Genomic DNA, 71,460 nt, shown 5'->3' with positions numbered 1-71,460 from the left:
CACAGTTACTCTTTACTGTAGGTGATTGTATAGACCAATACTGAGGCTTTTGAAGCCAATGACTAAGGAATGCAGAGAATAAGAAAGTGCATACTACAATATTCTGTTCAATTTATTAAATTACACTTTTAAATAGGTCAATGGCTACCTGCGATGCAAATTTTAACATCCCTAACTTTTGCACAGTAGGCTATTCACCGATGCAGAACACTGCAGACAATGTATTTATTTTAAAAAATCCTAACACCTGCAACACACTCAGACATAACAAAAGTAATTGAAGCAAGCGAAACTTGCCAATGGTGGTGATGACCGTGATGGCAAAGTAGAAAGACCCGGCGAATTTCCACTGTCTCCCGGCGTGGTGGGGCTCCGCTTGCAGTACCACCTGCTCGATCTGCCGGTAGTCGTCCTCGGACAACCGGTATTTCTTCTTCATCTCGGTGCGCTTCAGCTCCAGGATGCGTCGGCGGGAGCTCTCCGTCTCTGATTCAAGCGCGTCGAACACCGCGGCTCCCACCAGCAGGTAGGAAAACATGCAGAGGATGAGAGAGAGGGTCCGCACATTCTGCTTCTTCATCTTCAAGCCCTCCGAGCCGAAACACTCAGCCGGATCTCTGAGAGAGTTGACGCACCCTTGCAGTGCTGCTCACTGTTGTCCACCTCTTTCGCCCCCTCTGGCTGTTGCGTAGAATCCAGCAGCAGTGTTGGTGTTGGAAGGAGGCGCAAACGGATAAGATAGTAAGTAAGTGAATGGAATGGAATGTACAGTACGTTGTGTTCTTTTCCCCTTCAAACAAAATGCACACCAAGTCCCTAAGGATAGGCTACGTGGATTCACTGTGCATTGCTATCAATGACATTTAAAATATTCCCAACATTTTCCAGCAGTTTCTCAAATTTTCAATCATAATTTGTTTTCTTTGCATATTGTAGAAAGTTTAGAGAGAATCAATGCTCGCGAGATTTTTGAGATTCTGTCCAAAATATACATTTATCCAGCGTTGTGCATGCCGTGATATGGAGAGCCTATAGACTAAATTTGAACATGTTTGACTATATTCTCATACAAAATACATACTGTTTTCTCTTATCAGCTAACATATATAGGGCTATACATTTACAAAACAAAATACCGATTATATCCCCTGTTATTGTATTATTGTTTTACTATTTTAATGTATTTCTTCATTCTTCATTTTTATTCAAGTATATAGCCTATTGATTTTATATTTGCATAGAAACGTTGAGTTGAATCTTTCTCACATTTTATTCATTTATTTGTTAAGCACCTCGAAATGCATTTGTTGTAAGAAATGTGCTATATAAATCAAGTTTGTTGGTTTAAATATATATACCAATCCAAAGTTTGGACACACCTACTCATTCAAGGGTTTATCTTCATTTTACTACATTGTGTAATAATATTGAAGACAAAAAAGCTATGAAATAACACATATGGAATCATGTAGTAACCAAAAAAGAGTTTAACAAATCAAAATATATTTTCTATTTGAGATTTTTCAAAGTAGCCATCTTTTACCTTGGTGACAGCTTTGCACTCTCGTGGCATTCTCTCAACCAGCTTCCCTCACGACAACACAAGGATTAATGCACATGAGCCAATCAGTTCTGTTGTGGCAAGGTAGGGGGGTATACAGAAGATAGCCCTATTTGGTAAAAGACCAAGTCCATATTATGGCAAGAACAGCTCAAATAAGCAAAGAGAAACGACAGTCCATCAAGACATGAAGGTCAGTCAATACGGAAAATTCTGAACTTTGAAAAAGTTTAAGTGCAGTCACAAAAACCATCAAGCGCTATGATGAAACTGGCTCCCATGAGGACCACCACAGGAAAGGAAGGCCCAGGGTTACCTCTGCTGCAGAGGATAAGTTCATTGGAGTTACCAGGTTCAGAAATGGCAGCCCAAATAAATGTTTCACAGAGTTCAAGTAACAGACACATCTCAACATCAACTGTTCAGAGGAGACTGCTTGAATCAGGCCTTCATGGTCGAATTGCTACAAAGAAACCACTACTTAAGAAGAAGAGACTTGCTTGGGCCAAGAAACACAAGCAATTGACATTAGACCAGTAGAAATCTGTCCTTTGGTCTGATGAGTCCAAATTTGAGATTTTTGTTTCCAACTACCGTTGGAAACACCGTGAAGCATGGAGGAGGAGGTGTGATAGTGTGGGGATGCATTGCTGGTGACACTGTCAGTGATTTATTTAGAATTCAAGGCACACCAACATGGCTACCACAGCATTCTGCACCGATACGCCATCCCATCTGGTTATGCGCTTAGTGGGATTATCACTTGTTTTTTCATCAGGACAATGACCCAACACACCTCCAGGCTGTGTAAGGGCTATTTGACCAAGTAGGAGAGTCATGGAGTGCTACATCAGATGACCTGGCCTCCACAATCACCCAACCTCAAACCAATTTAAGTGGTTTGGGATGAGTTGGACTGCAGAGTGAAGGAAAAGCAGCCAACAAGTGCTCAGTATATGTGAGAATTCTTTCAAGACTGTTGGAAAATCATTCCAGGTGAAGCTGGTTGAGATAATGCCAAGAGTGTGCAAAGCTGTCATCAAGGCAAAGGGTGGCTACTTTGAAGAATCATATTTTGATTTGTTTAACACTTTTTTTGGTTACTACATGATATGTAGTATGTGTTATTTCATAGTGTTGTCTTCACTATTATACTACAATGTAGAAAATACTAAAAATAAAGCAAAACCATTGAATGAGTTTGTGTGTCCACACTTTTGACTTGTACTGTATATATATGCAGCCTGGTTTTCTGTTGGAGTATCCAAGCCTACCCACATTCAACAAGTTTCTCTGTGTCCCAACACAACCCTAGAAACTCACAGATAAGAAATTGTAACATAAATCGCTGAGCGCCCACGGAAAGCGAAAAGGCATGGTCATGAGCACTCTCTCTCACTCAATATTGACAGAGTGCTGAATCTCCGAATGAAAGCATTCAGCACCAAGGACAGCAACTAGTGGAGGCGTGCATTGGGGGTCTGACTGAGGCTGCGCATTGGAACTTAGTCTATTCTAAACCAAATGACTCCCAAAATAACACATTTCATATCCCAAGTGGTCTAAGATAAGTCACAATTTTCTTGCAAACACAGCAAAGCATTTCTGAACGTCAAATAAGTGATCTTAGGGGCGGCAGCGTAGCCTAGTGGTTAGAGCGTTGGACTAGTAACCGTGAAGGTTGCGAGTTCAAACCCCTGAGCTGACAAGGTACAAATCTGTCGTTCTGCCCCTGAACAGGCAGTTAACCCACTGTTCCCAGGCTGTCATTGAAAATAAGAATAAGAATGTGTTCTTAACTGACTTGCCTGGTTAAATAAAGGTAAAAAATATATATAAGAATTCGATTTTTACAAAACTCAAATTAATCTGACACACCTGTGCCGCCTTGATTTTATCTGCAACGTGGCACTCCTGACTTATCCATAGCATAGGCCTGTCTATAAATGCCCAATGCGTAAATGAATCTACAACTCCCATCCCAGGGAGATAAAGAGTGGCTCCGGTCCTTTCCGGTTGCACTGCTTTGATTGCCTTGATTTGTGAAGCGTGTGCGTGGGACTTAGTGGCTACTCCGTTAATGTATTATTCCAAGTGACGGCCGGTGGTGCTGGCTCAGATGATTCTTAAAGAGGCCCACTTAATGGCCTACCCGGTGGATCGATGCGACGCCCGCGTCTTTTGGAGAGGGAGCACGCTGCTGTCCCACTGCGATTTATAGACCATCAATTCAATCGGAGGCATAGCAGCCTGTAAACCAAATAGGCTATGGAACCAGCGACCATGTTCCAAGTATTGCTAGTTTATATTCAATCCAATTGAAATTAGAGCGTACTGGCCCCTATTAGCAGTGACTGTTGTAGGCTATACTTCACCATCACCAATGGCCAGAGTAAAACATATTGTACTTGTAGGCTCTTCAAGTGCGATAACTAGCTTGCACTGTTTATTAGCAACAGTGTGTTACTTGTCCCATGGATTTCTATAGCTCTGCTACTATACTAGAAACCCAATAGGCGTATATGCAGTTCAGTCACCAGGGCAACAGAATGAACATCCCTGTGCCATTTTGATGTGTTTTATGGCCCAGTGATCCCTCCCTTCCCCACGCTTCCAGCTCCAGCAGAGACAAATTAAAACACATGCTGGGTTTATTCCTGGAAGAAATCTTCAAAAAGCCAGATGCTCTATAATTCTGTTCCAGGCAACATGCTTGGTCTTTTTGTGCCGCTATTCCAGCACTTCGGCGTATGTGCCAAAAGGTTTCATTTCATTAGTGTAATACGGTGATAAGCACATTTTATGAAATGGCCACAGATGTTATGGTTGTGATTTAGCCTAGAGACAAACAGATTTGACTTCGTGGGTTCAGTTGAATAAAGGGTTTACTTGGCTATAAAGCAGTCGACAGTTGAGAGACTATCAAAGAGCTCAGCCAAGCCTATCTGAGGCCATTTCCATTTCCCGCCATCACTCCTGAAATCCCTACCAAAGCCACACAATCATCCCCAGCATCAAATTGCCTCAGTCATTTCTCTATTCCCCTCTGAGACAGTGCATGTGGTAAGTATCTATTCCCCTCTGAGACAGTGCATGTGGTAAGTATCTATTCCCCTCTGAGACAGTGCATGTGGTAAGTATCTATTCCCCTCTGAGACAGTGCATGTGGTAAGTATCTATTCCCCTCTGAGACAGTGCATGTGGTAAGTATCTATTCCCCTCTGCGACAGTGCATGTGGTAAGTATCTATTCCCCTCTGAGACAGTGCATGTGGTAAGTATCTATTCCCCTCTGAGACAGTGCGTGTGGTAAGTATCTATTCCCCTCTGAGACAGTGCATGTGGTAAGTATCTATTCCCCTCTGAGACAGTGCATGTGGTAAGTATCTATTCCCCTCTGAGACAGTGCATGTGGTAAGTATCTATTCCCCTCTGAGACAGTGCATGTGGTAAGTATCTATTCCCCTCTGAGACAGTGCATGTGGTAAGTATCTATTCCCCTCTGAGACAGTGCGTGTGGTAAGTATCTATTCCCCTCTGAGACAGTGCATGTGGTAAGTATCTATTCCCCTCTGAGACAGTGCATGTGGTAAGTATCTATTCCCCTCTGAGACAGTGCGTGTGGTAAGTATCTATTCCCCTCTGAGACAGTGCATGTGGTAAGTATCTATTCCCCTCTGAGACAGTGCATGTGGTAAGTATCTATTCCCCTCTGAGACAGTGCATGTGGTAAGTATCTATTCCCCTCTTAGACAGTGCATGTGGTAAGTATCTATTCCCCTCTGATACAGTGCATGTGGTAAGTATCTATTCCCCTCTGATACAGTGCATGTGGTAAGTATCTATTCCCCTCTGAGACAGTGCATGTGGTAAGTATCTATTCCCCTCTGAGACAGTGCATGTGGTAAGTATCTATTCCCCTCTGAGACAGTGCATGTGGTAAGTATCTATTCCCCTCTTAGACAGTGCATGTGGTAAGTATCTATTCCCCTCTGATACAGTGCATGTGGTAAGTATCTATTCCCCTCTGATACAGTGCATGTGGTAAGTATCTATTCCCCTCTGAGACAGTGCATGTGGTAAGTATCTATTCCCCTCTGAGACAGTGCATGTGGTAAGTATCTATTCCCCTCTGAGACAGTGCATGTGGTAAGTATCTATTCCCCTCTGATACAGTGCATGTGGTAAGTATCTATTCCCCTCTGAGACAGTGCATGTGGTAAGTATCTATTCCCCTCTGATACAGTGCATGTGGTAAGTATCTATTCCCCTCTGATACAGTGCATGTGGTAAGTATCTATTCCCCTCTGAGACAGTGCATGTGGTAAGTATCTATTCCCCTCTGAGACAGTGCATGTGGTATATCTATTCCCCTCTGAGACAGTGCATGTGGTAAGTATCTATTCCCCTCTGAGACAGTGCATGTGGTAAGTATCTATTCCCCTCTGAGACAGTGCATGTGGTAAGTATCTATTCCCTCTGAGACAGTGCATGTGGTAAGTATCTATTCCCCTCTGAGACAGTGCATGTGGTAAGTATCTATTCCCCTCTGCGACAGTGCATGTGGTAAGTATCTATTCCCCTCTGAGACAGTGCATGTGGTAAGTATCTATTCCCCTCTGAGACAGTGCATGTGGTAAGTATCTATTCCCCTCTGAGACAGTGCATGTGGTAAGTATCTATTCCCCTCTGAGACAGTGCATGTGGTAAGTATCTATTCCCCTCTGAGACAGTGCATGTGGTAAGTATCTATTCCCCTCTTAGACAGTGCATGTGGTAAGTATCTATTCCCCTCTGATACAGTGCATGTGGTAAGTATCTATTCCCCTCTTAGACAGTGCATGTGGTAAGTATCTATTCCCCTCTGCGACAGTGCATGTGGTAAGTATCTATTCCCCTCTGAGACAGTGCATGTGGTAAGTATCTATTCCCCTCTGAGACAGTGCATGTGGTAAGTATCTATTCCCCTCTGCGACAGTGCATGTGGTAAGTATCTATTCCCCTCTTAGACAGTGCATGTGGTAAGTATCTATTCCCCTCTGATACAGTGCATGTGGTAAGTATCTATTCCCCTCTGAGACAGTGCATGTGGTAAGTATCTATTCCCCTCTGAGACAGTGCATGTGGTAAGTATCTATTCCCCTCTGAGACAGTGCATGTGGTAAGTATCTATTCCCCTCTGAGACAGTGCATGTGGTAAGTATCTATTCCCCTCTTAGACAGTGCATGTGGTAAGTATCTATTCCCCTCTGATACAGTGCATGTGGTAAGTAGTCTCACATGTATGGGAGTTACATGGTTTATTTATTTATTTTAATATATTTTTTCAGATGAGTTGCAAGACATATTGAGATACAAGGGCTACTGTACCAACATGTTATCCATTCATATTTGAATTAGGCTATATCCCATTGTTACATGTGTGCATGTAATGTGTGTTTGCTCGGTGACTATGGAAACCTACAGGTGATAGCTGTTGCTGTAGTAACTCAGACCAGCACCATAGGCTTGGACTGTCGCCAAGGCTGAAGCTGACAAATGAAGTGCAATGATCCTGGCTTTATTTATCCAAACCACAATGATGACATCCATGCCACTGAGCAACAAAACTACTTGAGCTGAACTCAAATCCCCCCTCCACAAAGAATTATATGGTCTGGTATGAAAAGGGAAATAGAGGGGAAAAGAGTCTAAAGTTAAAACATTCTCTACTGAAACGGCAGTATTGTGTTGTTGTGTTGCGTTGCGTTGCGTTGTGTTACTCGCCACTCTGAGGGACTCGGTGTTAAGTGGCTGATGCGGCGCACTTGAGTCCCAGTTGTAATTCAAAGCGGCTCACACCAAATCAATTACATCTCCAGTGATAACAGAAGCACCTGCGGAGCTAACAGCAACCCATCAATTCCCCTATGCCTTTCTCTCTCCTTCTCTGTGGCTGCTGGCGTCAGGGAAGGAGCTGTAGCAGAGCAAGCTAGGGATTTAATCTATTCACAGGGGTAGTGAGGGAGGGAGGAAAGGGGCAGGTGGGAGGGATGAGTACATGATATCAAAGTGTAATGAGAAAAAGAGACACTCCATCGAAAACATCTTAAGCAAACTGTGTGAAATATCTGCTCGCTTAAAAAAATGTGGGACGCACGTCAGGCCTCACTGTGACTTGAGTAAAAACCCAGACAGTGTTGACCTTTTTATTTCATAAACATGTCTGAAACATCACAGCAAATGTTTGTTGTATTTGACAGGGCTTGAAAATGGGAAAAGTCTGTTTCATCCTTCCACCCAGTTGGCACTTTACCCTTAAGATGTTGCCTCTCTGTTCAATGTCTTCTACACCTGAAAACTGGAACCTGGAATCCCAGAGCTGCCGAATGTGTAGAGCACGTGGCAACCTTTTTCAACATGTTGTTATTCTCCAACACATCCAGAACAGACACAGTCATCTGTATGTTACGTATAGCTTGAAGGCTACCGTTGATAGATTCACCCTTTTCAAAGGTGACACCAAATATCCTTGCCTTCAAATCGAATCCATTTTCTCCAATCTCTCCCCCAAGCCACTTCAGACAGAGGTCTTTAAAGTCTGTGGCGACGTGGTCAATCGCTGCTCGTCACACCTTTCTCAAGATAAGAGGAGGAGGCGTCGGGCAGTGAAAAGAGGGCTGTGAGCCTGGAGGCATCCTTCTCTACCCAGCGACGCTTGTCCGTCGTCAACTCCTGGAAATAAATGCAAATGTGGCACAGCGGAGGACAGCTTAGAATAAATTAAGCTCCTTGGAATAAGTCAGACTTCAGGAAAATAAATAAACGTCTGGGGAGTGGGAGTGAGGAGTAGAGAGAGAGAGGTGCCACGTAGGGAGATGAGAGGAACAGAGAGAGTGAGAAAAGGATGTCATGAGACAAGACCAAAGTAGGGAAAGGGATTAGACCAGGGATATATCTACTGACATCCAGCCAGGTGAAAAGGGTAAGAGGGAGACTGTGAGAGCTTGTTAACCAAGCTCCTTTAGCAGATGCCTCCCCTGACTCAAGTCATGACTCCAGTCATGACTCATCATCGTGATGATGGAGATGGTGAGGGGCTTTCCGTGTGGGTTGAGCCCACTTATCACCGAAGCAGACGGGTGTTGGAGAGGGGGGGGACGACAAGTGTCCCCCCTTGTGTGTCTTGAGAGGCGCGAGGGAGTACCAAGCAGTGAGTCAGGACATGCTGACATAGAGCTCCGTGGCACTAGGATCCTTCTGGCTGTCACAGAGAGGACCCTGTCGCTATGAGGAGGAGGACTGGAGTGGTAGTGGGACCCTCGAGTTTCTCCATGGCACTGTTGATAACACATCTATATTCATACAGAGTGGAGAGATACACCGTGGCACAGAGAGAGAGAGAGAGAGAGAGAGAGAGAGAGAGAGAGAGAGAGAGAGAGAGAGAGAGAGAGAGAGAAGAGAGAGGCAGACTGAGTGAGTGATGTTAAAAGAAATGGAATATAACAAATAAAGTGTCACATAAACGGGTGGCAGAGTCATGCCAATGGCTTTATGTGTTAGTGCACTTCATTCAGCCACACTGCACAGCTTGGCTTGGCTTTGTCTGCCCAAGTTTAGATATAAACACTTTGAAGGAATGTAGGAATACTAACCTGAATTAGTCCCCCTGTCCCCGTGTTAATTCAGAGAGAACTTTGGTAAAGATAAATTATCAAGAGATTATTGTACTGGGATCATTTCAAAAGAAAAGTGTGTGTGTGTGTGTGTGTGTGTGTGTGTGTGTGTGTGTGTGTGTGTGTGTGTGTGTGTGTGTGTGTGTGTGTGTGTGTGTGTGTGTGTGTGTGTGTGTGTGTGTGTGTGTGTGTGTGTGTGTGTGTGTGTGTGTGCGTGCGTGCGCTGGTATACGTGCATGCATGTGCATATGTGTCTGTTTATGAGAGAAAGCGAGGGAGAGTGTGATTTCTGTAGCTATGAGATCATCCATGATGTGATCACAGGTTTTCCAGACCCCCAGACCGAGGCCTGGCCTGATTCACATTGGCTTGGATTGTCCTCTCCTTTGATCACCCATCTCCATAATGACCATATTTTTATACCTGGCGTTTTTCAGTGATGTCACTGACCAGGTTCGCTGGCTATGAGCATGACATCACAAGGTCTCTGTTGTTGTGTGACTTTGATTTCTTAGTGTATTAAAGAGAGCTACATTGTCAACATACCAGACTACACACACACACACACACACACACAGCAGTGAGGTACCTGTTCCACAGTTTATTGGATGTGACACACGTACACATTGTACCACGGACAGGTAGCTCAAAGGGGAAACTGAGCATTTGAAAAAAGCTTCCCAAGCATATCTGCAGCCGTCTAACAGCAGGACAACTGAGAATAATGCTTTCTTTTTATGTCAGTTTCTCATAATGGAGTTCTTTTTATCTAAATACACAGAGGGCATGACATTATCTGTGTGTGTGTGTGTGTGTGTGTGTGTGTGTGTGTGTGTGTGTGTGTGTGTGTGTGTGTGTGTGTGTGTGTGTGTGTGTGTGTGTGTGTGTGTGTGTGTGTGTGTGTGTGTGTGTGTGTGTGTGTGTGTAATTAAAGCAGGAGGGATAAAGCGACTGTTCATACAGTACTGAAATCGTCTATATTTTTTTCCCACTGTTCTTTGACGGTTTTGCTTTTAATAAATGCATCTCTATTTGATCCCAATCAATATGCGCTGGTTGCCTTGGAGACCAGGAGATTTATAGATTAAGCCCCGCACCTCGTGTACAGTAAATACTATCCAAGCAGTGGATAAACTGGTAGGTAGATGATAGGGACTCACCTGCTTCATCTAACACTTGCAATTACTTTGAAATAGATCTGTTGGTACTTCAAGTTGTTCTCAGGAAGCCAAACCCTTCCAAGGAGTTGCTATTCAAGAGGAGCGAGAAGCTTCTCCCTCGTAGTATTTTGATCATCATGCCATTGCTGCACAGCAACTAAAACCCAAAAGTATAGGTATGATTCTCAACGGGTTACAGCCTGAGGTGTGAGAGGTGTGAACAGGGCTTAAGTAAGCATGTGTATATACAAACTCAGGTGCTGTGTGTGTGTGTGTGTGTGTGTGTGTGTGTGTGTGTGTGTGTGTGTGTGTGTGTGTGTGTGTGTGTGTGTGTGTGTGTGTGTGTGTGTGTGTGTGTGTGTGTGTGTGTGTGTGTGTGTGTGTGTGTGTGTGTGTGTGATGTGTGTGTGTGTGTGTGTGTGTGTGTGTGTGTGTGTGTGTGTGTGTGTGTGTGTGTGTGTGTGTGTGTGTGTGTGTGTGTGTGTGTGTGTGTGTGTGTGTGTGTGTGTGTGTGTGTGTATGTGATTAGAGCGAGTGACACATTATGGTCTCTTTTGACTTGATACTAAAGATTGCCGAGGGCCATTGGCATATTGATACCTGACAGGTGACAGTAGCGTTCAAATCTTTTCTCTTTACAGCGTATTTCCTGTTCCCAGTCCACAAACACTCTCACCCTGCTGCCCCTATTCTCCATCACAGCACTCACCAGAGGCCGCTACAATAGTGAGGCCAGTAGTTTGATGACACACGTGCTTGTAATCAGAATAAGCAACTTCAACAAACCAAAAAAATCTCATAAACCCATTTATTAAAAAAATTACAATTTAAAGATCCATTTTTCTGTTGAACAGGCCAACCCTGTGACATCTTCCCCTTGACACAAACCAGTCAACTCACTTACTATCACAGTTGTTTTCTAATGAAATCAACGTTGTTTCCATGTCATTTCAACCTAAAAAAATCTATGCGATGACATTGAATCAACGTGGAAAACTGATTTGATTTGCAAAAAGTCATAAACGTTAAAGGGCATTTCATCATTTGTTCAGACACATTTTTTACATAAATCCAATGACATGGTGACATTTGTTGTTGATTTTACATTGAATTCACGTATAAATCAAAACCAAACGTTTGAACCGACGTCTGTGCCCAGTGGTGTTTTTAGCTGTAGCAACTGAATGGTGGATACCTACAGTACAGTGCATGTTAAGGGCTCCCGAGTGGCGCAGTGGTCTAAGGCACTGCATCTCAGTGCAAGAGGTGTCACTATAGTCCCTGGCTCAAGGCCAGGCTGTATCACATCCAGCTGCAATTTGTGGTCCCATAGGGTAGCACACAATTGGCCCAGTGTTGTCCGGGATAGGCCGTCATTGTAAATAATAATTTGTAAATAACTGACTTTCCTAGTCAAATAAAAATAACTGAATCAGACCTGAATCCATCCAATATGATTCAGCTGCAGCAGCAACTGTAAAATGAACACCAAATGCTGGGTGCTGTCACAGCCCTGCAGTTTCCACAGTAACTGGAACCAAAAATAGCAACCCAAACCAGCGGCCATTCCGCACAGGATGCTATTTATATACTCTAATGGTGGGCTATCCACGTGAGAAAAGCCGACGCATTCCTCGGCTAGCTGTCCAATTACTTTCAAAAAGATGAGCAGGACAGAGTCTTTGCAAATCCAGTTACATGTTCACATTCATTTCACCTCTTTGAACAATCGATCCTTGTGTTTGGAACAGTACATCCGAGAACTTCAAGGCTAGATACCAAGTTAACTAGCATACTAAACAGGCCTAACAAAGTAACTCAGAATAGTGATTACCCCCCCCCCCCAAGGAGTTGTTATTTTTTTAAAGCCAAAAGCTTCTCCCTCATAGTATTTGATCATTATGCCATTGCTACACAGCAACACAGTACCTTGCTGCAAAAGATTTTCATTCAAATGGGCAAAATGTGCTTTTTAGTAGGGATGTCCGGCTTTCCCTTTCAAGACGATTAGATTCGTATCTATATACATGGACTCTGATACAATACAGGAACGATATGTTTTGTTTGAAACGATTCAATGCGTGTGTGGTGCGTGCATGCATATGTGAGTGCTTGCCTGTGTGCATGTGCATGCATGACTGTGTGATATATACAGTAAGTCGGGACGTATTGGTTCACCATGGTAACCGTAGCATCACACTGCTACAGAGTGCCAGAGAGGTTGAAGATTAAGACAGCATGGATTGGCAGAAAGAGACAGAGATTACATAGAGTAAGACCTGACCAAACGGTTGGCAATCACTGAGGTGTCAATGACTTAATGGACTGGTGTTCATTGACAGGTTTACTCTGTTGATGGCTGTAGGTAGGTCAGGTTAACATTACATATACACTATGAGTTCATTCCTTCCTCTCATCATCTTCCCCTCTCTTCAGACCACGGCATCCACCTCTCTCTAACAAATCTAATTGTGATAATGTACTGATATATGATTTTATGTGATGACATTGGATTTGTGCATCTAACTGTAGCCTATGATATTTGTTTGTGTGACAATGTACTAATATGGGAGTTTATGTGTTGACATTGGATTTGTGCATCTAACGGCAGCCTATGATATTTGCTATGTGTGATAATGTACTGATATGTGATTTTCAATTGGTTATGTATTTTCTTTCTTTCCGTTTGTTTCCATAAAAGCGCATCTAGGGGCAGGTAAAAAAAACAACAACACTATAGTGCAGTACATTGGACGACTGTTTGCTCGATGTGTTTGTACTTGTCCCTATCCAAATAAGACGGATAGAAAATGAGATGAGATCACAGTGGCTCTGCCTGTGCATCGATCTAGATGCAGCAGTCTGTGTCTCTAAATACATTCGAGAGAGATTCAAATGTCCCCGAACAATGAAAATGATAACTGTTCTTTTTTTTTTCTTTTTTATTCTCATTCCTTATTGTTTGGCATCGAATAAAAACAAATGAATCTATAGGACTACACCAAAAACAACAAAGATCAGGAGAGTCTGAAAATAACTATCCACATAGCCTATTGATTGATGTGAAGGCAAGTGTCTATTCCAACTCAGTGCAACACAATACAGGCCTGTATTACCTGCATGTGGAGACAGGAAAACGATGTCGCTGGTGGAAATGTATTGGTCGCGGTTTGCGAGTTTCTGGGCTACTTCTAAGTTGCGCCATGGCCGCCATCAAAAGTTTGGACACACAAACTAATTTTCTACTTATTTATTTTTACTATTTTCTACATTGTAGAATAATAGTGAAGATATCAAAACTATGAAATAACACATATGGAATCATGTAGTAACCATCATGTAAGTGTTAAACAAGTTAAAATATATTTTGACTTTGATATTCTTCAAAGGGTCGGAAACTTTGCGGTAAATTTCCGGAATTATTGCTTAAATTGGGAATGGGAATATTGCTTAAAATCCTCAAAGTTAGCTTATAACAGTGAACCTTTTTTTGTGGGATACACATAAGGCAATTCTTGGTCTTGTGGCTTATTTTGGTTAAACTAACCCAAATTCAATGGAATTGCAACCCTCTGCATGCACAGTGCATTCTTCCATCACATGTGCAGTGCACTCTTCCATCACATGTGCAGCTGATTCTCAAGATCTGTACACTAATGAGATGCTATTGAGCCCACACTACTACACTGTCTGAGCCAAGGACTACATGCTTTCTGATACGTTTTGATTACAATACTGGATGGGGTGAATATATTTTATATGACTTAAATTATTTTTTTTGTTAAAACTTCTTAGGGCTAGGGGAGAGATTTCGGAAGTTCAGATGACTGACATGCCCAAAGTAAACTGCCTGGTACTCAGGCCCAGAAGCTAGGATATGCATATAATAGAAAACACTCTGATGTTTCTAAAACTGTTAAAACAATGTCTGTGAGTATAACAGAACTGAAATGGCAGGCAAAAACCCCAGGAGAATCCATCCGGAATTTCTTTTTTTTTGAGGTCACCACCCATTCAAACACTTGTCTGTGGGATATTAAAAGAAAATCCTCCCAGATTGCAGTTCCTATGGCTTCCACTAGAAGTCAACAGTCTTTAGAAAGGGTTTCAGGCTTGTTTTTTGAAAAATTAGCAAGAATTTGTAGTTTTTCAAGGTGGCTCTCATTTGGACTGTAGTCTTGCAGAGCGGGCGGATGAGGGTGCGCACTTCGTTATTTATCTCCGGTATTGAACATACTATTCTCAGTCTTAAATTGTATTATTTATTTACATATTAGGGTACCTGAGGATTGATTAGAAATGTTGTTTGACTTGTTTGGACAAAGTTTATTGGTAACTTTTGGGATTGCTTTGTCTGCATGTTGAACGACTGGAATGGGTGGATTACTGAATCAAACGCGCCAAATAAACAGACTTTTTGGGGATATAAAGAAGAACTTTATCGAACAAAACAACCATTTGTTGTGTACCTGGCACCCTTGGGATCGCAAACAGATGAATATATTCAAAGGTAAGCAATTTATTTTATTGCTATTTCTGACTTTTGTGACTCCTCTGCTGGTTTGAAAAATGTTTTGAATGATTTTGCATGCGGGGCGCTGTCCTCAGATAATCACATGCTTTCGCCATAAAGCCTTTTTGAAATCTGACAAAGCGGCTGGATTAACAATAAATTAAGCTTTTAAATGATGTATGACACTTGTATTTTCATGAATGTTTAATATTACGATTTTTGTATTTTGAATTTCACGCTCTGTAATTTCAGTGGATGTTGTCGAGATGAGGGGCTAGCGTCCCACCTAGCCTTAAGAAGTTTTAATTGGTCAATAGTAGCCTGAACTAATTGGTCAATAGTAGCCTACAGCAAAGTGTGTTTAAATCATTTCTAAGTTGTTAACAATATCTGCTAGTTAGTTTGTGCTACCATATAGGTTGTAGAATGCTTGAGCCTGCTAACTGAGGAGGGTTAATTCACCTGTTTCCATCATGTTTCATTTTAAAACATGTATCTTACAAAGGAGCTGTTTAATCTAACTGCTTAACTACAGCGGGGCAAAAAAGTATTTAGTCAGCCACCAATTGTGCAAGTTCTCCCACTTAAAAAGATGAGAGAGGCCTGTAATTTTCATCATAGGTACACGTCAACTATGACAGCCAAAATGAGGGAAAAAAATCCAGAAAATCACATTATAGGACTTTTATGAATTTATTTGCAAATTATGGTGGAAAATAAGTATTTGGTCAATAACAAAAGTTTATCTCAATACTTTGTTATATACCCTTTGTTGGCAATGACAGAGATCAAACGTGTTCTGTAAGTCTTCACAAGGTTTTCACACACTGTTGCTGGACTTTCAACTCCCTCCAAATATTTTCTATGGGGTTGAGATCTGGAGACTGGCTAGGCCACTCAAGGACCTTGAAATGCTTCTTACGAAGCCACTCCTTTGTTGCCCGGGCGGTGTGATTGGGATCATTGTCATGCTGAAAGACCCAGCCACGTTTCATCTTCAATGCCCTTGCTGATGGAAGGAGGTTTTCACTCAAAATCTCATGATACATGGCCCCATTCATTCTTTCCTTTACACGGATCAGTCGTCCTAGTCCCTTTGCAGAAAAACAGCCCCAAAGCATGATGTTTCCACCCCCATGCTTCACAGTAGGTATGGTGTTCTTTGGATGCAACTCAGCATTCTTTGTCCTCCAAACACGACGAGTGGAGTTTTTACCAAAAAGTTATATTTTGGGTTTCATCTGACATTCTCCCAATCTTCTTCTGGATCATCCAAATCCTCTCTAGCAAACTTCAGACGGGCCTGGACATGTACTAGCTTAAGCAGGGGGACACGTCTGGCACTGCAGGATTTGAGTCCCTGGCGGCGTAGTGTGTTACTGATGGTAGGCTTTGTTACTTTGGTCCCAGCTCTCTGCAGGTCATTCACTAGGTCCCCCCGTGTGCTTCTGGGATTTTTGCTCACCGTTCTTGTGATCATTTTGACCCCACGGTGTGAGATCTTGCGTGGAGCCCCATATCGAGGGAGATTATCAGTGATCTTGTATGTCTTCCATTTCCTAATAATTGCTCCCACACTTGATTTATATTGCAGTTTCAGTCTTCCCAGCCTGGTGCAGGTCTACAATTTTGTTTCTGGTGTCCTTTGACAGCTCTTTGGTCTTGGCCATAGTGGAGTTTGGAGTGTGACTGTTTGAGGTTGTGGACAGGTGTCTTTTATACTGATAACAAGTTCAAACAGGTGCCATTAATACAGGTAACGAGTGGAGGACAGAGGAGCCTCTTAAAAAACAAGTTACAGGTCTGTGAGAGCCAGAAATCTTGTTTGTTTGTAGGTGACCAAATACTTATTTTCCACCATAATTTGCAAATAAATTCATTAAAAATCCTACAATGTGATTTTCTGTATTTTTTTTCTCATTTTGTCTGTCATAATTGAAATGTACCTATGATGAAAAGTACAGGCCTCTCTCATATTTTTAAGTGGGAGAACTTGCACAATTGGTGGCTGACTAAATATTTTTTTGCCCCACTGTATTTATCTGTATTTGGGGGAGGTTCTCATTTTTTCTAATCTTTACAGGAAAATTCCGCGGGCACTATCTGATGTGTTGAGACATTTCACTGCAGCAAATGTAGAAGGGAAAAATGTGCACATTTGCAAATACTGTGCCAAATCATATGTGAAGAATGCAACAAAGATGCAGAATCATCTGGCCAAGTGCTTAAAGTCCCCTTAGCACTCACAACAAGCAACCTCTGACAAAGGTCTCTCTACTTCTATTCGAGGTGAAAATGATGAATCAGACACCTTATCGATAGCAACAGCTCATTGCCCTCCTGGAATCAGACGTTTTTTTTACTTAATGGAGGAACGTAGTCAGAGAAATGCTGATGAATGTCTTGCTCGAGCTGTGTATGCAAATGGTTCACCACTGATGCTCACAGGCCATGTGTATTGGGAAAGATTTCTGAATGTTCTTATCCCAGCATACACCCCACCAACCAAACAAGCTTCATCTACTCATTTGCTGGATGCAGAGTTCAACAGAGTTCAACTGAAGGTCAAGCAAATCATAGAGAAAGCAGACTGTATTGCAATAATCTCTGATGGGTGGTTGAATGTTTGTGGGCAAGATATCTTTGTGGGCTATACTCGGCCTTGTCTCAGGATGGTAAGTTGGTGGTTGAAGATGTCCCTCTAGTGGTGTGGGGGCTGTGCTTTGGCAAAGTGGGTGGGGTTATATCCTTCCTGTTTGGCCCTGTCCGGGGGTGTCCTCGGATGGGGCCACAGTGTCTCCTGACCCCTCCTGTCTCAGCCTCCAGTATTTATGCTGCAGTAGTTTTTGTGTCGGGGGGCTAGGGTCAGTTTGTTATATCTGGAGTACTTCTCCTGTCCTATTCGGTGTCCTGTGTGAATCTAAGTGTGCGTTCTCTAATTCTCTCCTTCTCTCTTTCTTTCTCTCTCTCGGAGGACCTGAGCCCTAGGACCATGCCCCAGGACTACCTGACATGATGACTCCTTGCTGTCCCCAGTCCACCTGACCGTGCTGCTACTCCAGTTTCAACTGTTCTGCCTTATTATTATACGACCATGCTGGTCATTTATGAACATTTGAACATCTTGGCCATGTTCTGTTATAATCTTCACCCGGCACAGCAGAAGAGGACTGGCCACCCCACATAGCCTGGTTCCTCTCTAGGTTTCTTCCTAGGTTTTGGCCTTTCTAGGGAGTTTTTCCTAGCCACCGTGCTTCTACACCTGCATTGCTTGCTGTTTGGGGTTTTAGGCTGGGTTTCTGTACAGCACTTTGAGATATCAGCTGATGTACGAAAGGCCAAAACCTTTCCCTAATATAGTGTCATATTGTCATTCCAATCTCCTTGCATTAGCGTAGCCTCTTCTGTAGCCTGTCAACTATGTGTCTGTCTATCCCTGTTCTCTCCTCTCTGCACAGACCATACAAACGCTCCACACCGCGTGGCCGCGGCCACCCTAATCTGGTGGTCCCAGCGCGCACGACCCACGTGGAGTTCCAGGTCTCCGGTAGCCTCTGGAACTGCTGATATGCGGCCAACAAGGCAGAGTTCATCTCAGCCTATGCCTCCCTCCAGTCCCTCGACTTCTTGGCACTGACGGAAACATGGATCACCACAGATAACACTGCTACTCCTACTGCTCTCTCTTCGTCCGCCCACGTGTTCTCGCACACCCCGAGAGCTTCTGGTCAGCGGGGTGGTGGCACCGAGATCCTCATCTCTCCCAAGTGGTCATTCTCTCTTTCTCCCCTTACCCATCTGTCTATCGCCTCCTTTGAATTTCATGCTGTCACAGTTACCAGCCCTTTCAAGCTTAACATCCTTATCATTTATCGCCCTCCAGGTCCCCTCGGAGAGTTCATCAATGAGCTTGATGCCTTGATAAGCTCCTTTCCTGAGGACGGCTCACCTCTCACAGTTCTGGGCGACTTTAACCTCCCCACGTCTACCTTTGACTCATTCCTCTCTGCCTCCTTCTTTCCACTCCTCTCCTCTTTTGACCTCACCCTCTCACCTTCCCCCCCTACTCACAAGGCAGGCAATACGCTCGACCTCATCTTTACTAGATGCTGTTCTTCCACTAACCTCATTGCAACTCCCCTCCAAGTCTCCGACCACTACCTTGTATCCTTTTCCCTCTCGCTCTCATCCAACACTTCCCACACTGTCCCTACTCGGATGGTATCGCGCCGTCCCAACCTTCGCTCTCTCTCCCCCGCTACTCTCTCCTCTTCCATCCTATCATCTCTTCCCTCTGCTCAAACCTTCTCCAACCTATCTCCTGATTCTGCCTCCTCAACCCTCCTCTCCTCCCTTTCTGCATCCTTTGACTCTCTATGTCCCCTATCCTCCAGGTCGGCTCGGTCCTCCCTCCCGCTCCGTGGCTCGATGACTCATTGCGAGCTCACAGAACAGGGCTCCGGGCAGCCGAGCGGAAATGGAGGAAAACTCGCCTCCCTGCGGACCTGGCATCCTTTCACTCCCTCCTCTCTACATTTTCCTCCTCTGTCTCTGCTGCTAAAGCCACTTTCTACCACTCTAAATTCCAAGCATCTGCCTCTAACCCTAGGAAGCTCTTTGCCACCTTCTCCTCCCTCCTGAATCCTCCCCCCTCCTCCAACTCTGCAGATGACTTCGTCAACCATTTTGAAAAGAAGGTCGACGACAACCGATCCTCGTTTGCTAAGTCAAACGACACCGCTGGTTCTGCTCACACTGCCCTACCCTGTGCTCTGACCTCTTTCTCCCCTCTCTCTCCAGATGAAATCTTGCGTCTTGTGATGGCCGGTCGCCCAACAACCTGCCCGCTTGACCCTATCCTCCTCTCTTCTCCAGACCATTTCCGGAGACCTTCTCCCTTACCTCACCTCGCTCATCAACTCATCCCTGACCGCTGGCTACGTCCCTTCCGTCTTCAAGAGAGCGAGAGTTGCACCCCTTCTGAAAAACCTACACTCTATCCCTCCGATGTCAACAACTACAGACCAGTATCCCTTCTTTCTTTTCTCTCCAAAACTCTTGAACGTGCCGTCCTTGGCCAGCTCTCCCGCTATCTCTCTCAGAATGACCTTCTTGATCCAAATCAGTCAGGTTTCAAGACTAGTCATTCAACTGAGACTGCTCTTCTCTGTATCACGGAGGCGCTCCACACTGCTAAAGCTAACTCTCTCTCCTCTGCTCTCATCCTTCTAGACCTATCGGCTGCCTTCGATACTGTGAACCATCAGATCCTCCTCTCCACCCTCTCCGAGTTGGGCATCTCCGGCGCGGCCCACGCTTGGATTGCGTCCTACCTGACAGGTCGCTCCTACCAGGTGGCGTGGCGAGAATCTGTCTCCTCACCACGGCCCCCAGGGCTCTGTTCTAGGCCCTCTCCTATTCTCGCTATACACCAAGTCACTTGGCTCTGTCATAACCTCACATGGTCTCTCCTATCATTGCTATGCAGACGACACACAATTAATCTTCTCCTTTCCCCCTTCTGATGACCAGGTGGCGAATCGCATCTCTGCATGTCTGGCAGACATATCAGTGTGGATGACGGATCACCACCTCAAGCTGAACCTCGGCAAGACGGAGCTGCTCTTCCTCCCGGGGAAGGACTGCCCGTTCCATGATCTCGCCATCACGGTTGACAACTCCATTGTGTCCTCCTCCCAGAGCGCTAAAACCTTGGCGTGATCTTGGACAACACCCTGTCGTTCTCAACTAACATCAAGGCGGTGGCCCGTTCCTGTAGGTTCATGCTCTACAACATCCGCAGAGTACGACCCTGCCTCACACAGGAAGCGGCGCAGGTCCTAATCCAGGCACTTGTCATCTCCCGTCTGGATTACTGCAACTCGCTGTTGGCTGGGCTCCCTGCCTGTGCCATTAAACCCCTACAACTCATCCAGAATGCCGCAGCCCGTCTGGTGTTCAACCTTCCCAAGTTCTCTCACGTCACCCCGCTCCTCCTCTCTCTCCACTGGCTTCCAGTTGAAGCTCGCATCCGCTACAAGACCATGGTGCTTGCCTACGGAGCTGTGAGGGGAACGGCACCTCAGTACCTCCAGGCTCTGATCAGGCCCTACACCCAAACAAGGGCACTGCGTTCATCCACCTCTGGCCTGCTCGCCTCCCTACCACTGAGGAAGTACAGTTCCCGCTCAGCCCAGTCAAAACTGTTCGCTGCTCTGGCCCCCCAATGGTGGAACAAACTCCCTCACGACGCCAGGACAGCGGAGTCAATCACCACCTTCCGGAGACACCTGAAACCCCACCTCTTTAAGGAATACCTAGGATAGGATAGAGTAATCCTTCTCACCCCCCTTAAAAGATTTAGATGCACTATTGTAAAGTGGCTGTTCCACTGGATGTCATAAGGTGAATGCACCAATTTGTAAGTCGCTCTGGATAAGAGCGTCTGCTAAATGACTTAAATGTAAATGTAAATGTAAATATTGAAACATTTAAATTGCACAACAATTCCATGTGAATCTGATAACTAGAGTGTGTAGACTTTCCCAGATACGGTTTATGTCATCCTGTCATCAGTAATAATGTCTCAGATGACAACCGAACTGACATCATATTCATTAAGTACCAATGTATATTTTCAACTGGTTCTATTAACAAAATATGGTTCCTTTCCCCCCACTTGTTTGATGTTCCCAGACTCTCTATGTTTAACAAATGCTATTCAAGAGTCCTTCAGTAGAGTTAAGAGAGAGGGGTGAAAAGGGTATTTATGGGGGGGCATAAACCTTACCCACAGGCCAACGTCATGACAGCTGTAACAATAGTTTCCGAATGCACTTTACCATAACCCACTCCTGCTTTACTGCTTAATCATAGCAGTCAAACAAGGAAAATTATGGAAAAGGATCTGTCGAGTTTAATAAGGGCAAATTATATTTTATCTTGAGACATATTCAAATTCCTTTATTATGTCACTCCATAGCTTGCAATAATTATTATTTTGATGAAAACTACATTTCGCTTCTAGCATCGTTACAAGTTACGTCGATATTCCTTCTTAAATGGCTCGATGACGTTATGGAAAAAGGGTATATTGTATAAATGTGGCAAGTCCTCTCTTGCTGTAGGAAAAATTTGCTTGGCTAGTTTCAGGCCTTTTGTGGTGGTTTTCAGTATTCACGGGCAAGACATTTTGTTTGATCTGTCAACCCTGTCATCAGCTGCTCAGCCAGGAGGTGCTTGAGGGGAAAGATGGCGGAGGCGGATGATGAAGTGGTTTCTGAATCTAATGGCGGTAGAATCAAGGAGAATTGGAATATTGTCCATAAGAAAGGAAAATGGAGCAAAGTAGAGTACAGTGATGAGAACGTTACTTCGTATCTTGTAGGAGTACGGTTTGTAATTGAGGAGCAGCTGATTGAATTACCAATCTTGAGGAATCCATTTGAGATATCCTAACTGGTGGAGAGAGTGCTGGGTAGAGTGAAGGCTGTGAGGATCATGAGAGGCGGGCTGGTTTTGTTTTTTTTGTGCTTCTGAGGATCAGAAGAAACGTGTGTTGCGTCTCACCCGATTTGATAAGTTTGAAGTGTTGTGTGTGTGTCTCTCAGGAACAGGGCACCTCTCAAGGGGGCTATATCTGGAGTCTCGTGGGAAGTAGATATTGAAGAGATGAAAAATACTCCTGGAGTGATTGATGCACGTTGGATGAATCGTGTGGTGAATGAAGAAAAAGTGAAGAGTCTGTTCTTTTATTTTTTGATATGGAGTCAGTTAGGGTGTATTAACTACAGAGTCAGAGCATTTATCACAAGACCAATGCAGTGTGACAATTGTAACGCTTTTGGTCATGTTTCAAGTCTTTTTGCAGAAAGGAGAAGTTGAGATGTCCAAGTTGTGGAAAATATCATATTATGTTATAAAAGTGATGAAAATGTGGCATATTGCAATTGTGGTGAGAATCATGAAGCCTTGTCTTTCGAATGCCCCATAAGGGTGAAAGAAAATGAGGTGGCCAAAGTCAGGGCTATCCAGAGCATATCATATGCAGCAGCTGTTTAAAAGGGTTGGCGGTTTGAATGGTGCACTTGAAGAGTCCATGGTGGTGGATAGGCCTTCACTGCAGGCTGCAGCGGTTGCCTTTCACCATCAGGATCCTGACATTTTAAAGGTTAAGAAGGTGGACTTTGTGGCCTTTATACATATGGTGATAAATGCCACTGCCAAGGTGGAGAGCAGGTCCAGGAAGATAGAAATCATTGTGGAAGCGGCAGAGCGGTTCCTGGGGCTGAAAGATTTCTTGGCGAAGGAGTTACATGGAATATTGCCACCCTCTCAGGCCCTAGAGCCGTACCACTCTCTCAGGCCCTAGAGCCGTACCACCCTCTTAGGCCCTAGAGCCTGAGAAGGGAGATATGAAGAATTGAAAGAAGGACGAAGTGGGAGTTTTGTTTTGTCAGTGTACTATTTTAATTTGGGTGGATTAAGTTCGTTTCCCTATCACGTATGGATTTTATTTGTACCTTCTTTTGGTTTCAACCCGTCCAGTAGGTGGCAGCAATACACATTTTGGGGTTGTAAAGTCCGCCATAAAAGCCACAGAAGAAGAAGCTGCTCAGCCAGCAGACAGACATGCATTGACTGCAGACCATTTCACCCTGTCACTCATGGTTGTCGAACCCGTACCACGAATCGCGACGATGGATTTTGCTGACCGGGAGGAGGGATGGTTGGTCGGTCGTGGTAGTCATAGAATTTAGGCCTGGAAGTTCAACTCATGTGTAATTATCTTGGCTAGCAGATTTCGCTTTTGGTCTTTCTCAAGCCCACATTGTGACATTGTGTTTTAAATGATGGATCAGGACGATTTAGTGTGCGTGTATGATTCGACGTGGGACACCGAGAGTGATGGAGACGATCCTGGAGAGAACCAAACGCGTCGCTCAAGCCAGGACAAAACTAAATCATGGACATCTGGTTTAGTACGTTGCATTTTTTTTTCTCTTGTGTAACCAACTATTCAAATGTCGGCGTTAACACGGCGAACGAGTACGCGAAAACTGATGTTAGCATTAGGCCACTACTAGCACACGTTAGCTTGCTAGCTAACGTTAGCAACTGTTCAACTAATGGAAGCCTAACGACCTAACGTTACCTCCAAATTTGGAATATTGTTTGCAGGAGAATGTAATAGTTTTAAGTGAGTTGGTAACTATAATTTATAATGCCTCGTTTTGTGTTACAAAGCTAGCTAGCTACTATGCTAACTAACGTTAACGCTTTATCTAGTATTTAGCATGCTAACGTTACGTTAGCTAGATGTAACGTTAGCTTTTCATCCCCACTTTGTCTTGAGCTAGTCATTGCATTATAGCCTTCAGTGGCGGTTTTAGCATGTACATCTTGGTGGGGCAAACTCAGCAAAAAAATAGATGCATGCGATGGACTATAACTGTGACAAACAGTGACAAACAGTGCCAATAAACAGTTAGGCCCTATAAAACTACATGTAGATTTAATTATACTTTTGAACTATCTACACAATACTATGTCAACTTGGAATAAATGTTAACATTTGGAAAACATTTTACGATAAATAAAACTATTTATTACGTAAGTATTCGACCCCCGAGTCAATGGGCCTACATTTTGAATGACATTTGGCACCAATTACCGCTGTTTGAGCCTTTCTCTGGGTAAGTCTCTAAGGGCTTTGCACACCTGGATTGTACGATATTTGCACATTATCCTTAAAAAATAAATATTCAAGCAATGTCAAATTGGTTGTTAATCATTGCTAGACAGCCATTTCAAGTCTTGCCATAGATTTTCAATCTGAGTTAAGTCAACTGTAACTAGGCCACTCAGGAACAGGCACTGTCTTCTTGGTAAGCAACTCCAGCAAAGCTTTTTTTTGGACTAACTGAAGATAGACCACAGCCTGTCGGTTCCATTGAGAGCAAATGAATCATAGTGGGCAAGGCAGTGGGCAGAGCCAAGCACGGGCTCGCTTTGTGTTTGTAGACATTGCAGCACGAGCAAGATGTGGGCAAGTTGGTGGCAGAACACTGGGGAGTTCTTATCCATCTAATTTTAGAATGATGCTATGGGCACAGCCAAACAGAAGTGATGGATTTGACAACTGCTTTACTTGCCTACTGCAGGTGGCAAACTTGCTACGGTAAGTTAATTGGAGTCAATTTATAGAGTATAAAAGTTAAGTAAACAAGTGTAATTTTATATACTAGTCAAGTTTTTTTCAACGTTTTTGATTTTTATATTTTCTACATTGTAGAATAATAGTGAAGATGAATGATGAAAGACTACATGGAATCATGTAAGAAAAAGTGTAAAACAAATCAAACTGTGTGCGAGTCTTCAAATAGCCACCCTTTGCCTTGACAGCTTTGCACATGCTTGGCATTCTCTCAACCAGCTTCACATGGAATTTGCTTCAGGTTGGGGGATTGTGGACGCCAGGTCATCTGATGCAGCACTCCACCACTCTCCTTGGTCAAATAAATAGCCTGTACACAGCCTGGCGGTGTGTTGGGTCATTGTCCTGTTGAAAAGTAAATGATAGTCCCACTAAGCCCAACCCAGAAGGAATGGGGTAGCATTCTGCAGCGACGTGGTAGCCATGCTGGTTAAGTGTGCCTTGAATTTGAAATAAATCGGTGTCACCCGCAGAGCATCATAACACCACCTCCATGCTTTACGGTGGGAAATACACTTGCAGAGATAATCCGTTCACCCACACGCGGTTGGAACCAAAAATCTCCAATTTGGACTCTTATTGGTGTGGTTTCTTTGGGGCAATTTGACCATGTAGGTCTGATTCACACAGTCTCCTCTGAACAGTTGATGTTGAGATGTCTGTCGCTTGAACTCTGAAGCAGTTATTTGGGCTAAAATTTCTGAGGCTGGTAACTCAAATTAACATATCCTCTGCAGCAGAGGTAACTCTGGTTCTTCCATTCCTGTGGTGGTCCTCATGAGAGCCAGTTTCATCATAGCGCTTGATGGTTTTTGTGACTGCACTTAAACTTTTTCAAAGTTCTTAATTTTCCGTATTGACTGACCTTCATGTCTTGATGGACTCTCGTTTCTCTTTGCTTATTTGAGCTGTTCTTGCCATAAAATGGACTTGGTATTTTACCAAATAGAGCTATCTTCTGTTTACCCCCCTACCTTGTCACAACACAACTGATTGGCTCAAGTGTATTAATCCTTTTCTTAACAGTAAAAAAAAATGACCCACTACTTTGTTTAATTAACAGCAGAGAGAACCCCCCTAAATGATATTTTTTCAACTTGAAATTTGATTACCTTTTCCTATAGTGACCCCAACATTAGAAAAAGCTAAACATCACCTTTGTTCATATTTCCATGAAAGCTGTACACCACCAGGGTACGTAGATTGTCTTAGGGTCATTTTTGACCCGGCAGTTATAAAATCACTTATGCACCACAAAAATCACAGAGACATTCACACAATAAGATATTGAGATTGTATGCTACTGATTGAACTCAGCCAGCAGCTCCTGAAGTGGAAGATATCCATGGTTGGCACAGTTTGAAAGAACAAGCCTGAACTCCCTCCTCGCGATAAGGGGGAGAGAGGCCTTCTCATCAAAGTTTGCCTTCTCCCCCACCACCAATCTAGTTTCTTACCTCCCAAAGTGGAAAAAGAATGTGATCTTCCTGAGCACACTGCACAAAATGGCTGAGATCGGTGATCGTGAGGACTAGAAGCCAGCCATCATCCTGGACTACAACCACAACAAAGATGGCATGGACAACCTGGACAAGATGATTTAGAACTTACATTTAGAGCTGGCCCCTGGTCATCTTCCATAACATCATTGACGTGTTCTCATACAATGCCTTTGTAATATGGCACAAGATCAACCCTACCTGGATGCCTGATAAGTGGAACAAGAGGGGTGTTCCTGGAGCAGTTGGGAAAGGCACTAGTAACCCCACACATTCAAAGACTGGAGCGCCTCACCTGCACAGCCGCGCATGTGAAAGCTGTTCAGGGTGCTGAATCTTATCCTGATCCACCTGAGGCTGCAGCTGGGGCAGACAAGAGGAGGAGATGCCTCTAAAGGACTGTAAAACAAATATGTGCTGCACATGTGAGAAATGCATCTGCAAAGTCCTTACACACACTTGCATACTGTCCTACATGTGCTAATTAGTTGCTTGATTTGTTCTTCACGTTTTTGTTTTGTATCTATTGTATTTATTGTTTATACACCTTGGGGGTGGGGGCAATTTTTATTTATTTTTTTAATGGGAGAAGACTATTTTGTAGTTGAATTTCTCATTGTACTGTGTATATGTATTTGAACTTTTTGACAACATAATATTTTCAAGACTATTGTTTCCCTTCAATAACATGCATTCAAAACTACTTTCTACACATTTCTGCTACTTTCTTAGTCTATACAAGTGTGCTCTTGCTAAAATAAAAAGTTGTTTACACCTATGCTGTACCTTTAGCAATAACAAACCTCTAGTTAAGAAAACAATTGACAGGTGTATTGTAATAAAAATAAGTAGTGTCCACTGATTTAAATGCAGTCTTTCAGCATTGTGAAGAGGGAAATTCAAAGATATTCAAAGTTTGATGAATGACTGGTTGTTTCTTCATACAAAATAGATTTGGGGTTTACAATTCAATTAAGCTGCTTTATTTTAGGGGTTTAGTGAAGGAGGGTCTTTAAAAAAATAAAAAACTTAGGACAAGGGGAAATACAGAATGTTAGGACTACATAAGGGTGAAGTTGGAAACAAATTAACTACATAATCTATCTATAACTTAACTAGTTGGCTAACGTATCCACACTTGTCACTCGCGCACTGGTCACTGGCGTGCTGTGTTTCTTGAGTTGCAGGCTGTCTGCCACGGCTCACAGAGCTAAATAACCTTCAGAACTGTGAACCCAGACAGCTTATCCATTTACCAAGAAAAGCGAATGTGCTTTACAGAACTTTATTGAAACCATGTTTTGTAGGAAAGGATGTTTCTTTTGATGTGACTGCAGTGATTCTGCCGTAGCGCAGCACCACACTAAAAATGAATGCAGAGGAAACACTATGGGGTGAAAGGGCAGACTGTCAGCTTTCATTTGAGGACATTTTCATCCATATCGGGTGAACCGTTTCAGCACTTTTTGTACATAGTCCCCCATTTTAGGGGAAAGTAGTATTTGGTAGTTTCGTCACCATTTTTGTTGATGAAATTAACACTGCACCAAATCACCCATGCAACTGTACAAACAGGGAAACTATGGGGTGAAACTACAGCTATGGTCTGGTACCCGTATCCTCTTCAGTTCCACTGACTTACACCCAGGTCAAAATCATTTTAGGTACCCAAAAGAAAATGAATAATGCCCTTTTAAATGTATTTCTGCTAAATGGTTCATCCAATATCGCTGTACCATATCTTTCACAGTGGTCAAACACGTTCTCCAGGAACATGAGGGCTGCCAAGGACATGCAGAACTACAGAAAAGGGTATCCTGTAAGTCTGAAGTCTCTTGTTATTACACATGAATAGGGCCAGGAGTTTTTGTCCATGCAAATTTGTCAGGAAAAATGTTGGGTCTTAGTAAGCCTAGGCTAACCTGGTCTTACCAGAACCCACTTCTTTTTTTTTCTCTCCTGACCAGGTAAAACTCCAGGCCCTACACAGGTCATCTGTTTTTATCTTGTCATGAGACGTCATCTAGACATCTGACTGTGCTGCTTGTCTGCGTGTCTTCACAGAATCTAACAGACGACGAATGCTCAGAAGAGAGAATGTTCAATTTAAAATTCTATCTCAACGAATACCCCTCCTCCCCTGATGGTAGGTCATTTGCTATTCTTCCAAGCCGTTTTCAGTGACTGGAAAATGTGCGTAATGGTGTATGTGATGCTCTATATCTTTGTTTAGACATTTTAATAGAATCCTTTCATAAAGAATGGAAGACTGACTATAAGAGGCTGGAGAGAGTTCACTCCTACATTCAGTGGTACGTATGATCCTAAATGCTCCGGTTTTGTTATGGGCTAGTTGTGTGTATTTGTTATGTATTATTCCCCCCCCCCAACCAACATTCTGCTGAAAAGGCAGCGTGGGATATTCAAAAATATTTTTGAAATATTTTACTTTCACACATTGACATGTCCAATACAGCAAATGAAAGATTAACAAGATGTTTATCTACCCATCGTGTCCGATTTTAAAATAAAAAAATGTTTTCCAGCGAAAACACAACATAAATATATGTTGTGTTTAAGTCCCCACCAAATAAAAAAAAATACAGCTATTTTTCCCAGCCAAAGAGGGCCACAAAAGCCAAATTAGAAAATTAATCACTAACCTTTGATAATCTTCATCCGATGACACTCATATGACAATGTTACACAATACATTTATATTTTGTTCGACAAGATGCATATTTATATCTACAAATCTCAGTTTACATTGACGCCATGTTCAGAAATGCCTCCAAAATATCCAGGGGGAATTACAGAGAGCTACGCCAGAACAGAAATACTCAAACTTTGACGAAAGATGCATGTTTTACATATAATTAATGCAACTGCTGTGTTGCATTAAGTATAATAATCTGACACGGCGCTCAGAGGTAAACAACATTTCTCCGCCATGTTGGAGTCAACAGAAATACGATATTCCCTTACCTTTTGATCTTTCATCAGAATGCAGTGCAAGGAGTCCTAGTTCCACAAATTGTTGTTTTGTTCCTCAATGTCCATTACTAGTGTCCAATTAGCTCCTTTTGCTAGCACATTTAGCTCACATGTCCAAAAGCTGGCGCTGGTCCAGGCGAACTTGGACGAAAACTTCAAACTGGTCAAACTAAGTAGAGAATCAATCTTCAGTATGTTATTATCATATATATCCAATAACGTTCCAACCGGAGCATTTGTTTTTGTCTGCAGAGTCATGGAATGCAGGCGATATCAACAGTAATTTGCGCAGCCAGGAACTGGCATTCTGACAGTCCACTGACTCATTCTCATCCCATCAAGCCCCACATCACACGGGAGGCTTCATTCCACGTTCTACTGACTGTTGACATGGAAGGCATTGGAAGTGCGAACAGATCCATATCTTGTTTGGATGTGGATAGGCGATGACTTAAAATTCAACCAGCCCTGGAATTTCCACTTCCAGTTTGGAAGTTTGCCTGCCCTATGAGTTCTGTTATACTCAGACATAATTCAAACAGTTTTAAACTTCAGTGTTTTCTATCCAACAGTAATAATAATATGCATATATTAGCATCTAGGACAGAGTAGGATGCAGTTCACTATGGGCACGCAATTCATCTAAAGTGAAAATGCTGGTTATACCATTATAATGTAGTATTATACTATATTACTTTATGACTAGGCCAATAATTTGCCCGACTCACAATGATAACGTTACAGTAATCGAATCTCAAGTGTTGTAAACTTGGATGGCGTTTACATTCTGTTGCAATAAACTGTCAATCACCAACATTTTGTCACTTGGCCCGAGCACGTAGCAGTAAAATATCAACAGGAAAGCTATCACAAAACACAATTGAAACATTATTGAAGTGATTCCACTGTGCTATTATTGATATCTAGCCATCTAAAGTTATAATCCACTGTTGCTCTCAGGTTGTTTCCACTGCGGGAACCAGGAGTGAACTACATGGCCTCTGAGCTCACCAAGAAGGAGATCCTGGTGAGTGGTTCACATTTTTGCTTGATCATTGTGATCTATTAGGAGCACTGACCTGCAAGTGGGTTAAGGGGTACAATAAAGCACTGTGAAATGCACTTTTTCATAAAATGAGTTACTGTTGAATGTAACGGTAAGCATAGGGGGGACAAAATGGCGCCGTAGAGGGAACACTGTTTCGGTGAGCTCCCGTGGCATTCGTAAATTTATATTTTTACATTCTCCTAGCTTGAAAAAGTGGTAGAATTGGCTAAATAAGTTATCCTACAACGAGTGTTGACGGCTATTTCTCAAAAATCTGCGACAACATGCCCAACAGAACTACTAAGAACTCGACCAAAACCACCATCCCTGTAGATGTGCAGGAGGAGCTAACACCATTGCGGATCCAAGCACAATGGACCTGGTGATTCAAAAGATGACTGATAACATCACTAAAGTGATCGATGTTAAGATAATAACGGTATTGGAAGCAAAGGCAGGCAGAACTACAGAGGGTTGTCAAACGTGTTGAGGTGGAAGGAAGAATTGTTACAGTGGAAACTTCAACTACGTCTATGGACACTAAGATAAAAGCACTTGAGAAACAGGTGTGCGAAATGGCGGAGCACATTGACTTGGATAATCGAGGACGCAGATGCAATATTCGTGTTGTGGGACTCCCGGAAAATTCTGAAGGGACACATTCAGTAAAAAATGTCATGGATCCCTGGCTACCTACAAATGGACACTAAGGCTGGTCGTGTGAAGCTGGACAGAGCCCAATGCTCTCAAGCACCGATACCCGGTCCCAACCAGCGCCCACGCTGGTTATAAAGTTCCACAACTTCACCAACAAGCAGTGTGTCATGGATGCGGCTAGAAACATCGGCTCTGAAGGTAGTCAACGTAAAGGTCCAAAGGTCTCATTCTTCAATGATTATTCCACAGCGGTTGTACGAAGACGCAAAGCGTTTTGAGGCGAAGGCTCGACTAGAGAATGAAGATGGACTACGCCACGTTGAAGATTATGGTCAACGGATCGCCTAAACTCTTCACACCTGAAGAGGCTGCTGCGTTTATTGACTCTCTCGGGTAAATAACTTTAAGCTGCACCTCCGCAGCATTGGATAACTTTTTATTTGAATCTAACAGTGGTGAGTTCTCACGTGCTCTGGTTCAGTAATATTCGTATCTTTATTATTTTTCTTGCTAAAGGAACTGCTGCTATAGGTCAGGCTGAGATATGTGTGAATCCATGTTGGTGCCCAGGCTTGGTTGAAATCCCCGGCATGTTAGCTAGTGGGAAAACACCCTTTTGGATTTTTACATGTTTAATTTTGGGGTTTAGTATAGTTCAAGTTCAAGGTTCATATCGTTTGTTTATGCTCGGTGAGATAGAGGAGAGTTCAACACATGGAAAAAGGTACCACCCCACTTTTACAGTAGGATTCAGTCTGGATATTGAATGGTCAAAGTGCAATGGCAGGTAACAGTTTGTGTATGCACATGGAACATTAGAGGGAGCCATAATCCCATTTAAAAAGAAGGTACTGTCTTTTTCTGAAAAAAGTAATATAAGTAAAAAGTAATATTAAAATATTGATATCACAAGAAACTAATTTGGATGATAAGGAGCATCTGAAATTACAACAAGGTGGGTTTGGTCAAGTGTTTTTCTCATTTACATCCAGAAGTAGAGGTGTAGCAATTCTTGGGAAAAATAACTTAATTAATTAATGTTGAATTGCCTGAAAGATAAATTTGGTCGCTTTGTTATAATTAATGGTACTTTACAAGGGCAGAACATTTCCATAATGAATATTTACTTCCCCCCTGCTCACCCCCCTGATTTCCTCACTAAGGTATTTCTAGACACTGCAGTGGTTGGAGATTTTAATGATTTGTTGAACCCCCTTATTGATGCGTTTCCCAGCGGTATAGCTTCACTCTCTCCTCAAGCTAAGCCACTTAAAGCTATTTGTGATGATCTGGGGTTTGGAGAACTTTTCATCCCTCCAACAGAGTTCACTTTTTTTCTCTGCACCTCATGGATGTCAGACTAAAATAGATTACTTTTTTATGCCCAGGATGTCTTTGCAGTCTGTTTTATCCGCTAGGATAGGAAGCATAGTCATATCTGATCATGCGGAGGTGATCCTGGACATGACTCAACGGGGCATTAAATCGGTCAAGACATTAGAGTTCGACTATAACCGTTGTTAAAGACCATACAGTCACATATTTTATTACAGATTTTAAAGCATTTCTCTTCCTTGCTCCTTTGGGAAACCTGTAAAGCGTACGCAAGGGGTCTGATTTATGTCATACACAGCCACTAAGAGACAAAAAAGGCGTGAAAAGCAAAACACGTTAGAGGGTGAATTAGGAACTAAAGAGAAGGACTACATTAACTCCTGTCCTATTAAAGGAAATATTAGTCCTTAGAACAACGTTGGACTCTCTCCTAACACAGGACGCTGAAAAGAAAATTAGATTTGTCATACGAAAGCTTTATGAACATGGCGATAAGCCAGGAAAGTACTTGGCATACCTAGCTAAAAAGAGCGCTGACTCTGTCAACTGCCACTATTACTGATTCTGATGGCAATCAATTATATGAAAATAAATTGATAAATTTTATGCAAACCTTTATGCCTCCGAACTGCCAGATGATTCACCCAAATTATTGGAGAACTTGTTTTCTAAGATTGTTCTTCGGAGATAGTAGGGAGCTCAGAGGTCTCTCCTTAATGCCCCTATTACCGAGGAAGAGAATGTTCGCAATTAAGAATTTGCGAAATGGTAAGGCCCTAGGACCAGACAGGTTTTGTAGTGAGTTCTATAAAGAGTTCCATGGCCTGATCCTTGAGCCATTGCGTGATCTGTTTAACTACTCATTTTCAAAGGACCAGCTCCCTCAAACGCTAAGAGAAGCCAACATATCACTTATTCTCAAAAAGGGAAAATGTCCAGAGTCTTGTTCCTCGTACAGACCAATTTCCCTTCTGAATGTGGATAGAAAATTGCTTTCTAAAATTCTAGCCACAAGATTAGAGGACTCACTGCCACTAATTGTGAAATGAGACCAAACTGGCTTCATTAAGGGCTGTAAGTCATGCAACAATGTCAGGCAGCTTCTTAATGTAAACCAAGCCTACCAACAAAGTGCTATGGATGGTCTTGTGCTCTCCCTAGATTCTGAGAGAGTATTTGATTGTGTGGAGTGGTCTTACCTGTTCTTTGCTTTAAATACATTTGGTGTAGGGGACAACTTTATAAAATGGGTGAAAGTTTTATATGATGATCCTCAGGCTGCTGTCCTTACTAATGGGCTAAGGTCCAATAGCTTCTCTATATACAGAGGTACCAGACAGGGCTGTCCTTTGTCTCCTCTCCTCTGCACTCGTTATGGAACCACTGGCCGAGGCCATCAGGGTAACTCCTGCTTTACAGGGGCTGCTCATTGGTGATGTTTACCATAAAATAAGCTTGTATGCTGACGATGTCCTCGATACTTCAATTACATCTCTTATTAATATTATTGAATTATTCAGCGACTTCTCAGGCTACAAGTTTAACTTAACTGAATTAGAAGCTATGCCACTTGGTAACCTTCACTCTGTACCTCATACCTCTCCCCCTTCCCTTTTAAATTATCTCCCTCAGGTTATGTATCTGGGTAGATTTGTAACTCCTAAATTCCAGCAAATATACAAAGCCAATTTTGTTCCCTTGTTTGATACAATAAGACAAGATCTGGAGCGCTGAAACTCTCTCCCGATTTCTTGGTTGGGTAGAATATCCCTCTTGAAAACAAACATTTTTACCTAGACTACTTTACCCAATCCAAATGATCCCAGTATTACTCTCCAATAAGGTAATAAAGGATGTAAATGGATGGCTGAGTTCATTTTATATGGAGTAAATGCAAGCCAAGACTTAAGATGGCAATATTGCAGCTGCCAAGTTCTATGGGTGGCTTGGATCTGCCCAATATTAGGTTCTATCAGTGGTGTGCCCACCTGTTATATTTCTGACTGGATCACAAACGATGACTCCTCTATTTGGTTAGATATTGAGACTTCTCTTTCAAAATACCCCTTACAGGATCTTTTATTTTTCAGACGTTTCAAGTCTGTAGAAGATCACTGCAATAATCCCATTACACTTAACACACTCAAAGTATGGAGGTTAGTTCAATGCTTCCTGAGAAGGTCCAAACTAACCTCTGCTCTTACCCCAATTCTTAACAACCCAGATTTTGGTCCAGGATTGCTGGATGCTGGCTTTCACTTTTGGCTTAATACGGGCATACGCAGACTAAATGACTTATTTGCTGATAAGATTTTGTCATTTGAGCAGATGGTCGAGAAATATCGACTCCCAAAACAGGGCTTTTTCCCACTTCCTACAAGTAAGACATTACACCACCTTAATTGGTAACCCTGATATGTCTGTCATTGAAAGAGCTTTTTTTTCCCATGAAGGAAAATGTCTTAAGTCTGTTTTATGATTCTTTAAGGGCCTTTTCTGCTGTCAACACAGAGGGTGAAAGAATTGTCTGTTACAATTGACGTGTGGGAGATGTGGGAGGACTTTTGGAGATATGCAAAAATTATCCATTTATCTCTAGAGCGTTCCAATTAAGAATAATACACAGATTGCATAGATCGCAGACATGCTTTTAGCCTCACTTCCTCTTCCCCTCAGTGTCTTAAATGTAAAACTGATACAGGCACCCTAACACATTGTTTATGGTCATGTACCAAAATACAAAGATACTGGTCTGGTGTTCTGCAAGAAATGAAAAAGATCCCAGGGGTTGATCTAGAATTGGACCCAGTTTCTTTACTGTTGGGTCTCCCTAGTAGGCATGCTACTTCGGTGGAGGCCTTACAACGTCCTTACCTTCGCAGTGAGGGCGAACAACCTTTTGCAGTGGATTAGTGATAAGGTTCCTTCTATTAAAGATAGTATATTATGCCAATTTGAATGGGTGCCTCTGGAATATCTGACATGTACATTGCATTCTAAAACAGATCAGTTGTACAAAGTATGGGAACCTTAGCTCAGGTTATAGGTAATTTAGATATCAGCTATTATGCTGCAAGGATTCTCTTAGAATGGTGGTGATCTATGTATTTCAGAATTATACTGTACGTTCCATGTGTGGAACCTAACTTGGTTTAAACTGAGCTTTTTTTGTTTAATTTCTGTAAGTTTGTTTAAAATATATGTATTGAGAGACGCAATGATGGGGTGAGAGAAGCGCCGAGCGGGAAGAGGAAAATGGTGTTTGTATGTGTATAAGTGAGTGCTGTTTTTTTTTTGTTTTTTTTTTTGCTTCATCTCTCTTAATATGGGTGAAAATTGTGAAATTCCAATAAATACTGTTACCAAAAAAAAAAACAGTACGCATAGGGTGACTTGTCAAAGTACTCCCTTAGGTCCAGTGAGCAGACAAAGTGTTTATGAATGGATCTTCTCTAGCAAGGCGACGATAATGGTTTCTGTGCTCTTGCCCCACTGTGTCCTCAGGCCTTCAGGGAGAGTGAGGAGGCCAAGAAGAGGCTGGTGGAGTCCTACGAGCTCATGCTGGGGTTCTATGGTATCCAGCTGGTTAACAAAGACACAGGTGAGGTCAAACGCGCCGAGAACTGGAGAGAACGCTTCGCCAACCTTGAAAGGTGAGTTGCTGAAGTTATGCCTTGGTCATCTTTACAGGATGTGATTTCTTAAGACCATGTGGAACCACTGATGACCATTCTTTGTCATCAGTGGCGTTGTAAACTGTTACTAGGGGTCCTCCATCTAAATATTGGTTGTGTTTTCTGTCTCAGGAACATGCACAACAACCTCCGCATTACGCGCATCCTGAAGAGCCTGGGGGAGCTAGGCTTTGAGCACTACCAGAGCCCATTGGTGCGCTTCTTCCTGGAGGAGACTCTGGTCAAAAGGAACCTGAGCAGCGTCAAGCGCAGCGTGCTCGACTACTTCCTGTTTGCCATTCGTGACAAGCAGAAGCGCAAAGAGCTTCTGCGCTACGCTTTCCAGCACTTTGAGCCCAAGGAAAAGTTTGTATGGTGCCCCAGAAAGATCCAGAAACAGCTGAAGAAGGCGGAGAAGGGGAACGGAGAGGGAGCGGAGGAAGGCCGCACACGAGCCAAGGCTAGAGAGGGAGAGGCAGTGGGAGCCCAGAAGGAGAAGGGTGTCACGGAGGAGGTGAAGGAGACTATCAAGTTGAATGATGAAGCATTGAGTAGTGATGGAGATAAGCAGGCTGAGGGTTTTTCTGTTAATCCTTCTGGGCCAGCAATCTCCTCAGAGGACTCAGAATCACTGGGAAACGGGAACAGTAATGATCTTGATATGGACCATTCAGGCAGCCCAGACCCTGAGTCTGTTAAAGGAGATCAAAGTATGGAGGAAGGACTCAAAGAGGATAGTCAAGCCAAGGACAGCGTCCAGGACTCAGTCAAAGTCAAAGCAGCTGCATCTGAAATGAAGTCTGAGAATTTGGCGCAACCGACTAAGAAGAAAAGGGAAGGTGACACGGTGGTGACACGCAACGGTCCTTCAGAGAACTGCCCCAACGGGTGGGAGGACGGCACGGGCGTCCCCAACGACAACCACCCACATCAGACGAGCCCATCAGCGGCATCATCCCACAAAGCCAAGACTGAGGATCCCAAAAAGGATTCGCCGAAAAAGGACTCCTCAGAACGAGGTGAAAAACACCCAAGGACTGACTTTAGTGATGTGTCTGATAACAAAGCAGTGCCAGTGGGTGGGGAGAACACAAAGAAAGCTGGAGAGGACCAGACAAATGGGAAAGAGGTGAAAAATGAAGTGGAGCCAATGGATGTGGAATCCAACTCCCAGCCAAGTTCAGGGAACTTCAGGGACATGGGAACTTCCTGAATATAAGGAGGGAGGAATCCGTTGCAGACTAAAGGGACATATGTTAAATTGTGTACAATTATGGCCAATCCCAAATCGACCCCTAGACCCTACCCTCTAGGCACTTCATGTGGATATGAAAGGCTCAGAAAAAAATGTATAGTCTATGGTAATAGCTCATCCTTGCCGTCTGATACTGTAGGTTAGATGGAATTCTCGCCATATTGCTTACACCTCACCAATCCTCAGAATGGCATAAATTCTGAGTTCTACGGAAGCTCCTAGGAGGAAGGCGCTAGGTGGTTTCTGGGCAGGGCTTTAACAGAAATATAGTTTTCAGGCCTTATTATATTCTACTGTCCTCCATGTTCACATTAGAAGTGGGTTTGTTCTTTTTGTTGGTAAGGATGTATGGATTACTGAATTTATTTGTTCTGATGAAATTGTGTTGTGATTGGGATTCAGACTGCAATCAGTTCTCCATAGTTGATCTTGCAACTGCGAGTAGTTGGGTACTTTGAACTGAGGAGGATGTAAGGATAGTCTGTAATTACAGTCAACATTGAAAAGATGAATTCAATCTCATACAATGAACTGATGCCGGCTTGTTGCAACTTTTTTTTAATACACCACTCCGTTCAAAAACTGAATACAGTTTGAATAGTAATTTTGCACACATTGAAATGTACTTTGTATCTAGTATTATCTGTCGATGTTGCGACTACATTGTGTATTAGATTTTATTGAAAGCCTCTATGAAATGGGAACAGGATTGTAATGTCATTTGTTTATTTCAAGAATTTTGCACAATTTTTTTTTTTCTTCTTTTTGCGGAATGAGAGATATACGTGACATTGCCAAAAAAAACACAAAAAAATTACTTAACTGTTTGATTGTATTCTGTCTTGGAAGTTTTTAAATAATATGAGATGTAGCTATTTGGTTGAACTACTTTGGCTTTGCTGTAAGGATGACATAGTAAGTGTAATCATTAGAATGTGGGTGTTCTTTTCTTATGTTCCAAACAGCGAGGCTGTTATTTATTGTTTTGTTTTTTTTCCAAAATTATTGTATGGTTATCCAAAGGCCTGATCCCCTTCAACTCATTTATTGAATTGCAAATCTCAGGAAAACCCTGTGGGAGATAGTCAACGTTTCTTCCATTTCTGAGGTTATGTTTGGGTAAGCTTTGTTTTCCACCCTTGTGGAGATTTCATCACGAATGTCTATTTTACAATTTTCAGCAAATGAATTAATATATTCATCATACATGTATTGAAATTGTGTGTAAAAAGGGTTGTAAATACTCTACTTTGGTGGGGTGATGAATGGAATTTGAAAATCCTTTGTCCATGCAACCTACAAACTTGACCCCTTTCCTGTTACATGACAATAAAATAAAGATTGTGCAAGTTATTTATATTTGTTTGTCTAATTCATTTTTACCCTTCTAGAATTATTAAATTATTCAGATTCCAACCTTTGTCTGAATACTGTACTACAGCAGTGTCCAACATTTGAGAATGACACATTAATTTTCACAAAGTGCTGCCTCAGTTTGTATGATGGCAATTTGCATATACTCCAGAATGTTAAGAGTGATCAGATTAATTGCAATTAATTACAAAGTCCCCCTTTGCCATGCAAATAAATTGATTCCCTCAAAACATTTCCACTGCATTTCAGCCTTGCCACAAAAGGACCAGTTGACATGTCAGTGATTCTCGTTAACACAGGTGTGAGTGTTGACAAGGCTGGAGATCACTCTCATGCTGATTTGAGTTCAAATAACAGACTGGAAGCTTCAAAAGGAGGGTGATGCTTGGAATCATTGTTCTTCCTCTTGTTAACCGGCATGCCGTCATCATTGCTTTGCACAAAAAGGGCTTCACAGGCAAGGATATAGCTGCCAGTAAGATTTCCACCTAAATCGACCATTTATCAGATCTTCAAGGAGAGCGGTTCAATTGTTGTGAAGAAGGCTTCGGGGCACCCAAGAAAGTCCAGCAAGCGCCAGGACCGTCTCCTAAAGTTGATTCAGCTGTGTGATCGGGGCATCACCAGTACAGAAATGGCAGCAGGCAGGTGTGAGTGCATCTGCACGCACAGTGAGGCAAAGACTTTTGGAGGATGGCCTGGTGTCAAGAAGGGCAGCAAAGAAGCAACTTCTCTCCAGGAAAAACATCAGGGACAGACTGATATTCTGCAAAAGGTACAGGGAGGAGATACTTCCAGAAGTTATTCTGGTATTGGACTGCTGAGGACTGGGGTAAAGTCCATATCTCTGATGAATCCCCTTTCCGATTGTTTGGGGCATCTGGAAAAAAGCTTGTCCGGAGAAGACAAGGTGAGCGCTACCGTCAGTTCTGTGTCATGCCAACAGTAAAGCATCCTGAGACCATTCATGTGTGCGGTTGCTTCTCAGCCAAGGGAGTGGGCTCACTCAAGAGCACAGCCATGAATAAAGAATTGTACCAACACATCCTCTGAGAGCAACTTCTCCCAACCATCCAGGAACAGTTTGGTGATAAACAATGCCTTTTCCCGCATGATGGAGCACCTTGCCATAAGGCAAAAGTGATAACTAAGTGGCTCGGGGAACAAAACATTGATATTTTGGGTCTATGGCCAGGAAACTCTCCAGACCGTAGTCCCATTGAGAACTTGTGGTCAATCCTCAAGAGCCGGGTGGACAAACAAAAACCCACAAATTCTGACAAACTCCAAGCATTGAATATGCTGCCATCAGTCAGGATGTGGCCCATAAGTTAATTGACAGCATGCCAGGGCGGATTGCAGAGGTCTTGAGAAAGAAGGGTCGACACTGCAAATATTGACTCTTTGCATCAACTTCATGTAATTGTCAATAAAAGCCTTTGACACTTGTGAAATGCTTGTAATTATACTTCAGTATTCCATAGTAACATCTGACAAAAATATCTAAAGACACTGAAGCAGCAAACTTTTTGGAAATTAATATTTGTGTCATTCTCAAAACATTTGGCCACGACTGTACACTAACAGTTGAGGAGCAGTGTAGTACAATGGCATGGATACTGTTAAAATGTCCCCTGGTGAACGTTGTCAAAGTAGGCTTGGTCCAGCCTGTGAATTTGACATTGTTGCAGGTTGGTGCAAGGGAAGCTTAGTTGTGGACCAATGAAGGGTCTGATTTTTGTACCTCCCATCCATTCCAAACCGACTCTACTGTAGCACTTGATGTAGATCTGAATGATTTGGATGGGTGAAAGAGATATGGTGTAGCTCCATCCATGTCATCTTTAGGCCAGTGGAGCTTTCACCATACTGCTTTCACCAACCTTGTAACTTCAGGATTCGGATTGGGCAGTAGTGCCCCCATGGATTGGCAGGAAAATTCGAGCACAGCCCACTTTTACTGGCTCCGAAGTCGTGCACCTCTACCTCGCTCCCCCCTCCATCAGTTCCTCACCTCACAACTCCCCTCATCCCTCTCTACAGTGCGATCTGCCCCCCTCGGCTGGAGGCTCAGGTTTATCTGGAATCAAGGTGAAAGCCATTCAGGAGCCGCGAGCTATAAGGTGGAGGAGCGGTCCGTGACGAAGCCGGGGGGAGAGCGTGCGATAAGGACTGGGAACGGGGTTCGACTTTTTCTGCGTCAATTCTGATTTGAGGGGCGAGCGGGAAGCCATGTCTATATTCTCAGCTCTCGGGCTGCTCTTGCTGTGCCAGCTTTTGGCATCATCTCCAGCCCAGGTAAGCGGCGGCTTTGGTGCGCCCGTTATCCATCCCTAATGTTTTCATCCGCAACCTTGTGCTCGGAATTGCTGTTTGCATAACTTCATTGTAAACTGCCTGAAGAATTTGTAGGCACTCAACTGGCCTGATGTTCTCATTTCGTTGATAGTTTATGCGTTCTGCTGTGGGTGTAAATGTGTCAGTCTAATCCTTCCATGACTATTAGGCTTCCTGCAAGGTGGACATATATAGGCTATTTATCGTCCATTTTTATATGAACCTTTGACACAGTTTAATACATAGGTTATATATAGACGGTTTCGATTTTTCCCCCTACGTGTTAGTGCCTTTCTTGTTTTATAAGGTTGTATGTAGCCGAGGTGTCGATTTGTTCAAAGATTTCTGAATGGGTTATTGAAATAATTAGGTTATTTATTTAATCATCCACAGGTGTCCGTGAAGGACTGTTGTCTTTTCAGTTAACTTTTTTTAATTTACTTGCGAGTTTATGGAGTAGGGGTTATGGAGTAGATGCTAAAGAATGCAGAGCCTGAAGATCAGTGGCCTATTCACAATGGCACCTTTGTTCATTCAGCCGTGCTCCTTGGAAGCCCTTGGAAACACCTACGCGTATTAGTCCAGTCTGAAATTAAATAAAGTATATTCATTATATTATTAAACTTAAATTATTCGTTTGTGACCCTAGAAATGCTTTGCACTGCCTGTGCGTAATTGGGGTCATTTCTGCGCCCTAGAGCTCGGTTGTATAAATGTTATTTCATGCGCATAGCTTTGTCATCATATATTTTGTGATACATTTGATTCTTTTAATTTCTTTCCGTTTATTGTTTAGGAGATTCAAATCAATATAATTAAGCAATAAGGCCCGAGGGAGGGGGGGCAATATACCACGCTTAAGGGCTGTTCTTTAGCACGACACAATGCAGAGTGCCTGGACACGGCCCTTAGCTGAGGTATATTTGCCATACACCACAAACCCCTAGGTGCCTTAGTGCTATTATAGACTGGTTACCAACTTAATTATTGCAGTAAAATTACATGTTTTATCAAACCCATGGTATATGGTCTGATATACCACAGTTGTCAGTCAATCAGCATTCAGTGCTCGAACCACCCAGTTTATAGTATAATATAACCTGAAGACTATCAATGTGGCCACTTCTTTTTCGTTCTGAATAATGACGCACGATCAGTTCACCCTATTATTTGAATTACATTCAACAACAAGCATTTAGACTTTGTATATACATTTTTTTAGGAACAAGGTGTATCCTGTCTATTTTTTCATTCTTAATGCGCACATTCCTTCCATGCCCATTTGAGCATAAAGCAGCTTGATTTTAGACCATTTATGAAGACGTATCACATGATAATACCTATCAGTCTTGCGGATATTTGTATTCATTCTTGACGTCTTGGTTTTGTGTCGCAGAGACCCGGCCCACGAGGAGCAGTCGGGCCGCCAGGACCCCTGGGACCCGCAGGGAAGGATGGTACTGACGTGAGTTAGCTAGCCAGACACCGAAGCATGAGGGTCTCGCTCCCATTGGTTTTGAGACAACTGTAAGGTAGTAGAGCTGGGTTTTGCCATCCAATTACTGAATGAAGTTGTCATCATGGCTGAGGCAATCAAGTAACCTGTTACTTTATAGCACTCGCTTGTCAAACAAATTTGAACATTTACTTATGTGGACCTACATTAGTATTTATGTCAACTTTTTATAGGGAAAGTGTTGTCTTTGATCCTAATAATATTCAAAGTAATTTTTACATTTCTACAATGTTTAAGGGAGAAAATAAAAAAAATGGATTGAAAATCCAAGAATGACTGATATTATATTTCTCATCACAGCTGTTTTAATTTCCCATCATTGATGATAGTGGTGTTTTAATGTCGGTCTTGCAATCAAATTCTGGTCAAATGCTCTCTAGTTATCCAGTTTATAACAGATTGACTCCTCCCACTGAGAGTCTTAACCCTGCCTTACAGGTATTTAGTCATCATTAAACACTCTGTACACAGGCCTTTTATTGGCCGGAGGGCACATCAGAGCCAATCATGATAGAAATGGGAAAAACCAAAGATCGGAACTTAAACCAGCAACCAGGTTCATACTTGTGCTATATGTTAGAGGGGAAATAGGATTATGTGCTCAAAAAAGAAAAACACTAAAGCCTATGGTCTCAAACCTTAAAATAACTTGATATGTTAATGGATCCCCAAACTTAGCCTGCCAACTTTTCTGATCTCATAACAGAAATTCAAATACACTTGATATTTTATGCCTATCAAACCTTTAGATGTTGGGGATTGAATAGCTGTGTTGCTTTAGTGGAGTAAAGTCAATTCACCACAGTTTGGAAGGCCAGCCAGCCAGCCATACAGAAGACCCATTCATTCATACATTCCCCAACCCTACGAGAGCATCTAAAGTTTCCCCTCACACCTCCTTCCTCGCCACCCTCCCTTCTCCTACTCCCTGTCCAAACCAACCTGAGGCTTTCATCATGTGACCATTCCACTCCGTCTTTTAGAAAGGTTTATTTTTCCCCATTGCCCACTGGGAGATTTAGGGCAGAGGGTAGCTACAACCACCTGTGTGTTAAAGCACTTCATACACACAGTCTGTATATCACTGGTAGCCATTCAACATATAGCTTTAGATGAGTTTCATTTCAGTTGTGTTTTGATTGGCCTTTTACGGGGGGGGGAAATGGCCAAAAGGACGTCCGTATTTCACATCTTTCTGCTGAGATGGTATTATTCGTCTTTAAACACACATACACACTCACGGTAATTGAGTGGCATTTGTGACTGCGGACTTGTATTAACATAAAACGGAATCACTTGTTATTTAAGGACATGATATGTCCAAAATCTGTCCAATTCCCAGACTGAAATCAAAGGCCTTTGAGATGTGTGTCCAATTGGAATCGTATGTTGTTTCTTTTGATTGGCAGGGCAAAGATGGCCCTGCTGGACTTTCAGGGAAAGCTGTGAGTATAACAACAGAACATAACCTTTTACAACAACAGATCAACAATAACATTTTGTGAGGTGATTGATTGTTCTAACACAGACCTGTTCCAATGGTTTAGGGACCCAAGGGGAAAGCAGGGGGAGCAGGAGGACCAGGGAACCCAGGCCTGCCCGGCCTCCCAGGGGTGGACGTAAGTGACCCGTAGAAACACACACACACACACACACACACACACACACACACACACACACACACACACACACACACACACACACACACACACACACACACACACACACACACACACACACACACACACACACACACACACACACACTGATCTTGTTATTGATCCGTAAGAGATTGCCTGAATTGCTGTCATAGACTCACCATGCACCTATTAGCTATGCAGTAGCTTGAGGCTATTGCTACCAAACTCTACTCCTTGACACTTGCTTAGACTGCTTCCCAGTATTCACTGTATCTCATCGTATAATTGACTGCCTGGAGTCGACTGATTTGGACTGAACAGCCATGTACCTGCATACAGAATGAGGAACCTGTCCTCTATTCAGTGAACAACTTGCTCATAGCTGCCTCTTGTTAGAGAACTTGAATGAATTATCCCATAAAAATGTGTCCCCCCCCCATCTATTCAAACAGTTGAATTGAGTCATTTAGATGTAAGAAATAGCACAGTGTAATGTCTAATAATGTTTCAACGATGTTGTGATTCTTCCTCAGGGATTGACAGGTGCTGATGGGCCTGCAGGGAAGGACGGTCCTCCAGGGGAGTTGGTAAGTGAAGTGCCTATCGGTTCCCCAAGGTTCCTGCATGGCCGTTTGCCTCTGGATGTGCCTCATTAACTTTAATGACACTTTAACTAAAGACAGTCCCTTTGGCCTCATCAATCAGCCACTAAAACACACAGATGCATTCACACACAAAAATGTACACGGGTGCGCACGTGCACACACAGTATGTACAGAGCGACAAAGGAATTAACGATTTGAGGTGCCTCAGTTAGCTCAACTTATGAAAACCCACCCAGAGAGCTGGTGTTGTGACCTTAGAATGACCTTAGGCTGAGGTAGGTGCCATCCAGTCCTCTGTGTATCATATCTGTATGACCCTACAGAATAGAGAGAAAGGGAGTTGGTTACATTGAGCGCCTTGAGACCTTGGTGGGCTAAAGCTGGTACCTACTCAGGCCTCTGTTTTCTCCCTGTCGGGATGGATTTGTCGAACAAATTCCCTTTGTGGGAATGTTTTTAATGAGGGACAGGGTGACACCGAGTCAGATTTATCTAGCTCTGGCCGCTGCTTCCCTAATCCCGCCTGGAATGCGCACAGCTGCCCACCAATCCGGCCAAGACCATAGGAAGCAGAAGGATCTGCGGCTTGGATGCAGGAGGAAATAAGTACAGTTATCCTCTGAGGAAGATGAAGTGCTGAGAATATGAATGCCGGGGTGGTAAAGTCAGGAAAGCAGTACAGCGCAGGAGAACGTAATTGTTTTACCTAGCAGCTCCAGAACTGGATGTGACGCGTTGGGAGTCATGCATTAAATGCAAGCTATAAAAGGATGTTAGAAAGGGTCCTGTGATCACAACTTGAAGGGAGGAAATGGGTCCGCTGTCAAAATGGAGGCAATTCAACTAATTAGTCACACTAATCAGGAAGTGAGTGTTTATTTCCTGGCTAACATCCATGCACTAATGGGATGAAGGTTGACAAGCTTGGACGTTCTCTCCCTCCCCCTGCTCACACTGAGGAAGGAATTTGGGCTGAAGCTGTTTTCAGAGCAAAACACAGTAGTAACATTTTCAGGAAAAAATAACCTTTCGCTGTCAAGACATATCTACCACCTCTCCAAAACAGTCACTAGATAATGAAGTTCACCGATGCTCTTCAACACACATAAGCAGCCTTTACTGCTTAGACTAGAGGAAGACACTGAATGTTTTCACTATTATAGGTGCTACACATAGGATTCTTTAGAATTTTTGCATTGTAATTTCAGAAAATGTCCATAATATATCTGGCGCTAACAGTGGGACGATAAGTGTTTTACAGTATTACATACCCGCCAGTGTTGTGATTGGCTACGATATCCACCTATTGATTTCTCCCACCGGAGCAGCATCTGTTGTCAAACTGGGAAAGCTGTCTCTACTTTGTGGCTGTGTTATCTAGTGGAAATAGTTCTGTCATTTCCTGGTTGCAAAAATAATTCTACACTGTTCGCTCAATTTCAGTCTATGTTATAAAAACAAGCACTGAGTAGTGTAGGGAATCCTTTTACCATCTAAATCGCTGTGAATATATATTTTCAATAAGAAAAAATATAGCTTTTTGAAGCTGGTGGACCAAAACCGCTGTTTAAAGCTGGTGGTAACTTTCACATTTTGGTCCACCAGCTTCAAATAGCTGTAAAATAAATCAAACAGAGAATACTAGAGATACTGAGAATAACAGTAAAACAGTGAAAACAAACCACGACACATTCCCATGCGTCACAGGAGACATGCACGCGCGTGGCTCTGTGTGTGCATGTGTGATACGTGCTCGTGTGCAGGTGCATGCGGGCGTAAGTGCTGTGTACTGTATATGTGCGTGCATTTATGTGCTTGAGTGCGTGCAACAGTGTCTGTGCATGTGCATGTGTCTAACTGTGTGTGTGTGTGTGTGTGTGTGTGTGTGTGTGTGTGTGTGTGTGTGTGTGTGTGTGTGTGTGTGTGTGTGTGTGTGTGTGTGTGTGTGTGTATTTGTGTAGCAGTCTAGTCTACACTCATCCAATATAAAGTCAGTTGGAATAGTGTGGAATGCAGTGTGGGTTGCCATGACACCACTGTGTTAAGTCTCACTGTGAGTCTTTTTCTCCCTCACACCACACAAACAGTCCAAACACAGCTGAGATGGAATGTTGGTGGGGTTGAGTGTGTGTGTGTGTGTGGGGGGGGTTGGAGGGCAAAGGATGGGGGCAATGCGAAAGAGAGAGGAAACAGAGAGGGTGGGGGGAGTGAAAGAGTGGCCAGGAAAAGGGGCACAAAATAAGGAGAGCGGTGGGGGGAGGCATCTTTATTATACTCTTGTTGTGGGTCATATCAGGTCACTGCATCACTTTTCAGCATAGGAAAAGTGTATTCAGTTTACATTTGTAGTATCTTTATATTACTGTAATCATTTTGATTGTTTCCCACCTATTTGGACCAAGGCAGTTGCTCTAGTTTTGCCTCACTGATACATGACTCGATGCTGACACGTCATCCCCTCCCAAAGACCTCCAAACCCATTTTTGGCACAAGAACATGCAAATAATGTTTTAGGTTTTTAACCTAGTTCCCACCTAGTTTCATTGTATCTGTCGAAGTTGTCTGAGCGGTTGTGTGTCTTTGTCACTACAGGGCGAAGCTGGACCTCCCGGGCCAGGTGGACCTCCTGTAAGTACAAGTTCATCTTCCATCTCTGTTACATGCCCAATAAGATATCAACGTAGCCTGTATCACCGGTCCATGTTCATAACATCTATTACACCAGACTGATCACTAGAAATATAGATGCTGTTGATTACACACACTCACCTGTCAACAGCTAAATCCATAACTAGGGCCCAGAGTTTCCTGGTCGAGTCACATGGTCAAGAAAAATGCTGGGCCCTACCTATAAGACACATACAAACGTTCCCAGTTATATCATAACACAAACACACACAAGCACACACAGCTGTCTATCCCCGTATGCATATGGTGTACTGTCACACATCTTCAATTCCCCCTATACATTTGAACCATAATAACATCAGCTTGTTATGACACGATGGCTAATAAGTTGTCTTGTGTGTGTGTGTATGTATGTCTTAATATGCCTTTCCCTGTCTTCCGTAGGGCAGAGGGAGACCGGGAGCTCCAGTGAGTACAGATGGCGTGTGTGTGTGTGTGTGTGTGTGTGTGTGTGTGTGTGTGTGTGTGTGTGTGTGTGTGTGTGTGTGTGTGTGTGTGTGTGTGTGTGTGTGTGTGTGTGTGTGTGTGTGTGTGTGTGTGTGTGTGTGTCTCTGTGTGTTTGTAGATACTTCTTCTAGTTACGCACGTGTTTGTGTATGTCCTGCTGCGTGTGTGAGTGAGTGTGCGTGTGAGTGTGTGTGTGTGTGTGTGTGTGTGTGTGTGTGCTCTCACCCAAACCATTTCTATTGTTTCCAGGGGCCACCAGGAGCCAATGGGCTTGCGGGCGGAATCGGGCCACAAGGACCAGCAGTGAGTGTTAAGACCAATTAATGAATTCATCCCGATTAAGAAATATGTACAACAGACAGGAAACAGGGAAATATACACATACACTTAATCACCTCTTTGACTGCCACTACTGGGTATCTAGTGGACTCCCTGGTAACTCACGATGAAGCAATCAAGTTTGCAAGTTTAATGTTTAACCACTGAATGACAAGTAAAATCTACAGTACCAGAAGCAGCATCACTCCAGGACCAACACTGGAGATCCCTAAGACAGAGAAGACAGGCACGTCTCTCCAATCGTTTTCCCATAAACACCTCCATAAACAGTTCTCATCTCCGGGGAGTGGAGTGGGGAAAGGCCCCTGGAGAGAGAACCAGGACTGATTGGCGTGATCGTGATGAGGCATGATTTCAGTTGAGCTTCATATCGGAGACGCTGGTCAGAGGTTCAGCAATGGAGCGTCAGCTTTGATTTCCTTTATTTTAACATGATGAGAGTATGGGGCAGTGTAAGTCTATGCAGTGATTTTGGTACAGTTTATATGCAAATGAATCAGGTTGATTGATTGACTCTAGCCTGTGTGTTCCTTTGCCTCTCTCCCAGGGCCCTGAGGGTCTTGCAGGATTGGCTGGGCCACCCGGCCCTGACGGACCCCCAGTAAGTACAGAACATCTACATTATCTGTTGATTTTCCACCTTAGTGACATTGTTATTGCTGCCATCAGTCAGGGATGGATATGCGTGGTCACACAGATGTGTGGTGAAGAAATGCTTAAAGAAAGAAAGAAAGATGGAAATGTTACACATTCATTTGGGCTCCCGAGTGGCGCAGTGCTCTAAGGCACTGCATCTCAGTGCTAGAGGTGTCACGACAGACCTTGGTTCGATTCCAGGCTGTATCACAACCGGCTGTGATTGGGAGTCCCATAGGGTGGCGCACAATTTGCCGTCGTCCGGGGTAGGTCGTCATTGTAAATAAGAATTTGTTCTTGCCTAGTTAAATGAAGGTTCATTTTTTTTAAAAGTATATATCAATCTGAACTTCATTCTTCATTCTACCTCTCTAAGGGTCTTCCTGGGGCTCTCCCTGATGGCAGTGGAGATCTGTTGGTAAGTGTCAGGACGTTTTTTCAGACCCAACACATTTAAGTACATCAACCCTGTACTGTGCTGCATTGAACAGCAATGGGACATTATTTTTTACTACATGCCTTTGCCTAATGCAGTTTTGTCTTTCCCCTTTATAGTGTCCTGCCATCTGCCCTCCTGGCCCCTCCGGCCCTCCAGGAATGCCTGGATTCAAGGTGGGTACAGGACATTGTTGCTCTACTTTACTGAGTATGCCTTTTAAAGCTCAGAAATGTGTGCTTTTCAAATGACAGTTTCCCCCAGGAACATGACAGCTAAACTAACTGTTGTATCTCTCCCATTCTCATGATCTACCCTTCTTGGTCTTTCTTTATATCTCTCGCCATCCCCCTCTAAATATGTTTCCCTTGCTTCTTCCGTATGTCTTTCCTTCAACCCCCCCTCTCTCTCTCTTCATTTAGGGTCACACAGGACACAAAGGAGACAAGGGAGAGCTCGGGAAAGACGGAGAGAAGGTGAGATCAATTTAGAATGAAACTCGGGGAGCAGAAAGGTTTACTAGTCTGACGTGTTAATCCGGATGTGGAATACCTATTGGTAACTGTGTGTCCTGTTGTCTCTCCCAGGGTTATGCTGGCCCATCTGGTCCTCCGGGTATTCCCGGCACTGTGGGCCTGCAGGTGAGGGATGTCACCTAATGTGGCTCGAAAACACAGACATTTTTTATCTGTTGCCTGTTTGTTTAGATTGTCCAGTACTTTCTGCCTCGGGCCTGATGTGTGAATGGTATGCAGTATTGATCGTTCTGATTGATTCTTATGGTGGTTGGGATTGATTCTGATTGGCTCTTAACCATCCCGTGGTGTTTTTTCCCAGGGTCCTCGTGGTTTGAGGGGACTTCAGGGCCCGATGGGTGCAGTAGGAGACAGGGTGAGTACCATGCCTCTGAATGTCTTTGTCACAGACCTCTGTCTTCTGTCTGGAATTTACAGACCAGCACTTCAATAGGCTGCGGTGGAAACGCTATGTCAGTTTCCCTGATTGTAATGCGTCTACTGTCTCTCTCTCATTATTCTTTTCAGGGTTTACCTGGTTTCCGAGGCAAACCTGGTATTGCTGGCATCATCGGCAAGACAGTGAGTCTCTCCTTGTTTGTACTATCTGTTGAGTACCATATAACCCGTACCTCACTTCGGCACTGGTGTTTATTACATTATGTTAGGTGTCTGCCATTGGTCCCATCAATAAAAAGCTCTGTGTCTTATCATTTGACAATCCCAGGGTGATGTTGGAGAGAAAGGACCAGAGGGATTTAGAGGGCCAAAGGGCGAGATTGTGAGTAAATAATACACACATGCTGTACATTTTTGTATTGATATTTGCATGTCTGACTGAACATCCTCTTTAAAGGCAACTCTAATCTCTAATGAAATAGCAGACTAAACAGTCATGCGATGGTACACGGTGTGAGTACAAGAGATTGTAAAGGATCTATTGTTGCGCTATAAACTGTTCAGGTAATGTAACATTGTACCTTGTCATTTCTCAATAGGGCAAAATTGGTCCAAAGGGAGTTCCCGGGGGAGCAGGACCAAAAGGGGAGCCTGTAAGTCTTAAAATACAAATCTCTCAAAATACACATCTCTAATAAAATGTAAATCTCTCATGAAAACAGATATTGCAGATCTCGGATCCCTTGACCAACAGTGTGTTTCTCTCCTCCGCAGGGCATCCCTGGCAGAGACGGGAAAGATGGCACCCAGGGACTGGACGGCGAGAAGGTAAAGTGGCACCCTTTCCTCCCCAAAATGCTCTCTGCTCTGCTGACATTTCCCATGAGCCCACGATGGGTGTGGCTGATGTCATAAGTGACAGTGTTTCTCTGCGTTGCCAGGGCGACGCCGGACGGAATGGGGTACCCGGTGAGAAAGGACCCAACGGCCTTCCTGTGAGTATCAAACCCAGTGTGTCTCCCTCCTCGTGGCCGTAGCTGCTGTGTTAAGCAAGACATTATCTAGCGTCCCGTTGTGTAAAGTTGGCCATTATCTGTCCCACTGTATCCTACTTAGGAGATGCCTTTTAACCTGCACACACTGATTCTCTTACACACTCTAATGACCACACAATCATATCTAACTGAGTTTCTCACAGTGTGTTTACTAGGCCCAAGTCCCATAATAGTCATCGTACTACTGTGGCCCAGAGTCATGTTTCTATGTCTGTGTTTCAGGGTTTACAAGGAAAGGCTGGCGCAAAGGGAGCCACAGGAGGAGTTGTGAGTATGACAACAATGCATAACCAGGTCATGAAGACAGTGATTTCATAAAGGCACAGATATGATGTATACAATGGGGCCATCTAGAGAAGGATATCACCATTTTTACCACCCCAGAGATCATATTCAATTATTCAGTTCTAATATGTAATTCTATGGTTTAAACCCCAAGTCGCTATTCACTATTTCCACACCGTGGGGGTAAAATTGGGGGAGTTCTCATAGACGGCCAGCAAGTGTTTTTGTTTCGAAGTAAAAACGACGCAAATCTAGGCTATTTTCTTAGTGATGTCATAAAGCCATTGAGGTCACAATGATATTATGCAATCAAAAGATGGAATCATTCAGCTAATATTACAACTGATATTATAGACCCAGTTGGTATTAGATATAACGTCACAGCCCGCCTGTGGGGAAAACACATCAGCTTTTTGGCATGTTTGTTTTCTTTTCTGTATAACAAAAAAATCGAAGTTGTCTCTTTTACCATAGGAGTCAAATGGAAAGAATGTTTGTTTTCCCCAATTTGTGGGCGTGGTCGAGGGGGATTCTTATTATGTGTATACAGACTCAAAAGAAACAGCTAGTGGTGTCATAGTCAGTGATGCCATAAATGTGTACTGTGATGTCACACACCCAGTGACATCACAAATGGTATCGTACAATCAGATAATAAACCATACAGACAGTGATGTCACCAATTATGTCATGTCAATTACAATCAAAGGTTCCCTGCTCAGACGTTGCATGCATCAACCAATGGTTACGTGCAACTTCATCAACTGTGCCGTCAGGAACCAGATTGCTATAACATATGATGTGGTTAGCTAATACTTAAAATACCTATGCAGGTGTTGTAAGATCTGGCAAGAATGTGCCCATTGGAACCATACCGACAGTAAAGTCACAAATTACATCATACTTTCAGAGGAAATATACAGGGGTGTCACAAATGACATCATACAATTAGAGGAACCATTAAGCCAATGGCAGTGAAGTTAAGCCACCACATAACCCTTCTGTTAACCCTTTTCTTCCCAGGGCGACCCAGGAGAGATGGGAGAGGCAGGGCCGTCTGGAGAGCCAGGTATTCCTGTATGTATCTGATGGGCTTCTGGGGCAGTGGGGTATTTTCGGGGTGTCTGTGTGTTGTGTGTTGTTTTGTTACATTGCAGTTGTGGTGTATCAGCTCGTCTCACTTGCCTGCACCATCATCTGACTCCTCCCACAGGGTGACATCGGCATCCCAGGAGAGAGGGGCGAGGCGGGAACCAGAGGAGTGGCTGTAAGTAGTCTAGGTCAAAGTTCCATACCGTATCCATGGAAACGTGGCAGCATCCACCTGTTGAGATGGCAGTGGGTAGAGTGGAGCCATGTACTAAGGCGGTAGGTAGTTTACTGGTTAGAGTGTTGGGCCAGTAACAGAACACTGGTTTGAATCCTGGAGCCGACAAGGTGAAAAATCAGCCGATGTGACCTTGAACAAGGCACTTAACCCTAATTTGTTGTAAAACAACACATTTCACTGCACCTATCTGGTGTGTGTGACAATAAAACATTATTTTATTTGTTTTATTACCAAGCAGAAGTGTTTTTCCTGACCGTTAAAAAGTATGGTTAAAACAGAGCGTAAAACTTCTGCCCTGCCAGAGCTTCCCCAGTCAACTGTAAGTGCTGTTATTGTGAAGTGGAAACCGCCGATGGAAGCAACGTCAGCACAAGAACTGTTTGTCTGGAGCTTCATGAAATGGGTTTCCATGGCCGAGCAGCCGCACACAAGCCTAAGATCACCATGCGCAATGCCAAGTGTCGTCTGGAGTGGTGTAAAGCTCACCGCCATTGAACTCTGGAGTAGTGGAAACGCGGTCTCTGGAGTGATGAATCACGCTTCACTATCTGTTAGGCCGACAGACAAATCTGGGTTTGGCGGATGCCAGGAGATCACTAACTGCCTGAATGCATAGTGCCAACTGTAAAGTTTGGTGGAGGAGGAATAATGGTCTGGGGCTGTTTCTCAATGTTCGGGCTAGCCCCCTTAGTTCCAGTGAAGCTAAATCTTAACGCTACAGCATACAATGACATTCTAGATGATTCCGTGGTTCCAACTTTGTGGCAAAAGTTTGGTGAAGGCCCTTTCCTGTTTTAGCATGATTATGCCCCAGTGCACAAGGTGAGGTCCATATAGAAATAGTTTGTTGAGATCGGTCTGGAAGAACTTGACTGGCCTGCACAGAGCCCTAACCTCAACCCCATCGAACACCTTTGAGATGAATTGGAACGCCGACTGCGAGTCAGGCCTAATCGCCCAACATCAGTGCCCGACCTCACCAATGCTCTTGTGGCTGAATGGAAGGAAGTCCCCGCAGCAATGTTCCAACATCTAGTGGAAGCCTTCCCAGATGCGCATGATTTTGGAATGAGATGTTTGACGAGCAGGTGCCCAAATTCTTTTGGTCATGTAGTGTATTACCACATTACCTATTGATGAGTCTGCTGCTCTCTCATTCTCTCCCATTATGCTTACAACAAGTCTGAAATTAAACAAGAGCACAGAGGCGTTATTAGAAGGATTTCAACGGCCAACAATACTCAACTCTTTCCCTAAAGTTTGGGTGTGACATTCATTTTCAGTTCCAAAGCTTCTCGCCCCTAAAAGATAAGTCATAACTTCCTGGATTACTTGTATTGTTTTCATGTGGACATTAGCAAGTGAAACAAGATGGTGTTACACATTTTATCCATCGACTTATTGTTTGTTTGAACATACAGTATGACGATTGAGAGAGGATAAGGGTGAAAACATCCCCTTATTAGTTCAATCATAAAACACAATTGGTTGTGATCAACTAGGAAACTGTTGGATAGCAACATACAATATGAGTGAGAAAGGTACAGAGGAAGAAAGAACATATCATCGCAGCATTACTAATAACAGTGGAGGTTAGATTATTCTCTGGTTCGAATCCCAGAGCTTTGAGGAGGACACTTAACCCTAATTTATCCTGTAAGTCACTCTGGATAAGACTAAAATGTAAATGTAAACGGTAAAACATATGTATGAAAATACCCTCAAATAAAAAGAAAGATTTGGTCTCAAATCCAAAATGCTGGAGTATAGAGCCAAATGTACATATTTTAGCTTCACTCTCCAAATAAATACGGAGGGGCGTGTATATTCACACTATATACACACAGTGGCCCGTTTATTCGGTACACCATCCCATTCACTAAAATGAATTGCTCCTACAGACAGTGAGTAACGTGCCCATGGCTTGCTATATAAAGCAGGTAGACAGGCGTCGAGTCATTCACTTACTGTTCGATTGAACTTTTCAATGGGAAAAACGAGTGCTTAGTATAATCGTCGGTGCCAGGCTCGCCGGTCTTTTCACGCACAACAGTGTCTAGGGTCTACTGAGAATGGTGCGACAAACAAATAGCATCCAGTCAGCGGCAGCTTGTTGATGAGAGGTCGAAGGAGAATGGCAAGAATAGTGCAAGCTAACAGGCGAGCCACAAACAGGCAAATAACAGCGCAGTACAACAGTGATGTGCAGAACGGCATCTCGGAACTCATTGGCCCTTGTCACAGATGGGCTACTACAGCAGACGACCACACTGGGTTCCACTCCTATCAGCTAAAAACAAGAAGTAGAGTCTCCAGTGGGCACGCCATCACCAACACTGGACAGTAGAAAAAATAGAAAAACATTTTCTACTGGTCCGTCTAATCCCGGTTCCTGTTGCGTCATGCTGATGGCAGAGTGAGAATTTTGCATAAGCAGCATGAGTCCATGCCCCCATCCTGCCTGGTGTCAATGGTACAGGCTAGTGGCTGGGGTGTAATGGTGTCGGGAACGTTTTCCCTTGATTCTAATTGAGCAACGTTTCCGTGCCCTGAAGAATTCAGGCTGTTCTGGAGACAAAGCGGGGTACGACTCAGTACTGGAGGGGTGTACCTAATAAATTGTATATAGCTATTCTCCTCCAGTTAGATGGAGGCAGTGGTGAAGACAGGAGTGTATAAAAGAGGAATGGATGGAAGCGGGTCAGAGACACAGAGGGGATTTTGTCTTTGGATCTCAATCAGAACCCTAGAGGGAGGGAATTCAGGAAACAGCCAGGATATAAAAGTGATTATCATGCTCTACACCAGGGTTTCCCAAACTGGGTCCTTGGGCCCCTCCCCCTCCACGGGTTAACTTTTTGGTTTTAGCCCCAGCACTACACAGCTGATTCAAATAACCAACTCATCGTCAAGCTTTGATGATTTGAATCAACTTCGTAGTGCTAGGGCAAAAACCAAAACATGCACCCAGGGCGGGGCCCCCAGAACCGAGTGTGGGAAACCCTGCACGACATCAACAATGACTCTTGGGCCTCTTTCATCACGCGCAACCGCAATACCAAGTATAAACAATCATGTCCTTTTTTGTTGGTGTCTCTTAAAAAGGTATGGTTCGGGGCCTCACGGGTGGCGCAGTGGGCACTGCACCAGGCTCTGTTGCAGCCGGCCGCGACCGGGAGGTCCATGGGGCGACGCACAATTGGCCTAGCGTCGTCCGGGTTAGGGAGGGTTTGGCCAGTAGGGATATCCTTGTCTCATCGCGCACTAGCGACTCCTGTGGCGGACCGGGAGCAGTGCACGCTGATCAGGTCGCCAGGTGCATGGTGTTTCCTCCGACACATTGGTGCGGTTGGCTTCCGGGTTGGATGCGCGCTGTGTTAAGAAGCAGTGCGGCTTGGTTGGGTTGTGTTTCGGAGGACGCATGGCTTTCGACGTTCGTCTCTCCCGAGCTCGTACGGGAGTTGTAGCGATGAGACAAGACAGTAACTACTAACAATTGGATACCACGAAAAGGGGGTAAAATTCACACACAAAAAAAGGTAAGGTTCAAATAACAGATCATATTGGATGGGGGAAGGCAAAAAGTCAAAGGTCCGGATGAGATGTACTTCCTGTGTCTGCAGGCCCTGATGTATTTCTTGTTGTGCTAACATAATGTTGTATATTTCCCAGGGGGGCATCGGACCAGTGGGCAACATCGGGGTTCGGGGCAGCAAAGGCTTCCAGGTCAGTGGTATGATGGGATACATCCTTTCTGGACAATCCCTGAATGAAATTCTGTGTCATGTGTTGGAGGTCTTCTGATGGTGTCTGTCATGTTCAACAGGGAATAAAGGGGTCTCTGGGGGACCCTGGCCTTCCCGGACCAACCGGAATCCGCGGCGGATTTGGTGAGAGGGTGAGTGTGACCCCGAACAGAACGCTTGCTGGCCAAAGACTGCAGAAGTGACCCACAGTGATGTTCACCCTGGGGATTTGAACATTTCACCATCAGTTTCCAAGCCCACGAATCCCTATTCACCCAGATGTCCTTGTGGGAATTAACAAGGCCTTTCATTTGTAGCTATGCCTTTAAAAACAGATTACAGCCTTTGACCATCTGACCCAATATTGGACTGCACACAAACACGCACACACATAGCTCCTCCTGCCACACCCATTTAGATCAGAGCAGTGTATGCTCATAACCTGGACAGTGTGGGCTTACTCACTCCAGCCCTAATGGTGTACTGTACTGTACCCAGGAGAGAGGTGAGAAAGAAGAGTCCTGTTCAGGAGCCGAGGGCAGAACAAAGCCTGGCTTTATCCAGCTTCCTGCTCTGTCCCACTCCACAACCCCCCTCCTCACTCAATGCACACAGTCTGCCATCTATGGAGGCATGGGCTCTGCTACTGGTCTCCACAACCACTGGCTCTCTTTTATTCAACAGTCCTCTCTCTCTCTCTCTCTCTCTCTTCCTACTGCAGGGTCCAGTCGGAGCATCAGGCCCTAAAGGAGACGTGGTAAGTGCACATGTACTACACTTGTAGCTCTCTACAGTAGGGGTCAAAGGTCAAATTAAGTTGAGAATAATACCATAGAAACCCCGTTCCCACTGTCTTCATTCAGCATTCAGTGTGCTCATGGAGTTACCCTGTTTCTTGCCTAGTTAAATATATATATATATATATATATATATATTTTTTTAAATAAAGGGTTTGGAGAGAATCTTGCCATTGATAATGGGAAAGGTTATAGAGGTGGGAATATGTTTTTGGGGCTCATTATGGAAGATATTGTGGGGGTATATTTTACTTTTGTGGGGACATAACCAAAGATAGATGTGATATTTTCTATGGAAGCTTCTATGCACACCCAATTATTGTTATTCATACCGTTTCACTCAGGCTTGAAAAGCAAAAGGAAAAATGATAACCACTCAGTAAATGGCATCAAAAAAGAATGATTTTGTTTTCTGTTCAGGGTGTGGCAGGAGCTGATGGTTTGCCCGGGGAGAATGGAGAACCTGTAAGTTATCTTTCATATTTTAAGTTCAGTCAAATTAATATTCATCCAATCAACATGAAAACATGTGTGTCATCCAATTTCTTTTGTCTTATTTATCATTTTCAGGGTCCATTCGGTCCAGTTGGCCAAAAAGGAGAGGTGAGTAATCTCTTTATCTTCATCCAAACAGTGGAGTGAGTGAGTGTTGAATGTATGTTTGACAACCACATATATGTTTAGGGCAGTGGTTCTTAACCTGGGTTCGATCGAACCCCAGGGGTTCGGTGAGTCAGTCGCAGGGGTTCGGCGGAGGTCGAGACACACATCGGACTCATATGATTCGTGATGACATGCCCCGCTTGGCCATCATTGGCTGCAGGTGATCACGCTACATCGCTTGGCCTATCTGTGCTGCAGGGAATTTGGTGCGCTAAGTAGTCGACTTGTGATGGTACGTCTTGTGATTTCTTTCTTAATATTTTAATCCCTTCATACTTACTATGTCGAGCAAAAAAAGAAAGTGGTCGGACGAATATGTACAATATGGATTCACATGTATAACGGAACGTGATGGGAGTCAGCGTCCTAACTGCATGATTTGCAATGCCAAGTTGAGCAATTCTATCAAGCACCGACAAAACTAAGAGAACACTTCCTTAAGCTGCATGGAGATGGAAATACAAGAACACAACGCTAGCTGAATTCAAGGTGAAGAGAGCCAGATTCGATGAAAAGGCTACTCTGCCTGTTCTCGGCTTTGTGCCCATCAACAAACTGATCCTCACAGCATCGTACGAAGTTGCTTACCTGATCGCAAAGCAGGGCAAACCACGCACCATTGGTGAAACACTAAACCAGCTGTGTTGAAGATGGTGAATATCATGCTGGGAAAAGAGGCTGAAGTTAAGTTATCCCAAATTCCTCTTTCAAATGACACCATCAGCGACAGAATAGAGGAGATGAGCAAAGAGATCTTGGCTCAAGTAGTTGCAGATCTGATTTCAAGCCCGGCAAAATTCAGCCTTCAACTCGACGAGACCACAGACGTTTCCAATCTAAGCCAGCTTGCTGTATTCGTGCGCTATGTGAAAGACGACGTGATAAAGGAAGATTTTTTTATTTTGTAAGCCTCTTACAACAACAACTAAGGCAGCCGATGTGAAGAAACTTGTGGATGACTTCTCCAAAGACAACAATCTTTCGTGGGATACGGTTTCTGCAGTTTGTTCGGACGGAGCTCCAGTCATGCTGGGAAGAAAGTCTGGTTTTGGTGCGCTAGTGAAAGCCGATGCACCACACATCATTGTTACGCATTGTATTCTGCACAGGCATGCGTTGGCAACAAAAACCTTGCCTCCAAAACTGGCAGAGGAAAAAGCAGAAGAAAAGTAACAAACTTTGTTGCGAAAATGACATGAGAGTGGCACTTGCCAAGGTGAAGCCGCACATTTCTGAACTGGTCTCTGAAAGGCAACAGCAGAAATCACACTGATTTGCAATAAATATTCATTATTATGTTTTTGTTTTTGTGTGAAAATCATGTTTTGATGTTGATGCACGGTTCATTTTGTGCACCAGTAAAATATATACCTATGTTTTGAATTTGAAAAAATAATTTTATTTTTCCAATTAAGAAGGGTTCGGTGAATGCGCATATGAAACTGGTGGGGTTCAGTACCTCCAACAGGGTTAAGAACCACTGGTTTAGGGCCTAGATTCAATCAGATCAAGCGTTAACCGGTGATAGCAGACACCCGCATTGCGGATGTTGTGGTGGTGTCAGAGATGGAACTGTGTTGGAACAGTCGAATCGGTGAATAGCTGCTCTTGCGTTCATTGTCACAAAGCCACACCCGCCCCACTCGTTAGAAGTTCAGAATGACAAAGTGTAAGCTACATAGAAAAGATTACGCTCAATTGGAAAAAATATACTTTTAAAGATTTATGATAGGGCCTCCCGGGTGGCGCAGTGGTCTAAGGCACTGCATCGCAGTGCTAGCTGTGCCACCAGAGACTCTGGGTTCGAGCCCAGGCTGGCTGCGACCGGGAGGCCCATGGGGCTGGTGCACAATTAGCCTAGCCTCGTCCGGGTTAGGAAGGGCTTGGCCGGCAGGGATATCCTTGTCTCATCTGGCACTAGCGACTCCTGTGGGGGCCGGGTCGCTCGGTGTTTCCTCCGACACATTGGTGCAGATGACTTCCGGGCTGGATGCTCGCTGTATTGAAAAGCAGTGCGGCTTGGTTGGGTTGTGTTTCGGAGGACGCATGGCTCTCGAACTTCGCCTCTCCCGAGTCCGTACGGGAGTTGTAGAGATGAGACAAGACAGTAACTACTACTGTGACTCCATGCAGTGGGAGCCACTTGTGGATTTGACAGCTCTAGCTAAAGTGGATCTGATTGAATAGAGCCCTAGGTCCAACTCCATTCATTGACACATATTTTACTGGCAGGTTTGTCCCTCTAGATAACTACCACAACAGTTGTGATCACAACAGTCAAAAGCTCTACTTAGTTGGGCTTACTAGACCAGTCTATCATTGACCCTTTTTCACATCTTTAGTGTCTCTTTCCCTTATTATGGTCTCTCTCCACTCTCTATCTTTTCTCTGATATGTTGCCAGAGATTTGGTGTTTGCACTAAATGCTGGTGCCCAGGCCAGACTGCAACACACTAACTCATTGTACAGGATCCCAGCTCACATTCTAGGATTAGCTGGATTAATTAGCCCGCCGTATGATTGCTTAGCCCAGTCTCTGCCATCCCCACCCTCTGCCATCCCCACAGGGGATAAGGGAGTCACGCTAAGCTGCAGCACAGTTTACCTCACAATGAATGTAATTACAGCCAAGGCACTGATGTGGCTCGCTAACGCTACCTGCTGCTAGCTGCAGCAACTCTCACACTTGGGATTTGTTGTGATCATTCAATTAATGATCAAATGAGACATATGTACACTCCCACACCGATGTTCCCAAGGAAGCGCACAACAACAGTGTTTACTTTAACAACACTCTTTGATAAGTCAGGTTGTTTCTTATTCTGGGGTCATCTCAAATGAACTACTGAACCAGAAACAATTGAGCTGTCTGATTCCCTTAGATCAAGAAGTTTCGTCACAGAGTGCAATAGACCTACACTTTCTTCCCTGACAACGGAACACCTCCACTGAATTTAACTCTGTTTAACATTTACTTAGTGAACACAAGAGCTGTATATTTGATTTCGTTTTTTTTTGTGTGTTTACAGTCTGGGAAGCGTGGAGAGCTGGGACCCAAGGGCGTGGTGGGACCACAGGGAGAGCTCGGAGCCAGAGGGGTTCCTGGGAAACCAGGCCTCATGGGCTTTCAGGGTGAACAGGGTCTGTCCGGAATCGCTGGCAAGATCGGTGTTCCCGTGAGTAACCTCTTCGAGTAACTAGGGTTAATGCTGTACTTCGATCCATGTCAACTTGGCAAGTTGGTGTCCCAGCACCAAGAATGTCTCAGATCGACTGAACTGTCACTGACGACACCTGCTGAATTAAATGTGTCTTCCATGTCTCTGTTTTCAGGGTAAACTGGCAAGTGAACAGCACATCAGAGAATTGTGTGGATCTATGATTGATGGTGAGGATTTTGGAGATGAAAAGGGTTGTAGGGTGCAGTGTCCTTGTCTTTCTTTAAATTACCAAAAAGGGACTTTAACTCCTATTTGACAAAAACATGTTTGCAAATTTCTTGTTCCTCTGTCCTGCCTCTCTCAGATCAGATTGCAAAGCTGGCTTCCAACCTCAGAAGACCCCTGTCCCCTGGCCAAGTGGGTCGCCCCGGCATTGCCGGACCTCCGGGGAAGCCAGGCGAGACTGGGTCTATCGGTCACCCCGGCTCCCGTGGATCTCCTGGCTACAGAGGACTGCCTGGAGACCTGGGAGACCCCGGTCCCAGAGGTAAGTAACAGGAGATACACAGGTCCGTGCCGAGAAACATACAGCTCAAACTGCCTATGTGATCAGCACAGAGCAATGGACTAACAGATAGTAACTTTGCAGCACAAAACATACTGTACGTCTCATATGAAGTGTACAGACAGATGTGACCATCTCTAGTATGTTAGGCATATTGCACAGTTCTCAAAGTAGTGCCAATAGATTGTCTTTTTTTGTAACATTGTTTTCCATCTCTTCCACAGGTGATCTTGGTGAACAGGGTGACAAGGGACCCATTGGAAAAGCCATCGAAGGGCCCGTTGGAGACCAAGGATACCAAGGTATGACAGTTTATACACCGTGCATTCACAATGAGTGTGGTTTGGGCTAGAATGATACAAGTTCATGGGTAGCGAAGGGGAGTTGTATCAGTAGACTCTCTTTGCCACAAACCCCTTTGTGGGACATCTGAGCCTCTATTTAAGAGTAACGCAGGGTTCCACTGTGTGTTTGAATTAGTGTGTACTTGTTGGGAGACTTGGCTCATCCCCTGCACTCTTGTTTCTGTGCCCATAGGTATCCCAGGATTATTTGGAATTGTCAAAGACGGGCGTGACGGATCCCCAGGAGATCCAGGAGAACCCGGAGAGGCAGGTAGGACAGGAAGGACCGGGCACTCGGGCTCCCCAGGAATCTGCGACACTACCGCCTGCCAGGGGGCAAATGTCCATGCGAAAACCTCCAATCCCAAGAACCATTAAACATTACTTCCCTCATCCCGGAACTAGCCACCCCTGGGAGGAGAAAAGATGAGGAAGAGATGGAGGAGAGGAGAGAGACGAGTCACATAATGTCCTCTTTAAATGTATTTAAAACAAGACGGGAACAGTAGCAACAGATTTATTTTGAGGAAGAGAAGAACATCCCAAGAGTGTTAAAAGAAGGAAAACAGCAGTTTGGGAAAACAAAGAAACAAACTGAGACTAAAAATCTAGACTCCACCCATTCATGAAGTGGACAAAGCTGAGTAAACATTTCACAAGAGAGTTAGAAAACACCAGCATTGCTCCAAATACCATCAAAAGTGATTTTTTTTTTTTAAATTAACAACTGAAAACAACTTTACTGGAAAAGTGCTTATAGGCCATTATTTTTCAAAATCATTTGTGTGTAAAAGTATGTACTTATGTTCTTTCACTCCCTAAACATCTTGCGTCACATACCCCTCTATGGAAGATAACTCTCCAAAACACTACAACCGTGATTGTCCTTGCAGTGAATGTGTATGTGTCAAGGTCCTTTCTGCATAGACCTCGGGTGTTACCTCACAAGACAAGCTTATGATATTGTAAAATAGGAAGATATGTGCCCGTGAGCAAAGTGAAGTCTGCCAAGGAGCTTTGTGTGTATCGCAAACAGGCAATGAAGAAACCTAAGCGCCCAGATATTTTGTATATTGATGCAACCACAGTATTTTCCAACTCTTGATAGATTCGTTTTTTTTTATCAGTTTGTAAAGTTTTTTTTTGTCAATTTCCTTTTTTGTCTTTCGTTTCACTTTTCACGATTACACGTTTGATTTTAAAATCTCCCCTTCCAATATGTTTTGAAAATAAATACAGTTGTGGATGCATCAGAAATTGTAATTGTAGAATAACACAATTTGTGTTCTTTATCTTTTTAATTTTGCAATGACCACATCCACTATATACCGGTGCTGTATCTATTAAATATACATGACTTTAAATACTATTTATTATTTGTCGGTGACTGTTGTATGTACAGTAAGATGCTACAGCACCATGTAAGAAATAACAAATAAAGCCACTTTTCAGTAAAACATTACTCTTTTCTACATACAGTGCCTTGCAAAAGTATTCACCCCCCTTGGCATTTTTCCTATTTTGTTGCATTACAACCTGTAACTTAAATTAATTTTTATTTGGATTTCATGTAATGGACGTACACAAAATAGTCCAAATTGGTGAAGTGAAATAAATAACTTGTTTAAAAAAAAATCATAACAGAAAAGTGGTGTGTGCATATGTATTCGCCCCCTTTGCTATGAAGCCCCTAAATAAGATCTGGTGCAACCAATTACCTTCAGAAGTCACGTAATCAGTTAAATAAAGTCCACCTGTGTGCAATCTAAGTGTCACATGTTCTGTCACATGATCTCAGTAAATCTACACCTGTTCTGAAAGGCCCCAGAGTCTGTAACCCCACTAAGCAAGGGGCACCATGAAGACCAAGGAGCTCTCCAAACAGGTCAGGGACAAATTACAGATCAGGGTTGGGTTATAAAAAAAAGTATCTGAAACTTTGAACATCCCACGGAGCACCATTAAATCCATTATTAACAAATGTAAAGAATATGGCACCACAACAAACCTGCCAAGAGGGGGCTACCCACCAAAACTCCAAGACCAGGCAAGGAGGGCATTAATCAGAGGCAACAAAGAGACCAAAGATAACCCTGAAGGAGCTGCAAAGCTCCACAGCGGAGATTGGAGTATCTGTCCGTAGGACACTCCACAGAGCTAGGCTTTATCGAAGAGTGGCCAGAAAAAAAGCCATTGCTTAAAGAAATAAATAAGAAAACACGTTTGGTGTTCGCCAAAAGGCATGTGGGAGACTCCCCAAACATATGGAAGAAGGTACTCTGGTCAGATGAGTCCAAAATTGAGCTTTTTGGCCATCAAGGAAAATGTCTGGCGCAAACCCAACACCTCTCATCACCCCGAGAACACCATTCCTGCCGATGAAAAACATCAAGACTGGGAAACTGGTCAGAATTGAAGGAATGATGGATGGCGCTAAAAACAGGGACATTCTTCCAGAGATTTGAGACAGGGACGGAGGTTCACCTTCCAGCAGGACAATGACCCTAAGCATACTGCTAAAGCAACACTCATGTTGTTTAAGGGGAAACATTTAAATGTCTTGGAAAGGCCTAGTCAAAGCCCAGACCTCAATCCAATTGAGAATCTGTGGTGTGACTTAAAGATTGCTGTACCCCAGAAGAACCCATCCAAATTGAAGGAACTGGAGCAGTTTTGCCTTGAAGAATGGGCAATAATCCCAGTGGCTAGATGTGCCAAGCTTACAGAGACATACCCCAAGAGACTTGCAGCTGTAATTGTTGCAAAAGGTGGCTCTACAAAGTATTGACTTTGGGGGGGTGAATAGTTATGCAAGATCAAGTTGTTGTTTTTTGTCTTATTTCTTGTTTGTTTCACAATAAAAATTATTTTGCATTTTCAAAGTGGTAGACATGTGTAAATCAAGTGACACAACCCCCCCCCCCAAAAAAATCTATATTAATTCCAGGTTGTAAGGCAACAAAATAGGAAACATTCCAAGGAGGGTGAATACTTTCGCAAACCCCTGTATCAAGTTAATCAACTGAATGTTCATGCCCGAAAACAATCAGTAGATAACACTAACCAAAAACAAGTAAATTGTCACATTTATTTTTCAACTATCCAATATAAGCAGGGTAATGTGAAAAAACTGTCCCAATAACATACGAAACAACTTTTGAACAAGAGTATATACAGAGTGAAGCATCATTGAACAATATACATTTAGTGTATTTACTGCAGCCACAAGTACCAAACAAACTTGTATAAAACACAAACAAATATTGTACAAATATTAGAATTAAGAGATGCACATACGATTAAGAATAACTCAACTGAAATGTAGTCAGTGGATCACCACGTTTTCATCAACGCTTCAATGCTAGAGAAACAGTGCCACCTGTGTGCACGATATTCAGTAAGTCGCTCTTATTTTGTTTGAAAAAGGTTTGTTGTCTCAGAATCACAATTATGTAAAGTTGTATAAAAAACATCTCTCCTTCATTCTACAGTAACCGGATCTATATGAGCCCTTGAGTGCAGTTAAACTTGCACTGTATAACCCAGGCCCTCAGTCAAAATGTTGGTATGTTACATGGTCTGAAACGTAAAACTTTCCCCCGTTTAACTATTGTCATTCATAAGGTTTGGAAGTGAAGCTAATTTGAAATATCAGTCGAACTATCAGGACACTTTTTTTTTTATCAAAATACAAATTTATGAAATCTGACAAAAAATGATGGCCAGATGAAGATGGAAAATTACATGTTTGAGTACATGCCCTGTTTAAGGGGGCTAATAATCACATTGAGGTACAATTATATTTCATATAATAAATATAATAATTATTAAATAGGTGTAATAACTCTAAAGCCGGCTGTACACTTAACGATTTTGGCCACGATTTAGCTGTCCCAGACAAGTGAGATCTTTTTCCAAACATGTCATTGCACATCTCACACTACAAGAGAATTGCAGATTTTGTGGCAATCAAATCCAACCTGGACGTCTGGGACTGCTCGGTAGCCCTCAAATTGCATCTTTGACCCACTCACATTAAGCGAGCGTCAATGACTTGGTGCTGCCTATCTTGGCCAGGAAGCTCTTGAAAAATAGATTTTAAATGAGCCCTTCCTGGTTAAGTAAAGGTTAAATAAAAAATAAATCAAAATGAGTCTCCGATCTCAAAAACTTGTCTGGGACAGCTAAATCGAAGGCCAAAATCGTTTAGTGTCCATCCGGCTTAAGACGTTGTTTCACTGCTCCGATGCCTGTTGGTTGCTTGGTGGCTCTGCGGTCTCCTGGCAGACCATGACCTGGCATGAGACACTGCTTTGCTTCATCCGCTGACCAGTCTTACCACAGAATGTGCTTTGGAAATCCTGAGGGAGAGGAGAAAGTCACCACGGGAGAATAGCACTCTATGGCAGGGTTTCCCAAACTATGTCCCGGGGCCCCTCCCGTGCACCCAGGGGTGTTTGGGAAACCCTGTTCTATGGTACCTCAGGACACTACAGCAGCCGCGACACAAAAAAGTGTCTGTTCAGGGCTTGACATTCACTTTCTTTAGACAAAAGTAGGCCAGATTTTTGTCCAAAAGCTCAATTAATTTGCCCCCCCAATCAGACACAAATGTAAGCTACACTCTGCCTATTGGCTTCTTCGCATATTCAAAGCCTGTCTGAAAATACAACACTGCCCCTTTAAGGGTGGTTGGCCAACCTTGGAAGCCTATAAAAAATATTGGGACATAAAAATGACTTTATAAAATTACACACAAAGCTCCTCCCCCTGCACTCAGAACAACAAAAGATGAAAGATCACTCCTTCCACTCTGACAACAAGCGGTTTCAACTCGCTATATGCTTTTTTGTGGTTTGATCCAATAGAATTGCTCATGTGGACACCAAAACACGTTCAGACGTCATTTTAATGTAACAGAGGATAACATAACCTTTCTAACAATACCCTTTGTATGTCTCACCTCCTCAAACTAAGCAAAGAGCAGACGCCTAAAATAGAGTATGAATGAACATTGATTCTGGAAAATGAATGCTCAGTTTGTTGCGCACAGCGTTAGCAGCATTTTAGCCAGACTGTTAGACTAGCTATCTAGTCTGTGTTTTTAGAAATGTGAGAATAAAAAAAACAAGTATATAAAGGAATTGGCAACTCGTTCTCCTTCTGAGAAATAAGGTAGGCCACTTGATTTCAACATCTGAACAAAGTGGACAGGCTAGCGTGCTGTTCAAGCAGTTTGAGGACAGAAGGGTGCATTCATAACAATTAAACTGCTTTACGTTGTTAGCTAGCAAATACTAGATCCAAGTTGGCTAGACTTTCAATATAAAGATTAGCTGGCAACTCACTAGCACGTGGGTTTATATGCTTGAGAGATTGTTCATGAGACCTGTGCTCATTTTCTACGATGCCTGCTACCAGAAGTTGGTCATTATTAGTGACTGTGCATTATGCATGGTTCTGGTTACATTTGTAACAAAAAGGGCATTGTCATAGACTGACTTGAAAACCAGATCAGTGATTATTGCAACAAAAAAAGCAGGGTACATTTTGTTGATAAAGTACATTATTCGTGGTGGGTCTTATATTGCGGAAGGCTTATATTTGGCAAAGTATAATTTCACAAGCCCTGAATTCCTTAGATTATTGCTGACTGTTTGAAATGCAGTGTATTTGAACGTTAATTGTACAACAAAGCTTATTTAAAGATCAAATAAATAAACAGAGATATTGTGAGTCGCCCAAAAGAAATGTATGATTTTTTAGGCCATATCGCCTATCTCTACAATGAGGCTGATGTAAGAGATCAGACCGTTTATCTTAAAATGTTGATAGCGTTTTATTTATTCATATTATAAGCTCAACAATGCACACTTGGTTGTAGGCTACGTGGGAATGTTCTAAAAATGCAATTGCGGGAAAACACCATTCTCAAAAGCGTAAGAGTGAGGGATTTCATGTGACAAAGATGAAAATATCAGTTGGAAATGAAGAAAGAGGGGAGCTCTAAAGATGTATCAACTAGCATGGGTTACTGACCATGCATTCGGGAAAGGATTCCGACCCCTTGGTTTTTTCCACATTTAGGGCACACACCTGTCTATATAAGTTCCAAAGGGTTGACAGTGCATGTCAGAGCAAAAACCAAGCCACCATGTCGAAGGAATTGTCCGCAGAGCGCCTAGACAGGATTGAGTAAAGGGTCTGAATACTTATGTAAATGTGATATTTCATTTTATATATATATATATATAAAAGAATCACTCAGCAAAAAAAGAAACGTCCCTTTTTCAGGACCCTGTCTTTCAAAGATAATTTGCAAAAATCCAAATAACTTCACAGATCTTCATTGTAAAGGGTTTAAACACTGTTTCCCATGCAACACCAAAAGAAAGATGTCCAGGGTCCCTGCTCCTCTGCATGAACGTGCCTTAGGCATGCTGCAAGGAGGCCTGAGGACTGCAGATGTGGCCAGGGCAATAAATAGCAATGTCCATACTGTGAGACACCTAAGACAGTGCTACAGGGAGACAGGACGGACAGCTGATCGTCCTCGCAGTGGCAGACCACGTGTAACAACACCTGCACATGATCGGTACATCCGAACATCACACATGCGGGACAGGTACAGGATGGCAACAACTGACCAAGTTACACCAGGAACGCACAATCCCTCCTTGTAGGCCTGTTGTAAATGCAGGTCCTCACCAGACATCACCGGCAACAACGTCGCCTATGGGCACAAACCCACCGTCTCTGGACCAGACAGAACTGGCAAAAAGTGCTCTTCACTGACGAGTCGCGGTTTGTCTCACCAGGGGTGATGGTCGGATTTGCGCTTATTGTCGAAGGAATGAGCATTACACCGAGGCCTGTACTCTGGAGCGGGATCGATTTGGAGGTGGAGGGTCCGTCATGGTCTGGGGCGATGTGTCACAGCATCATCGGACTGAGCTTGTTGTTATTGCAGGCAATCTCAACGATGTGCGTTACAGGGAAGACATCCTCCTCCCTCATGTGGTTCCCTTCCTGTAGGCTCATCCTGACATGACCCTCCAGCATGACAATGCCACCAGCCATGCTGCTCGTTCTCTGTGTGATTTCCTGCAAGACAGGAATATCAGTGTTCTGCCATGGCCAGTGAAGAGCCCGGATCTCAATCCCATTGAGCACGTCTGGGACCTGTTGGATCGGAGGGTGAGGGCTAGGGCCATTCCCCCCTAGAAATGTCCGGGAACTTGCAGGTGCCTTGGTGGAAGAGTGGGGTAACATCTCACAGCACCCCCCCCCCACCCCTTTGTTCAGGGACACATTATTAAATTTCTGTTAGTCACATGTCTGTGGAACTTGTTCAGTTTATTGTCTCAGTTGTTGAATCTTGTTATGTTCACACAAATATTTACACATGTTAAGTTTGCTGAAAATAAATGCAGTTGACAGTGAGGGGACGTTCCTTTTTTTGTTGTTGCTGAGTTTAGTTATGTTTTGTAGGCAGTGCTTAATTTGAGCCAGAGCCTGTCGGAACAGGATCCCGCACCTCTCAGTTTTGGACTGTTTCGTGCTGGAACCTATTTTCCCAGATCTGGTACATCTCCTGACATGACAAATAATTTTCACTGTTTGCAATGTAAAACTTCCTTTGAAAGCGATTAGCGTTTATTCGACTGGCCTCCTCTGTAATGTTCCTGCCTCCTTAATAAACGTAATGTGAAAACGTGCCTGGTATTCTAATTGATTTGTGTTGGGCTGGCCGGGTTTATGGTTTGTGCAACATTGTAGGCTAGCCTAGAGACTGACCAAACGTGGCCGTTACTGTTGTGAGAGAGAGAAGGGCGCCTGAATCTCCCACATAACTACAGTGAGATTCATTGAAATAATTCTGAATTCTAAACCAGTCGTAGGCCTATAATTTAGACACAGAGTATTAATAGCTTTTTTAAATGATTTTTTTATAGCCTAGCTGTGGGTTGTGTGTAGCCCAAATACATGGTATAGCCTAGTCGGGAACAGGCGGCAAATCTTTCAGTGAACAGAATGCAGCCAAAACAGGCCTTTCGCAATATTTCAAATACAATCACGCAAAAATGCAGGTTGGATAGCAAATCTGCCCTGGCAAGCAAAAAGGCAGTAACTGCTCATGTGGTCGAAAATGAGTTAATGTCATTTATGCTACATTAAATACATGCTTAATCATGTGGACAAATATCCTGATTCTATTGTATTGTGTTTTGGGAAGAAAAAAAAAAGGGGGGTCATGTAGCAGTAACTGTATAAAGTTACTGTGAAACCAAGGTAAATAAAAGGCATTTTTCTCAGTTCCACTCAATGAGCAGTTACTGGAAACGTTGTACAATATGTGTGTCTTCACACACTTAGGCATGGATTGAAGACAAGGTCGTTCCGGTTGATCTCAGATTCTCAGGTTGACCGTGTCAGAGTAGCCTGTCATTTGCATCATTTGTGCGGTACTAAAAAAGATTCAGTCATGTCAAATGATGTAGAATTGCATGAAATGCGTTGTAAAAAGGCCACATTTTTCCCAGGACCCTCGGGTACAAAAAATGTTCCCCCATTTGTGCAACTTCTGCAAGCCCCTCCACTCTACTGCTCTATTGCCACTACGCAAAAGCAATGACAATGCATGCAGTGCTTTATTATAAATGTGATTTTTTTTTTCAGGCGTTCTGGTACCTCAGAGCCCGTCAGATCTACCTTGGATATGGCTATTTTGAATAAGATTGTGCAAGTAGAGGAACCCGGTTTATTGGGCCATTCACAATGAATTCAATCACTTTCTGACTGCACAGCTTTTGGTTTTCATGAAACGTTTTATCCATGTTTTCCCGTGGTAGAAGTGGGCAGAAAGTGACGTTACTGGGCACAGACGTTAGTTCAGTCTATTCCATGTTGGTTCAACATCATTTAATTGAAATTACGTGGAAACAACGTTGATTCCACCAGTGTGTGCCCAGTGGGACTTAAAAAATTTAAAAAACAGAATCTGCCTATAGAGGTG

The 71,460-nt window shown here is 43.4% G+C and overlaps 3 protein-coding genes across 4 annotated transcripts in view; 2 read left to right on the top strand and 1 right to left on the bottom strand.

Annotated features, from left to right (window-relative positions):
• LOC118360446 (potassium channel subfamily K member 9-like) overlaps nt 1-705 on the bottom strand; it is a 2,484-nt gene extending 1,779 nt beyond the window's left edge. Inside the window, exon 1 of the mRNA XM_035739699.2 lies at nt 298-705. Within this exon, the coding sequence (XP_035595592.1) occupies nt 298-580 (283 nt within the window). The 5' untranslated portion in view covers nt 581-705. The remainder of the gene's footprint in view (nt 1-297) is intronic.
• Nucleotides 706-23,504: 22,799 nt separating this feature from the next.
• On the top strand, nt 23,505-38,919 carry ogfr (opioid growth factor receptor). Of its 2 annotated transcripts, none has more exons than XM_035741265.2 (7): nt 23,505-23,869; nt 28,354-28,422; nt 28,668-28,749; nt 28,837-28,915; nt 30,558-30,624; nt 36,142-36,290; nt 36,444-38,919. In XM_035741265.2, the coding sequence occupies exons 1-7, from the start codon at nt 23,738-23,740 to the stop codon at nt 37,522-37,524; spliced, it is 1,659 nt and encodes a 552-aa protein (XP_035597158.1). In that variant the 5' UTR covers nt 23,505-23,737; the 3' UTR covers nt 37,525-38,919. The 2 variants fall into 2 exon arrangements, with proteins under 2 accessions (XP_035597158.1, XP_035597159.1); XM_035741266.2 differs by having other exon boundaries at nt 23,855-23,869; nt 28,571-28,749.
• A 2,041-nt stretch (nt 38,920-40,960) lies between these two features.
• Nucleotides 40,961-70,162, top strand: LOC118361116 (collagen alpha-3(IX) chain-like). The gene is made up of 32 exons (XM_052483096.1): nt 40,961-41,238; nt 42,674-42,742; nt 44,203-44,238; nt 44,341-44,412; nt 44,967-45,020; nt 47,631-47,666; nt 48,111-48,134; nt 48,423-48,476; nt 49,060-49,113; nt 49,525-49,566; nt 49,704-49,760; nt 50,007-50,060; nt 50,172-50,225; nt 50,422-50,475; nt 50,628-50,681; nt 50,827-50,880; nt 51,098-51,151; nt 51,273-51,326; nt 51,440-51,493; nt 51,776-51,820; nt 52,862-52,915; nt 53,052-53,105; nt 56,841-56,894; nt 56,995-57,066; nt 57,636-57,671; nt 58,132-58,176; nt 58,282-58,314; nt 61,404-61,550; nt 61,708-61,762; nt 61,900-62,082; nt 62,325-62,402; nt 62,638-70,162. Exons 1-32 carry the CDS (start codon nt 41,173-41,175, stop codon nt 62,820-62,822), a joined length of 2,037 nt encoding a protein of 678 aa, XP_052339056.1. The 5' UTR covers nt 40,961-41,172; the 3' UTR covers nt 62,823-70,162.
• Nucleotides 70,163-71,460: the final 1,298 nt, after the last annotated feature.

This window comes from Oncorhynchus keta, chromosome 28 (assembly GCF_023373465.1).
Source record: "Oncorhynchus keta strain PuntledgeMale-10-30-2019 chromosome 28, Oket_V2, whole genome shotgun sequence".
NCBI classification, from domain to species: domain Eukaryota; kingdom Metazoa; phylum Chordata; class Actinopteri; order Salmoniformes; family Salmonidae; genus Oncorhynchus; species Oncorhynchus keta.
The sequence above is the reverse complement of the archived record's forward strand: the minus strand, read 5'-3'. Positions and strand labels throughout refer to the sequence as shown.

What these genes read in the sequence shown, in the direction of transcription:
- ogfr (XM_035741265.2), top strand. Translation starts at nt 23,738, where the DNA reads ATGATGGATCAGGACGATTTAGTGTGCGTGTATGATTCGACGTGGGAC. An exon ending in GTTCACTCCTACATTCAGTG is followed by an intron (nt 28,916 to 30,557) that starts GTACGTATGATC and finishes TGTTGCTCTCAG; the next exon opens with GTTGTTTCCACTGCGGGAAC. An exon ending in CGCTTCGCCAACCTTGAAAG is followed by an intron (nt 36,291 to 36,443) that starts GTGAGTTGCTGA and finishes TTTCTGTCTCAG; the next exon opens with GAACATGCACAACAACCTCC.
- LOC118361116 (XM_052483096.1), top strand. Translation starts at nt 41,173, where the DNA reads ATGTCTATATTCTCAGCTCTCGGGCTGCTCTTGCTGTGCCAGCTTTTG. An exon ending in CAGGAATGCCTGGATTCAAG is followed by an intron (nt 49,761 to 50,006) that starts GTGGGTACAGGA and finishes CTCTTCATTTAG; the next exon opens with GGTCACACAGGACACAAAGG. An exon ending in CTGGCAAGATCGGTGTTCCC is followed by an intron (nt 61,551 to 61,707) that starts GTGAGTAACCTC and finishes CTCTGTTTTCAG; the next exon opens with GGTAAACTGGCAAGTGAACA.